Raw genomic sequence first — 72089 nt, 5'->3', positions numbered from 1 at the left:
GTTGGGATAGTAATCATCAAAGGTTGTAAGTAGGCTGTTTATGTTTTCTCTATGTAAGTAGGCTGTTTAGGTTTTTTATTGGTAACGCCACCTCTGTATGACAATCACTGGCTGTGCTGTGGGCAGTCTGTGTCTGCTTTGCATTGTTGTAATACTCGCCATTGTAGTGTTAAGCAGCTGGCTGTGAACAGCGCGTAGCGTTGCGCAGTTGGAGGTGAGCCGCCAGCAGTGGTGGATGTGGGGAGAGAGATGGCGGAGGTTTGCAATTTGTCATGAACTGATATATATATTATGACTTGTGATGATATTAAGGTAAATACATTGTTTGTTCTCTATTAATATCTTTCATTTGCTAACTATCCCTATCAGTAGTTAGTGCCTTTAGTAGTTTGAATCTTTTATTTAGCTGGCAGTAGTGGCGCTTGCTGTATTGCAGTAGCTTGAGCAGCGAAGATTTTTGTGAGGTAAGTGATTTGTGAAAGGTATAGTTTAATGTTAGTCAGGGCCATTCTTTTGTAGGGAATTTTGAAAGTCAGATTGCGTTGCGCTAAAAATATTGTATGTCAGTTTAAGGACAGTCGTATATAAATTGTTCAAAGGGGACGTTTCATATGTCGACCCTTAGCCGAGGATACCTCACTGGAATCTTCTGATTTTTTCTTGTAGTTTGTGTATTTAGTGTAGCTTTTGTTTATTGCTAGCGCGTAATTGTAGAGAGAATCTCCTTTGTAGTTGTAGTTTTCATTGTTGTAGAGTAAAACAGTTGTGGCATGCATGTAGATTTGCACCAAGTATTTCGCAGCTGCAATTAACTAGACATTATTTCCATTGCTACGTTATTTTATTTTGCTCTTCAAATTGTGTTTTTCTGTGTTGTCGTGTGAAATACTGTGACAATAATGGCGTGTGAAAAACGTAACACTAGGCTCCAAACTAAACTGAGAAATAATAGTGATGACGAGCGTAGCTTATCAGCGCCGCCGAGTAATGAATTTACTAATGTTCAAAGTAGTAATTTGGTAACTGTGCACAGGGAAATGGAGCGGGCGTCAAACAATGGCGTGGACAGTGAAACAATTAGTGAAGAGGGAAGCATTATCGATCGATCGGTCGGCAATAGCTCGCCTCAGGAAGCCGAAATGACAGGACACAATTTCGCAAATACTGTAGATTCAGGTTTTGGGTCATCACCGTTTTCTCAAATAAGTCAAGACACATTTTCTGCTTGTCAAAATGTGAATGTTGTCGGTGCAAATGCACTGCCGAAAAGCGTAGAGAAACAGATTCCAGACACTAATACATTATTATTGCAATTAATGCAACAAATGGAACAAAATCAGAGACAAACACAGCAAAAGCTTGAAAAGTTAGACACAATGGAACAAAATCAGAGACAAACACAGCAAAAGCTTCAAAAGTTAGACACAATGGAACAAAATCTTAAAAAGTTAGACTCATTGGAGCAAACTCTTGAACGAACACGTGAGGATTTAACTGCTGAGTTACATCACGTTGAATCGAAATGTCAAAAAGTCTGTAACGACGTAAAAACACAAATTTGTGAGCATTTCCAACCTATTTTTTCGCGTCATGAAAATGCATTACAGAATCACGAAGCAGCCATAAAAGAACTGCAAACTATTGTTCATGAAAATCACAACACCTTGCAAGCTAAAATTGACGCAGTTGCATCTACCGATTCGGTTACGCAACTTGCAAAAACTCAGGAAAACTTTAAGGACACAGTAGATACTCTGAAACTTGGTTCAGAAAAACACACTGAAGAAATAAGGACACTATCGGAGAAAGTAGCCGAACTTTCGGATCAGGTCACTAACTTATCTACAAAGGTAGATGATGATCTGAATGACACAAGACCCGTAGCCTTCACTGAGACAGAAGAGTATGAACAAATAAGAAAGTTCAAACAGAATCAAAATCAAATCAATACACAGTACAAAAGAGAAATCCGAGAAGTACAAGATCAGCTGACACAGGTAATACAAGAATTACGTATTTCAGAGGATACTCGCGCCCCAATACGGGAAGAAGGACACAGAAATACGGAACAGCCACAAAATAATAACACAGGGCATTTCGGAAGTTATGAAAGAAATTGGCAATGTGCACCGAATTTTGAGATGGAACGGCCGACACGACCTAACAGTGACCGATATGCGACTCGCCGACATGATGATTTTGACTATAAGCTGTTCATTACTACACGTAAATTCAAAACATTTAAGAATTCTGGCAACGACATTCATCCACAAGCATGGCTTCATCAATTCTCGCATTGTTTTCCTCCCAACTGGTCGTTAGAACACAGATTAGAATTTATGTGTGGCTACTTGGAGAATGAACCAGCTGTAAGAATGCGATCGGTAATTCACGATTGCCACAGTGAAGGAGAGTTTTACCATGCCTTCCTCTCAGCATATTGGTCTCAAGCCACACAAGATCGAGTAAAACATAGCATCATAATGATGAAACGTTTCGAACAATCTGAATTTTCCAGTCTTATGAAATATTTTGAAGACATGTTGCATAAGAATCAGTATCTTTCAAACCCATACAGCCCCTCAGAACTCATCCGCATTTGCTTAATCAAACTGCCTGAACATTTACGACATATTATTTTGGCAGGACGTTGCAAAGACGACATTGAAGCATTTCAGGGACTTTTACAAGAATTAGAAATTGACACTGACAATCGCGGAACGCGAAAGCAGGAACACAACAATTACAGGTCACATCCGTCGCAATTCCGCGATGAAAGAAGTAATAACTTGACACGACAAGGCTATTCTCACAACGCAAATCGTGACCAAAACAGACACCACCCATATGACAACCATTGGCAGAGTAATAGTTACAGAGAAAGATCGCATTTCCGTAGTAATGAATATGACAGAGATAACCATAGAAACAGACAATATGGTAATCAGAACTATTATTATCAAGGGAGACAGAATAATTTCAGACGCAACGGACCAGCGCGCAGTTACGATTCAGGGAGAAATTCTCCACCACATGACCGACACGAAAGAAACTGTGTAAACTACCGACAAAACGACAGACCTGAATTCCATCCGAACTGGCGAGCTTTAAACAGAGCTGGGCCCTCTCGGCAAGGCGAATTTGTGGAAGTTAGGCCTCCTAATCCCAGTAACGACGCGCGGCAACAAAGAGACAGACAATGACTCGCACCGCAGGCATACACGTGCGCCGGCTGGCTCCGAGAAAAATAACATTATATCTGGTACTGCTAATGAGATTTTAATGCAACATTTTGGTTTACTTGAAAATACATTCCGGATTTAAAGTACTTTCTGTGATATACCAGATGAGACAATAGTTAGTTTATGTGACAGCTACACGATTTTTATCACGACGCTACTAATGAGTGACAATTTACAATGTTGCTTTTGCGGTGTATCTGTTTTATATCTGCACAGTTTTCTGAATTCTTCTGGAAATCAAAACATGTTTTATTAGTAACTTTTGTGGTATAGCTACAAGGAGACAGCCTTTTCCATAGCACAACAATACGTTACAGCACAGTACTTTCATCATCACAACAATAAGCGTAATAACTAAGATATCTCTACGCAAAGCATTTCACTTTTGTTTATCATGAGGTAAGTACATTGGCTTCTGCAGAACTTAGCTTTTGGAGGAAAATAACTACGACACTTTCACAGAGATTAACTTACAACAATATGCACATTTAGCGCTACAGGACACGCATTTCAGTGATTAATTTTGTACTTAAAACATTTATTTTTAAAGATTTTTGAATTACAAAGAAAGTTTTCAGTGATACATTTCATTTCATTGCTGTAATCTGTAACACCTGAGGGTATAATTACATTAATCCTCAGGGGGGTACACGCTTACTTTGTGTACCATGTGTGTGGCAACCACAAGGAACCCTAGCTAATATGGTATTTGCTTATACAACTTTACACATCGGTACCATATTTCTCTAACACACAAATTACACAGCTATCTGATCATTTAACTGAGAGATAAACATTTTTTTTTCTACATCAGTGACACATGTTTACGCAATACACAGTTGGGTAACTTCACACTTATGAAACTGTATTTTGTCTGTATTGTGTGATCTGTTCATATTTTTTCGGAACCATTGTGATACTATGAGAGCTTTGAATGATGTATTTGGTATGGATTCATGATTTTTAAAGTACTTTTGAGGCAGATGACACTTTTGACATGAGCAGAGAATTTTTTTTAATTATTGGAGGAAGCTACGACGATTTTGAGATTTGACTGAGGTGTTATGATGTTATTTTTACGACGACGATGTGTATTATGCTGCTGAGGTATGTTTACGATTAATAGGCTGAGGCTACTATATGAGTTATTTGATTATGCTTCATATTTATAATGACGAAATATTGACGAGTGTCGATGGATACGTATATGTGTAATAAGGTAAGGAGTAATGAATAGTGAGTAGGGACTCTTGACTTGTGAAAAAGGATGTTGGAAACCAAGAATCGTACATTAAGAGTTATGACATGTGTGAATCATGTGTGAATGTATCACAATGCCACTGAACATTTTTTGGACACTGTTATATTCATAGGATTTTGTTTCTACAGATTTGCAACGCTAATTCTTGACCTGTGAAGTATTTTTATGTGAGACTGTCACTTTAGCGAAAATTGCTGTCGTAAATATTTCCGTACGAAAGTTAAGTGACCACCTGCACATAATGCGTCGCGGGCACCCAGCTGTGTCAGACGCCTGGAGAAAAAGTCATTAGCGCGTGCCTTTCAGAGCAAAGGAAGAAAAAAAAAAGGGAAAGGGAAGGCCATTATCCTGGCCATTGTCATTCCTTTAGAGAAAGCATCGCAAAAACGACACGGTCGAACTTGAAAACATATGATTACACTAGCTCTTAATTTACGATATTTACTGAAATGCCTAATAAAATGACAAGAAATATTCTTACATCTGCAACCCTGATAACGACAAGCGTCTTTCTATGAGAGTTGAGAGAATTTCTACTAACTTATGAAATGTCACATGACTACTGAATGATATTTTTATGCTTTGCTTTTCATAGTTGCTTATTTCATTTGACATCTGTTTTCCAGCTGTGTTGCAGCATTGCTTTTATAAAATAAAATGCATTTGCTAATGTGAACACTTTCTGTCAACAGATCTATTAAATAATTATTTTATGATCCACATTCTTTAAAAAAGGAGCACTTGGAAAGGAAAGAACAATAAGAAGGAACTAGTAACAGTAAAACATAATTTTCTTTTCAATTAGATGGTAATATTTTTTTTACAATAAGTTGTTGTGGTGCACCACTTTAATTACATAGACATTAAGATGTGAATATACATTTCCCTTATCTGCATTGTTGTTTTTACTGTAATATTTTTTCTGCTTGCGCTATGTCATGTTTAGGTATAAGTTGCTGCTGTTTGCCAGGCATAGTGTTATTGAATTTGACTTTTGCTCATTTATGCTGCTAGCTTTGCCAATTTGCATTTTTTTTTGCATTGCTGTTTGTGTTGATTTGTTATGTGATGCTGCATTGCCTCGTCCCTTAGTTTAGCATCTGAGCTCAGTAGATTTAAGTTAGCTTAAGAGGGGGTAGCCTCTAAGAGAATGAGTTGCGATGAATTGGAAGAAATGCATTGAGAAAACAGGTTTAGGTAGAATTTTCTTGGAAATAAATGTTGAGGTAAGAAATGTGTGAACATATAAATACAGAAAGCATGCTTAGATAGAATTTTTTTGATGGAAACAAAGGATGAAATAAGAGGAAAGATATATGAAGTTTTGGGTTGGACTGCAGTACCAAATGTTACACTGAAAACGAACCCTGTCCTTTCCTATTGGTGTTATCCCACTATGTGTTTGTGTACCCTTGTGTATTTATTTTCTTCCTGTCTCTGTGTAGTTTCATAGAATTTTTTCTTCTTTTAATATTAAGCTACATTCACTATGATGAGGAATACTGTCATCCTCAAATATAATTGGCATTAATAATATGTTATTTACTTTGTAAAGATATTAGACATTATTCATTCTGTTTAAATGCTCATGTGTGAAGTTGATGTTTCAAAAGTTATTGTGATCTTTTATGTATGTACTCATGTCATAATTCCTGTAACACTGACGTATATGTCTATTTCTATTCTTTTGTAACGCCTGTTTTACTACAAATGTTATCTGTATTGTTATGTTCTTTAATGATGTATTTTGTACCTTTGTTATTGTATTCTTCTGTTATAAAATTGTAATTGTCACCAGTTCATGATATTATTAACTTGTAAGTTCCATTTCACTGCACACGTTTCTGTTGGTCATAGTATATGGACAATATGTGAGAAGTTGGGACTGTGAGTGTTTGCACGTGTGTTGGTAATTCGGCAAGGGACTGGATAACAGCATTGCTGGTTCTAAGGACAATTAAAAGAAAAACTTTCTGAGTGCACAAGTGGTGGTTTATGGACTTGCTATATTCTCTGCAAGAATCTTCGATGGTGAATGTGCACCTGCACAATCGCAACAGATGGCTGCTGGCCATTTCTACAAGGACTGCAGTGGGTCTGCACCTCTGGTGGCCCACCAATACCACAATCTCTACCAGGACTCCAGTGGGTCTGCTCTGTGATGACCTACCTACCAATATTCTTCCAAACTTCGAATGACTCTGCTGTGGGTTTGCTCTGTTGTGGCCCATTACCTGTCTGCATGTCGAGAGTCAGCACTGTCTTTCCGTTGGAAGGTCAACACTACTTCTTCAAGACTGCATGGAAATCCACTACTTCTATGTGCATTTTCTTTTACTGCTTGGACTTTGAGAAAAACTCTGCATTTTTACTGTGATGAACAATGTGGACTGTCTTTATGGACTGTGAGAAATTTTGATCTTTTGACCAACATAATATTAATAAGTGTGTGCATTTTATATCTTTGTTACTGTAATTGTGAAAAATTTTTGTCAAATCTGTATTGGCCAGTGCCCAACACCATTTGTAAAAATTTTTGTGGGGAGCATGGGGGCTATGTAAGTAGGCTGTTTATGTTTTCTCTATGTAAGTAGGCTGTTTAGGTTTTTTATTGGTAACGCCACCTCTGTATGACAATCACTGGCTGTGCTGTGGGCAGTCTGTGTCTGCTTTGCATTGTTGTAATACTCGCCATTGTAGTGTTAAGCAGCTGGCTGTGAACAGCGCGTAGCGTTGCGCAGTTGGAGGTGAGCCGCCAGCAGTGGTGGATGTGGGAAGAGAGATGGCGGAGGTTTGCAATTTGTCATGAACTGATATATATATTATGACTTGTGATGATATTAAGGTAAATACATTGTTTGTTCTCTATTAATATCTTTCATTTGCTAACTATCCCTATCAGTAGTTAGTGCCTTTAGTAGTTTGAATCTTTTATTTAGCTGGCAGTAGTGGCGCTTGCTGTATTGCAGTAGCTTGAGCAGCGAAGATTTTTGTGAGGTAAGTGATTTGTGAAAGGTATAGTTTAATGTTAGTCAGGGCCATTCTTTTGTAGGGAATTTTGAAAGTCAGATTGCGTTGCGCTAACAAAGTATTGTGTGTCAGGTTAAGCACAGTCCTATATAAATTGTTCAAAGGGGACGTTTCAAGGTGTTGGTGGAATCTTTCAATATCCGGCTTTATCCAACGAATGCGAAAATTCTTTGTGACTCCCTTCCACATAGGAGGACAAGGTCAGTTGTAATAAAATCTTGTCGAATGTGTACAGTGTTTCGACTAAGGAACGTGGTTTTTGCACCTCCTCTGTGCTGCTGGCTATTTCCCGCACTACGAAACAGTATTTGTGTCATGTGATGTGGGCAGTGTAACACAGTTTGCGATATGTCCATTCGTATATAGTACTCGCAAACTAGTGGAGGTGGTGATTTAGCAATTATACAGAAACTGAGAAGCATGCTGCAACGTCACTGGCTGACAGCTTCATGAAATTGAAGCTGTAGGACGTTTTGTCGACGTGAGGAGTCGTCGAGAGCAGTGATTTTGAACTCGGGTAATTGGATAAAATGCGTTTAAATTACGAAAAAACCTGGTAAAATTGTGGAATTAATGGAGAGTACGTAAAACCGACGGAAAATTCACCATAAATATGGATGAATGAGGGTAGTTAAATGTTCATTTGGGTATATGAAAATCATTTCGTTCCAGTCCTCTCTCTGTCGTGGAGGCTTTAGCTAACAGAAGTGCGCTAAAAGTTTCAAACAGCATGGTGCAGGTCAGTACTGGACTCCAACGTACACACCATTGAACCATGGATCAATCCAATGGATGGGGATATACCAATAGCCACTATCTATATGTATGATAACACAGCACTCATGATGAAATCTGGAGACCAATCCATTTATTTACGACATTACAAGGGCAGAATACCTACAGTATGTTCTCTATTCTGAGAGACTGGAAGAACTATAAGTTAAATCATTTCGTGGAAGTGGCGAAATCGAGACATCACGTGGGGATTAGACGTCTGGGGGGGGCTGAGGTGGTGTTTTCGTGGAAGTTAGCGGGACCCTTCTAAGTTACTCTTTTTCCATTGTGTCAGTTCTTCCTGGTCTGGCATATGCTGAATATCTTTCAAGAACGTACGTAACATAAATAAAAGATTCAAGGGCTTTTTAATTGTAATTATGCCCTTTATTCCGCGAAAAATACTTGATAAAAACGATATGGTAGGAGGATTTTGCTACTGGGAAGATATGGTAGGCCATGCGAAACGATACTCAGTTGGTGTGGGTGTGGACATACCATAATTTTTCGGACACTAGACACGTATAACGCACAATCAAGTTACTTGTCGGAAATTTTATGCTTTTGCAACGTTAGGTTATTGTTGTTAGCGTTCCGACATATCACCAAACATGTGTGTGAAGTGATAAGACTACTATTCCCGTAAAAAAATTATGTAGATCTAGCCATAAGTCAATGCACTGACGAGTATATCCCACCGTAAGGGGTGTTTCATTTTGTAAACGCCTCCACAATGCACAAATGCAATGGATCTGCTATAGTGAATGCTTATGCTGAAGCAGGTGAACATCTCATCTCTTCTGCTTTGGACTACTGACTGAACTTCTCATGGCTCTGAGCACTATGGGACTTAACATCTGAGGTCATCAGTCCCCTAGAACTTAGAACTACTGAAACCTAACTAACCTAAGGACATCACACACATCCATGCCCGAGGCAGGATTCGAACCTGCGACTGTAGCAGTCGCGAGGTTCCGGACTGAACTTCTCGTGTAAGGTCGACAGTTCGAGCAGAAGCATTTGTTAGCATGAGCTGTGAAACGTAACTCCGACTGTCCCACTGCATCATCGCTATTTGATGAATTGGATTCTTCTTCTCCTTACTCTCCACCATTTTCTTCCCCTTCCAACCCACGTGCAGGGAATTTTGGATACAGTTCTTGCCCTCAAGATGACAGGTGATACAGATGTTGAACTCCTCCTTTTCTGGCACCAACGACATCGAACAAATCGCAAAGACCTATGTCATCCCATCCAAGAGCTCAGAATAGACTGAAGCTTCTGCACAAGTGGAGGAGTGGAGGAATTAGGGAGAGGAGAGAGGGGAGTGGGGGAGGAGGCGGAGGCAAACAGCGCCCTCTGGTGGGTGTAGTATGAATTAGCTCAGTCGGTCCCTGCATGTTGAGGTAAAACCACATGCCTCCAAGTTACATTACTGAAGGCACCCCAACTGAGCTATAAATAAATAAATAAAACCTCTGTCTCCAGCACAGTATTACTGTTTCCCGCCACTCCCACAAGTTATGTTAGCCCAACTGACATTTCACTGCCATTTTCAGGGATGGCGTCATAGGAGGCGTGGGAGGAAGTTGGAGGGGAAGGGGAAAGTTAGATTAGTAGAGATAGCCCAATTGACCTTTGCCCAATATAATTTCCCGCCATTTCCAGTAGGTAGAGGGTTGTGATTGATATCATGGAATAGATGGGGTGAAGAAGGGGGGGGGGGGGGTAGGGAGAGGGGGCATAGTTTGGTTAGTGAAGACAGGCCAATTAACCTTTTCCCACCAAAATTTCCAGTCATTTCTAGGGGATGGAGGGGGCTGGGTGACATGATAGGAGCGCGGGGGTGACAGCCACCATTTTGAATAAATTATTCAGGCTTGTAGCAGCTTTGTTCCACTGCTTCCATCGTCCCTCAAAATGTAAGGGAGTCACACACACACTGTCAAATAGGCCCTTGGAAACTGTTCGTCATCCGACTATGTGGCAGGAATCACTGAAACAATGAGCTGGTAAAAAGTACCTCGTCTTAAACTATCGCATCATGTGAATTTGGCTGCAGTGAGTAAAGAGCCGTCAAGCAAATAGGACATCACATGTGGGACACACACTGATATTTATAGCTGCAGACTACTTAACTCAGTGACACGACAGTAACAAGAGGCATGAACAGCACTAGTTCTCATAATACAGCTTGCAGTAACCTCAAGTCCAATCCGTAATTCCAGTAAACGGCCTAAGTCCAGGCTCTCGTCACAATTAGAATCACAGAAACGAGTACCACATTAACGCGAGGAAGTTCGCTTGAAAGCTAAAACAAAAATGAAGACAGGCTGCCGGCGCTGTATGCAAATAGCGATGTGGAGCCTCCTGTGCTTGTTTCTTAGATCCATTGCCCTCACTCTGGTTTTCTGTACAGGCACTTGTTAGTGCCAATTGTTGAATCTCAGCGTGGGCCACTTGCTGTAGTGTGTGCCACAGCGAATGCCACCACAACCACGCAGCATTACTCAAACAAATACACTCTTGCTATGCACAGATTACACAGATATCCCTTAGTTTTATGTTTAACAGTTAAAACTGTGTGTTATTTAAAGAAATACACTCTTTCTATGTGGCAAGTCTATTAATGTGCGAATACAGTCAAAACTAGACGTAGTAATTAGCTGACATTCTCAGCAAGGAACAGCGATCTGTACACTTGAATGTTGTAGATTATATTGAAATCTTTATTTGGTAGGAAACAGTGATTAATAGTTTCAACTGCTTAAACGGTCATCTTCAGACCAGGATACATACATGAGGTGTCTAAATGGAGAAAGCAAGTAAAACACATTGTCATAATTATAGTGTTAAGGTCACTAAGCAAATGTCAACTTACAGTCGTATTCACAATATACACTGAAGCGCCAAAGAAACTGGTATAGGCATGCGTATTCAAATACAGAGATATGGAAACAGGCAGAATACGGCGCTGCGGTCGGCAACGCCTACAAAAGTCAGCAAGTGTCTGGCGCAGTTGTTAGATCGGTTACTGCTGCTACAATGGCAGTTATGAAGATTTAAGTGAGTTTGAACGTGGTGTTATAGTCGGTGCACGAGCGATGGGACACAGCATCTCAGAGATAGGGTGTTTTCCCGTATGGCCATTTCACGAGTGTATCGTGAATAGCAGGAATCCGTCACTGCAGCCGGGAAAAGATCCTACAAGAACGGGACCAACAACGACTGAAGAGAATCGTTCAATGTGACAGAAGTGTAACCCTTCTGCAAATTGCGGCAGATTTCAATGCTGTGCCACCAGCAGTGTAGGCCTGTGCTGTGATAGGGCCAACAAGGGGTCCAAGCCCTTTCCATGAAAAACACGACCACACCATAACACCAACGCCTCCGGATTTTACTGTTGGCACTGCACACGATGGCAGATGACATTCACCAGGCATTTGACATACCCCTGCCCTGCCATCGGATTGCCACGCTGTGCACCGTAATTCGTCACTCCACACAACGTTTTACCATTGTTCAGTCGCTCCTTACACCAAGCGACGCGTCGTTTGGCAATTACCGGCATAATGTATGGCTTATAAGCAGCCGCTCGACCATGAATTTCCAAGTTTTCTCACCTGTTCAAAGTACTTGCAGTGGATCCTGATGCAGCTTGGAATTTCTGTGTGACGGTCTGGATAGACGTCTGCCTATTACACATTACGACTCTCTTCAACTGTCGGCGGTCTCTGTCAGTCAACAGACGAAGTCGGCCTGTACGCTTTTGTGCTGTACGCGTCCCTTCACGTTTCCATTTCACTGTCACATCGGAAACAGTGGACCTAGTGATGTTTAGGAGTGTGGAAATCTCGCGTACAGAAGTATGACACAAGTGACACCCAATCACCTGACCACGTTCGAAGTCCGTGAGTTCCGCAGAGCCCCATTCTGCTCTCTCACGATGTCTAATGACTACTGAGGTCGCTGATATGGAGTACCTGGCAGTAGGTGGCAGCACAATGCTCCTAATATGAAAAACGTATGTTTTTGGGGGTGGCCGGATATTTTTGATCACATAGTGTATATAAGACAAGAAGTGTCTGGCGCAGTTGTTGGACCGGTTACTACTGCTACAATGGCTGAGTATCAAGATTTAAGTGAGTCTGAAAGTGGTGATATAGTCGGTGCACGAGCGATGGGACACAGCAGGTCCGAGGTAGCCATGAAGTGGGGATTTTCCCGCACGACCATTTCACGAGTGTATCGTGAATATCAGGAAACCGGAAAAACATCAAATCTCCGACATCCCAGCGGGCGAAAAAGGAATCTGTAAGAACAGGACCGACGACGAATGAAGAGAATCATTCAACGTGACAGAAGTGCAGCACCTCCCCCAAATTGCTGCAGATCTCAATGCTGGGCCATCAACAAGTGTCAGCGTGCGAACCATTCAACGAAACGTCATCGACCTGGGCTTTCGGAGCCGAAGGCCCACTCGTGTACCCTTGATGACTGCACAACACAAAGCTTTACGCTTCGGCTGGGCTTTTCAACACCGACATTGGACGTGGTGATTGGAAACAAGTTGCCTGGTCGGACGAGTCTTAATTGTATCGTGGATGGACGTATGCGGGTATGGAGACAACCTCATGAACCCATGGACACTGCCTGTCAGCTATGGACTGTTCCAGCTGTTGGAGGCTCTGTAATGGTGTGGAGCGTGTGCAGTTGGAGTGATATGGGACCCCTGATACGTCTAGATATGGCTTACAGATGACACGTACGTAGGCACCCTGTGTGATTATCTGTATCCATTCATATCCATTGTGCATTTCGACGGACGTGGGCAATTCCAGCAGGACAATGCGACACCACACACGTCCCGAATTGCTACAGAGTGAGTCCAGTTACACTCTTCTGGGAACACTTACGCTGGACACCAAACTCCCCAGACATGAACATTATCGAGCATATCTGGGATGCCTTGCAACGTGCTGTTCAGAAGAGATCTCCATCTTACGGATTTATTAACAGCCCTGTAGGGTTCATGTTGTCAATTCCCTCCAGCACTACTTCAGACATTATCGCGGCCACGCCACGTCGTACTGCGGCTCTTCTGCATGCTCGCGGGGGCCCTACATCTACCTCTAGATCTACGTGATTACTCTGCTATTCACAATAAAGTGCCTGGCAGAGGGTTCAATGAACCACCTTCGAGCTGTCTCTCTACCGATCCACTCTGGAACGGCGCACGGGAAAAACGAGCACTTCAATTTTTCTGTGCGAGCCCTGATTTCTCTTGTTTTATCGTGATGATCATTTCTCCCTATGTAGGTGGGTGCCAACAGAATGTTTTAGGAATGGAAGGAGAAAACTGGTGATTGAAATTTCATGAGAAGATCCCGTCGCAACGAAAAACGCCTTTGTTTTAATGATTGCCAGTCCAATGCGCATATCATGTCTGTGGCACTGTCTCCCCTGTTTCGCGATAATACAAAACGAGCTGTACTTTTTCGATGTCATCCGTCAGTCCCATCTGATGCGGAACCCACACCGCACCGCTATACTCCAGAATAGGGCGGACAAGCGTGGTGTAAGCAGTCTCTTTAGTAGACGTGTTGCACCTTCTAAGTGTTTTGCCAATGAATCGCAGTCTTTGGTTGGCTCCACTCACGTTATCTATGTGATCGTTCCAATTCAGGGTATTTGTAATTGTAATCCCTAACTATTTAGTTGAATTTACACACTTCAGGTTTGTGTGTGTGACTTATCGCCTTACACAATATTAGGCAGGTGTACCATTTTCTTTCTAGGTAGATGCACTGACCACTGCACCGGCTGCACACAGTGGTCTACACAACTGCACATACTACGCTAGCATGCCTCCCGTCTGACCCATGATCTCAACTTATTCACACACTACTAACGTAGTGCCCGTTGCCCATGATCTCAAATTAGTCATGGCATTTAGTTGATTTCAAAAAATGTGTGTGAATTCCTAAGGGACCAGACTGCTGAGGTCATCGGTCCCTAGACTTACACACTACTTAAACTAACCTATGCTAATAACAACACACAGTCCCATGGTCGAGGACGGACTCGAACTTCTGGCGGGAGGAGCCGCGCAATCTGTGACATTGCTCCTAGTTGATTTCCATAAAAGTCTGAGCTTTGTGTGCACCTATACTGAAGAGATCATTGGCCGTCCTTGCCTTATTTACATACCGGGTGAGTCACGTAAGATGTTTCACCCCATATCACCCCATTTATTTCGTAAACGGTTACATATATCGAAACGCGGCTTCTGGCATTTTTTTTACTGGTATCCGAGATAAGTAATGGACTACTTACAACATTCTGTGTCATCCCACACGACTGGTTGAAGACTAGCAGCAGCCGACTAGGGAATTACTGTCTCATGTGTGGGCTGCCGTTACCACCACAACAAAAGTAGCTGCGTCTGTAGTGATCCCATGCCCAGGAAACATTGACTGTTGATGAATGGTATCGCATGGTGAGCAGCAATGAATTGCTGTTCTACGCTTTCCTGTTAAACCATTGTCAGCCAGTCTGGCGGCGACGTGGTGATAGGTCCCTTTCTTCTCATCTTTTGCAGAACCACAGGGTGTTACTCCTGGCGTCATGGTGTGGGGAGTCATTGAGCACAACTTCAAGTTACAGCTGGTAGAGACAAGACACTCTAAAAGTCGCCTCGGACGTCCTGCACCCTCATGCGTTACGTCTCACGTCGCTGTATCGTGTTGCCAATTTTCAAAAAGATAATGGTCGTCCACATACGGTTTGTGTCTCTACGAATGGTCAGCATAATGTTGGGATACCCCCTTTTGAACTGGATCCTCAGATCTGTTCGTGATAGATAATGTGTGAGAACAGCTCGGACATCAACTCCACTCCAGTCCCAGTATCCATGATATCAGGAACAAATTACAATAGCTGTGGCCCACCTTGCCTCAGAAGAGGGTATCACGGCCTTGGGACACCTTTCCCAACAGAATCAGTGTATGCGTCCAGGTCAGAGGCAGAGGGGTGCGCCGCGCGGGATTAGCCGAGCGGTCTCAGGCGCTGCAGTCATGGACTGTGCGGCTGGTCCCGGCGGGGGTTCGAGTCCTCCCTCGGGCATGGGTGTGTGTGTTTGTCCTTAGGATCATTTAGGTTAAGTAGTGTGTAAGCTTGGGGACTGATGACCTTAGCAGCTAAGTCCCATAAGATTTCACACATATTTGAACATTTGCAGAGGGGTGCAACGTCATACTGATAAATTTAACTCGCATTTTTAATCACTGATATAAAATCACGTAGCCGGCCGCGGTGGTCTCGCGGTGCTAGGCGCTCGGTCCGGAACCGCGGGACTGCTACGGTCGCAGGTTCGAATCCTGCCTCGGGCATGGATGTGTGTGATGTCCTTGGGTTAGTTAGGTTTAAGTAGTTCTAAGTTCTAGGGGACTGATGACCACAGATGTTAAGTCCCATAGTGCTCAGAGCCATTTGAACCATTTTTTTAAAATCAGGTAACCTCTCAACGCATGAAGATTCATTTTGTTTTCTCCTCCTCTTCTTAGTGCTTCACTTTTTTGTCAGACAGTTAACACAGTCGCTGATCCTTACATCCACAAAGATGGTAGACCTACATAGTACAATCAATAACGTTTCGAAACGACTCCGTCAGAGTCTACCACTAGAACTCTGGCTTGCGTTAGCAAATGCTAAACTTCGTCAAACTTCCGTAGAAAGACAGTTATCCGAGTTATTGGAGAACGCGATGCGTGTAATATCTAATCACCACTTTTCGAGACAGTCTTATCGTAGCATTCAGTCATCGACAATACCGAATGGTCGGTGACACACGCCCCAGTACCTCGGCCAGTTTGTGCGTTGCGATAACTGCAAGTCATGCGATGACGCAGCGCTGTGTATCTCAAGGTCGCACAGAGTAATAAAAAGTTGGCGCAGCCGCAGCAGCCGGCAGTGGCCGGGCCTCCAGCAGTGCGAGAAGTGGGTGTGCACGTCGCACGGCAGGGACTGACCACGCGCTCGCACCTCGTACGTAGCCGACGTCCACGGAAAAGCTTCCTTAGTTACTGAGGTCAGTGAACACTCTGTAATACGTGATGCTTTACAGGGACAAGTAACGAGGGGAGACGAACGCTTAACTTGGTAGAAGCCCTTGAAGATAAACATTTATCACACACTGTCACCACATAAACTCATTTCGGTCAAACTCTGCTTAGCATCACCTCTCTTCTTTAGGTTTCAATTTATTACTTCAACTCGTCAGGACAGTATCCCCGCACTATGTTCCCCCCCATCCATCCACAGCCGTTTTGTATCTTTTGCGTATTTGTACTGAATATATATCCTGCTACATAATAAATATCCTACCACATAAAAAAAACTCGTGAACTTCTCGACCGATTTACTTCGTATCTTCACACAACGCACTAATAAACACTCTGACGGACACATCAAATTTTTACACGATACTCTAATAAACGTGCAGATGGACATAGGCTACATACTTTTTAAATACACATAATTTACAAATATATGTACAATATATAAAGAGGGAAAGACTGTTTCCAAAAGTCTCGAAAAGTTCTTGACTGATTTACTTCAAATTTTTACACAATACTCTAACGAACATTCTCACAGTTAAAGGCTAAATATCTTTTAATATATATAATATATAATTGGGTACATAAAATGTATAAAAGGGAAACGTTGTTGGCAAAAGTTTCGATAAGTTCTCGACTCATTTAATTGAAATTTTTACACGATACTCTAGTAAACATTTGGACAGGTGTAGGCTGCACATTTCTCTTAAATAATAATGTACAGGTTTTGTGTTGAAACAGACTGCGACAAAGAAAATGCTGTGCTGTGCCGTTTTGTTCTCTTTCTTGCAGTCAGTTTTAACTATGATAGTAAGAAAAATTGTTTCCCCATGTATATTGTTCCTCCTTACATAGAATTTTAAACAAAAATTGGATACACAAGAATGTGGTGTTTTGTTTTCTTCCTTGGAATCGGTTTTAACTGAAAAGAAGTAACTTATATTTATGGCTTGTCGGCTTATGATTAGAATACTGCTTCCCAATTTCAATTATGTAAAATACTGTCATTCTAGGGCCGGGCGGGGTGGCCGAGCGGTTCTAGGCGCTGCAGTCTGGAACTGCGCGACCGCTAAGTCGCAGGTTCGAATCCTGCCCCAGGCATGGATGTGTGTGGTATCCTTAGGTTAGTTAGGTTTAAGTAATTCTAAGTTCTAGGGGACTGACGGCCTCAGAAGATAAGTCCAATAGTGCTCAGAGCCATTTTTTGTCATTCTAGGTACTATCCTCACAGATCCAGCAGCTGGAGACGTCTCTCTCATACCCCGTATATCAGTGATCGCAACCGGTTTACCCATTCATTTCAAGTGGCTTCAACGACCAATCAAGGTTTCGTTTGACTTAACAATAAACAAAGCTGAGGATCAGATAGAAGAGGTAAGAAAAGATGCACAGAGAGGAGTGGGGGGGGGGGTGGAGGAAATGGACAGAGAGAGGGGAAGGTGAAGGTGGACAGGGAGGGGCAAGGAGGAGCTGAAAAGAGAGGTGGGACAAGGTCATGGACAAAGACAGGGGTGAGGAGGAGGTGGCTGAAAAGAGGGCGAGGAGGTGATGGGCGGAGAGGCGGAAGAGAAAGAGATGAGGATGTATATCCAATTCCCATACATATTTAGCAATTGCAAAGCATTGCAATGTTCACTAATGTACGCATATATGCACTACGTGATCGAAAGTGTCCGGACCCCTGGCTGAAAGTGATTTACAAGTTCGCGGCGCCTTCCATCGGTAATGCTGGAACTGAATATGGTGTTGGCCCACCCTTAGCCTTGATGACAGCTTCCACTCTCGCAGTCATACGTTCAATCAGGTGCTGGAAGGTTTCTTGGGGAATGACAGCCTATTCTTCACGGAGTGCTGCGCTGAGGAGAGGTATCGATGTCGACCGGTGAGGCCTGGCATGAAGTCGGCGTTCCAAAACATCCCAAAGGTGTTCTACAAGATTCAGGTCAGCACTCTGGGCAGGCCAGTCCATTACAGGGATGTTATTGTCGTGTAACCACTCCGCTAGAGGTCGTGCATTATGAACAGCTGCTGGATCGTGTTGAAAGATGCAGTCGCCATTCCCGAATTGCTCTTCAACAAGAAGGTGCTTAAAACATCAATGTAGGCCTGTGCTTTGATAGTGCCACGCAAAATAACAAGGGGTGCAAGCCCCCTCCATGAAAAACGCGATGACACCATAACACGATCGCCTCCTAATTTTACTGTTGGCGCTACACACGCTGGCAGATGACATTTACCGGGCATTCGCCATACCCACGCCCTACCATCGGATCGCCACATTGTGTACCGTCATTCGTCACTCCACACAACGCTTTTGTGGCAGTAAAGTGGAAATGTGAAGGGACACGTACAGCACAAAAGCGTACAGGCCGACCTCGTCTGTTGACTGACTGCCGACAGTTGAAGAGGGTCGTAATGTGTAGTAGGGACGTCTATCCAGACCATCACAGAGGAATTTCAAACTCCATCAGGTAGTAGGTGGCAGCACAATGCCCCTAGTATGAAAAACGTATGTTATTGAGGGTATGCGGATACTTTTGATCACTGGTGTACGATGCTCCAAGTACACTCAGAACAATGGATAAAAATATCATCATAACTACAGCCACACTCTGCAACCCACCTTACGTTGTCTGGGAAAGGGTAATTCGTAGTATATTGTCATCCTCCCTCTCCTGCACCTTACCTTAGTCATTCACGAACGATGCACGAGAAGAATTGTCGCTAAACCCAAATTTCTATGGTTTCATAGTCTCAGTCATTTTGCGAGATATATGCGTAAGGAAGTAATATGTCGATAAACTCTTCTTGGTTACATACGGATATGGGATCGTAAACCTCTCTGTGATTGGCAACGTCTCTCTTGTAGCACCTACCATTTCAGTTTGATGCGCATCCCGCGATTCTCTTGAGTTTACTGAACAAACTTCTCTGAAAGGAGACTACCGTCTTCGGATGTTCGCTTTCTTCCCCATCGGTCCTCCCTAGCAAATATTAAAGAGCGGCTCAGACGAGTGTTTTGTGAGCTACCTGTTTTGCTTGTGGATTACTTTAGCATATGATTCTTCCAACGAAGTCCAGTCTGAAACTTCCTGCCAGATTAAAACTGTATGCCGCACCGAGGCTCGAAATCGGGAGCTTTGCCTTTCGCAGGCAAGTGTTCGGCCATGTGAGCTACCCAGGCACGACTCACGACCCCGTCTCACAGCTTTAATGCCGCCAGTACTTCGTCTCCTACCTTCAAAACTTCACAGCGCATATTCCGCTGCAGAGTGAAAATTTTATTCTGTAAATATCTCCCAGGCTGTGGCTAAGCCATGTCACCGCAATAACCTTTCTTCCAGGAGTGCTAGTCCTGCAAGGTTCGCAGGAGAGTTACTGTGAAGTTTGGAAGGTAGGAGACGAGACACTGGCGGAATTAAAGGTGTGAGGAGGGGTCGTGAGGCGTGCTTGGGCAGCTCACATGGCAGAGCACTTGCCCACGAAAGGCAAATCTCCCCAGTTCGAGTCTCGGGACGTTACACAGATTTAATGTGCCAGGAAGGTTCATGTCAGCGCATACTCCGCTACGAAGTGAAAATTTCATTCTGGAAGTGTAGTCTGTCATCTACCTTTCCTGCAACTATTTTTTTGTAGAATCGTTTCTCGTCACTAGATGCACGCACCTAAGAAACAGGTTTCTGGCACATGACGTGCTAAAAGGTGAGGAGTACTTTTGCTCTCCCATTGTTACTTGTCACTTCTGTACGTACCGAAATACTACTTTTCTATCACATTCGGTAGCCCTTGAACCAAGCAGAATAATACTGTAACGATTTTTAAGCGTTTTGTGTATATAAATGGCTGGGAATTGTGTAAAAATGAAAGGCCGAAGTCAGCCGAAATATTGTAAAGTGACATCTAGTTGAAATAGTAATCCCACGTGAGTTTTTAACGCAGTCTTTACTGTGTTTCTGCTTACAAAGCGTCCATGAAAAATGAAAATATTCATATTAAAAGACTCCCCCTGTTCTATGGTGGGACAGTCTTTCACACCAAGGTTTTGTCGTAGCTAACAACTCTCTGTTGCATAAATAAAGTGCTTAGCATTATCTGCCTGCCCCTGTGTGCCTAGTCGTCTGAAGTTCGATGAACGTTAATTGAGTATTAGCCCCGTTTTATATACTAAGGAGAATCTGCACAACGGGAATTTAATACGTGAACTCCTGAGCGACCGATCAGGGTTTGCACTTTACTAAACATTCCAAGTAATTTTCTCTTACAAGTGGTCATGAGGCTAAGCATTTCAGGAGGACCAGGGTCTGCACACGGTGGCGCAATTTAACGAAGTAAGTAGGTGCATAATGAACATTTATTTAACAGATGGAGCATACTCCTAAAACTGCATTTACACGGATCAAACATTAAAAATACTACTGCTATGGTTCCACACAAGCACGCGGTAATAACGTACTGATCAATATTAGTCAGTAAGGACTGGGTGGGTTAAGGACCGTGACATGGACGCACACACAGTTCCTCACACGCAACGAATCAAACTCACCGACGAATCGAAGGCAAAGGTCGGCACTTTCCATTATAACTCAATCGTCAAAGCTGGCTAGTGACTCATAGCGAAAATAATGAGGAAAGTAACTCGCCACACAATTCATTAAGTGAATAATGGCCATCTGAATCTACATAAAATGTTACAAAATCTTCAGTCGCGAGAATCCCATACTGCTCCTAGTGATTCAGATTAATCGTTACAAAGAATGCTAGCTCAAAACCGAACTAAACTCCTGTGACTCAAAACTGACCTAAACTCCCATACAAAAATCACTATTCATGTGTGCACAGAAGCAGCACGTTATACTTACTTGACCATGAAACAGCGACTGCTGCCACTCGACTCATCCCTGCCTCAGTTCAAAATCCAAACTGCCTCGCCTGTGCTTACAGAGAGCGAACAGACATGGTGGAGGCGCACTGATCAGCCAGCAATGTTCCAGGAGTTTCCTCCTGTCAGAAAATAGGAGAGGGAGCGCCTCGTTCTTCGACCCAAAAATTTCCACTCGGTTCAGCAGCTGAAATTTCGAAGACGGCGTCTCTAGGCTCAGAAGGCCAACCGCGTAACTGTTCGGTTAGGTACGCGCGACCGATTGTTGTGACACAGTGTCGCCACAGACTGTCGCCTCTGGAGCTGGCTTCGAAGAATACATTCAACTGACTTTCCAGTCTGCTACCACAAAATTAAACCAACAATTTCCACATGAACTTACCCAGTTGCATGCGTTTGTAATTATACCCACATTCATTCAAAATGAGCGATCATCTATGTTCAGGAAGGTAGTTATGGGTAAATGTTGTGCTAACTACAAGTTGCAATAAAATTAATTTGAAACACTCTCAGTTTAGGTTCGCAGTGTGATCTACTTCTACATGGAAAATATGAGCAAACGCAGGCAAAGCAAAGTTACTCTGCCTAATTTGATAAAGCAGAACTGCAAAATTATATACGAGGCTATTTGATTGACGCCTTTCGATATTACTCGTAAAATATTTCCCAATAATTTTTATGAAATGTTTAACTACAAATGTTAGGAGAAATAATGTCACTACAATCACCGTTCAAGAGCTATCGAATGTCATTTAGAAAGTAAAGTTCGTACGTAATGTCCGGGAACACTTTCAATTATTTATTGCACAAGAACCAAACATTGTACAGATATCATACATATGTCATTTTGAAGAGATACCCTGAAAGTTTTTTTTTTTTTCGTGTATACCGCCACAGCGTAGTTTCGTAATTTGCCGATAGTTAGCGCTAGTCGCCAACATGGCGAGTTCAGGTGCGGAGCGAGCTGTTTTATGAAATGGCCACCCCGATCACCAGATCTCACTCCCTGTGGGGACACATTAAAGATCTGGTGTATGTACCGCCTCTACCACGTGATGTAGCAGAGCTCGGGGAGAGAATACGGGAAGCGGTTGCCACAGTCGACGATGCCATGCTGGGTCGGGTATGGCAAGAATTCGATTACCGTATTGACGTCTGTCAGGTCACTTATGGTTCGCATATCGAATGTTTGTAAAAAAAATTTTCAGAGTTTCTCTTCAAAACGCAATATGTATAACATCTGTACAATGTTTAGTTCTTCTGCAATAAATAATTGAGTGTTCCCAGACTTTATGTACACCCTGTATTTATGTTATGTTCACGGATTGCTCAATGGCATCACTCGGTTAGTCACCGTTGGCCAATAAAGTCCACAAAAGGAAAATAATTCACTTGCAAAGCTGAGTAAATGTCATTTGACAGGCCTGAAACTGCTCTTCCCAGCAGAAGTTCACGTGCATGTTTACCGCTTTCATTTCCTAAACTGTTAACTACGAATGTTAACAAGCTTTCCTTCAACGCTTGTCAGATATCGTTAAAAACAAAGTAGGTATCTCAGTAACTCAAAAAAAAATAATATGTCTGTTACTAATATAGAAAAATACTGTCAAATTCTGCTGAAAATACTGTACGGATCTCATTAATAAAAAATATTTTCCTTCCACACTACCACTCATCCAACACATGAAGTTGTTTAATTTCTAATCCTAATGTGGTTCCCTGTGTGCTGTACTTAAATCTGTTTTCCGACACTCTTTACGATTGCAGTCTTAAAGATAACACTTACTTTGAGGTTCTCTGGTCACCATTAGTTTATGGTATCTTTTTTCAAAGTTAACCTTCGGCGTGCTATTATCTTCATGACAGTACTCGGCTGCTGCCTCCTTTTGCATAGGGTCTTTCATTAAGAGTGATACTTTTTAAAGCTGTCTATTGTGTGTGTGTGTGTGTGTTTGTGTGTGTGTGTGTGCGTGCGTGCGTGTATGGCAGTTTCACTCAACACGACCAGAAGCGATTAAAAAGACAACGTAATGCGCAAAGTGGGGGCAATATCTCAGCAGCAGCGGCCAGTATTGAGAAAGAGAAGAATGTGTCAGTTTCAGGACGAAATCAACAATTGTGCCTGTCTGAGATATCAACGTGGCAAATGTTGGGAATGAATTTGGGCCTGTATCCGTACAAAGTTTGGTAACTCAAGAGTTCAAACCACTAATGTTGGGCAGTGTGATTAACAAACAAAGGTCGTGGTGAACATTTGAACGATATTTTGTTTAAAGCATAACTGCAATGCCTAAGCTTCAAAATAAAGCGCATTTTACTTTGATACGTTGAGCGGTCTTTTTTTTTCACAAATAACTCTGTCCAGAAGAAAAGTAAAAAATGTATCAAGAAAATAATTTTTACTAACGGAGGGGGGTCGGATCATTAACGAGCATGACTGCTTTTCTTCTAACGTCTTCGTTACGAACAGCAGTATGTCTTTTTTAAAGAGTACATTATAATTTTTAATCAAGACCTGTTCGAAGACGTATCACCATGTATCACCCACGTAAACGTAACGTTACTGAAAGTGTAACGCAAAACCGATCTTTACTCTCCTGTACAAGCTCTAATTCTGCCAGTACCTCGTCTCACAGAAGCTGTCCTGCGAACCTTGTAGATCTAAACCTGACAGAACTAAAGCTGTAGGGACGGGGCGTGAGTCGTGCTTGGTAGCTCAGATGGTAGAGCACTTGCCCGGGAAAGGCAAAGGTCCCGAGTTCAAGTCTCGGTCCGGCACACAGTTTTAATCTGCCAGGAAGTTTCATATCAGCGCACACTCCAGCCGGCCGAAGTGGCCGTGCGGTTAAAGGCGCTGCAGTCTGGAACCGCAAGACCGCTACGGTCGCAGGTTCGAATCCTGCCTCGGGCATGGATGTTTGTGATGTCCTTAGGTTAGTTAGGTTTAGCTAGTTCTAAGTTCTAGGGGACTAATGACCTCAGCAGATGAGTCCCATAGTGCTCAGAGCCATCAGCGCACACTCCACTGCAGAGTGAAAATCTCATTCTGGAAACATCCCCCAGGCTGTGGCTAAGCCATGTCTTCGCAATATCCTTTCTTCCAGGAGTGCTAGTTCTGCGAGGTTCGTAGGAGAGCTTCTGTGAAGTTTGGAAGGTAGGAGACGAGGTACTAGCAGAACTAAAGCTGTGAGGACAGGGCGTGAGTCGTGTTTGAAATGGAGGTTGTCTGAAACAACAGCTGTCTTTCAAGCTTTGGAGTAAGACTTGTCGAGAATTACTAGGAGAAACAGGTGAGTGAACAAATATGTTGGGGGACGGGGGATAGGAACTATGAGCGCCATTGAAGTGAAATGGGGTGAGCTGGACATGCAGCCAGACGCATGGATGGTAAGTGACCCAAGGAAGTACCTTGCTGGCGTCCAAGAGATAAAGAAAAGACGATGATGACGACATACGAAAACTGTGTAGATGAAATAGGAAAATATGCACTAACTACCTAGTTGCCTGTGGCTGCAGAGCAAGTCTGGAAGGGGCCTATTGTACGTAAAATGGGTGATGGTGGCGCCCTGTCTCCCATCAAGGGCTTTCATGCCTCTTGAATTCCTAGTACGTCTAACCAATTGATTTTCTGCGTCCTTGCGGAACACAAATTTCAAATTCTACCTGTTCCTACATTGACCTTTCCACAGTCAACATTTTTCCAGCCTTCAATTATGTCCCCAGTCCCAATGAAACATGCACATTTGAAATAACGTAAGTGACAATAGCCTGCAACACATCTGTTTGAATGTGAATGGCATGCGAACGTGTATTTTATCTTGTTGCTTATGCGCTTTGCCCTGTACTGAACTGTTCAGACTGCGAGAATGCAGACTGTCAATAACTTTAAGTCAAACCAAAACTGCATGAATTTACGTAGCACAAAAACTGAATCTGACGCAACATTATTGATTTGAAATTGGTCCTAGTAATAAAACAACACTTGATGAATTTGAAAATAGTGGTCCCTGTGTTTAATGAATGCTATCCCTCAAAAAATAAAATTTCTTACCTCTAATTGCGCAATGGTAATGCTCTTCGTACTGCTCTCTGTTAGTACTTTAAATTGTATAGTTAGCATATAGCTACTGTGCAAGGCTGTTGCTTATCATACATTTTAATTAAATCGAATATGACTGAGGCAATAACTTTTTGAGCAAAATAGTTAATCAAAAACGACATGGATCTGGAAACTGGTAGTGACTTGTGGTAAGTAACAACATGGCACTAACTTTAAAAACTTTTATTTCGACTCTTCGAAAATTAATAATGCTCACAATTAACAAACAATAAACTGATTAAACATTAACAATTAGCTTTACAAAATCATTGGGCGCGAGTGTTATACATTGTCTCAATCATCACTTATGAATACGCTCTTTGCATTTGCAAATAAAAAGTCATTATGGCCCGTAGCGAGTAGTATATATCTAGCACACATCAGAAACAACACGTATTTACACTTGACAGTCTTCCATATATCTCTCTATCTAAAGTTATTCTAACACATTACCTATAACTCCTTGAACCAGCACTCTTTGTTGAGATGCGACGCTACTGCACAATCGATACTACATCTGACCACCTCTGGTTCAATATAAAACTTTCTTACAAAATTTTACCCTATTCATCAAATATTCGTATTTCTTTTGTAATAGTTACTCTAACCAATTATAGTCTGCTTTTTGCTTCAACCGTGTCAAGTAATATTGCTACATAGTATGTAAATTTGTTTGACTGTTTCTGCTGTACTATTGTTAAGATGCCCGCCCACTAAGCCGCGCGGTCTAACGCGCTGCTTCCCGAGTGGGAAGGCGTGCCGGTCCCCAGCACAAATCCGCCCGGCGGATTAGTGACGAGGTCCGGTGTGCCGGCCAGCCTGTGGATGGTTTATAGACGGTTTTCAGTCTACTTCGGCGAATGCGGGCTGGTTCCCCTTATTCCGCCTCAGTTAGACTGTGGCGGCCATTGCTGCGCAAACACCATTTCTGCATACGTGTACACCAAAATTATCATATCACGCGAACATTTGGGGTTATACTCGTCTGGTACGAGACGTTCCCGGGTCCCGGAGGAGTCCACTGTCCACTGGTGGGGTGGGGCGGGGGGGGTGGGGGGGCGGGGGTGCTGAACCGCGCAATAAGCCTGGGTTCGGTGTGGGGCGGCAGTGGGGTGGGTGGACTGCTGTGTCCTGTTGTGGGGTTGTGAACCACTGAGGGCTACGCCGGAAAGACGCCTCTCCGTCGTTTCTAGGTCCCTGGTTTAATACATACATCCATTGTTAAGATTATATGTTGGAATTTGTTGGATCATTTATAACAGCCCTGTAAGCTGTCATGACGACGTGAACGTATGTAACGGGTGCAGTAGAGATATCTGTTGTTGGCAGGTGACCACCATGATTTCCGGCCTGTCGCTGGTGATGCTGTCGGTGCTGGTGGGAGCCTCGGAGGCAGCCAAGATCCTGTCCATCGTGCCGTTCCCTGCCGTCAGCCACCAGGGACCCCTCAAGACGATGAGTCTCGAGTTGGCCAGGAGGGGCCACCAGGTCACCTTCATTACCACCAACCCGTCCAAGGTACTCATTTCCCATCTCTTCAAAGTCGCGAGGGGCAAACTTAAATGACGGTCGCAACACCAGTAATCACTTAAAAATAACAGAAAAATGTAACAACTGTAAATGCGAAAACACATGGTCTGAAGGAACAGATGATTAGAGCCCCCTTGCAGTATTAAGCAACTACGGGGTGACAATTATTGAACTACACGAAATAAAATTGTCATAACTTCTGCCTCGGGTCGTGAGGGACATAGTATGGACATGCATTGTTTGATTTAGCGACGAAGCCTACTTTTATTTGAATGAGTTCGTCAATAAGCAAAATTGGCGCATTTGGGGGACTGAGAACCCACACTTCGCTATTAAGAAGTCTCAATGGGTGACTATATGGTGTGCAATGGGCAGTCACGGAATAATCAGTACGATATTCCTTTATGGCTACCGAATGGTACGTGAAGTTTTTGGAAGCTGATGTCATCCCCAAGTGACCCTGGTTTCGACAAGATGTGGTTCATGCAAGTCGGAACTCGATCGCATTGAAGCAGGAGAGTTTTTGATGTCCTGGCGGAGCACTCTAGGGACCTAATCCTCGTTCTGGGGTACCCAGAGGCCACTGGAATGGACCACGATTTGCCGCCATATTCTCCGTAGCTGAACACATGCGAGTTTTTTTGTGGGGCTATATTATACACAAGGTGTACAAAAACCATTCCTGAGCTGAAAACAGCCATTCAGGAGGTCATCGACGGCATCGATATTCCGACACTTCAGCGGGTTATGCATAATTTCATTATTAGTCTGCGGCACATCATCGTCAATGATGGTAGGCGTCCCGAACACGTCACAACCTAGATCTGAACATCTGTAGTGAACTTTACATGTTGAATAAAGTGTGTGGACGCGGTAGTTTCTAACTGATTTACGTTCTTTTTTCATATAGTTCAATAATTGTCACCCTGTATTTGTTGTGGCCGTTCTTTCGACTTTGAACTGGACTTGGACGCTGTGACAAGCTGGATCAACTCAACGGCAGTCGCCGAGCAGCTTGCTACAGTCGTGTTCTGCAACTCCGCCTCAAGGCGAAAATGGTGGAGCTCCTGTGGCCATTCACGGAAGGCGACATCCAGAATTATTTTTTGAATTTAGATGGAATGAATGCTGACATTTCTGAACTCAAACAGGTCTTAATTTGATCGCACTTGTCAATAATTGCATATATTTGATTATTATACAATTATGAAACATCAGAGTCGTTTATATTGCGCCACCCTTCTTTCTTGTTGAACGCAAGAACTGAACTGATCGACTTTAATGAAGCTTGTCATAGGGGAGCACACGTACTGAAAAAGGATTATTATGCACTAACCCACAGTGGCAGATAGTTCCTCAGTAATGTAATGTGTCTTTTATTTCAGTCCTCATAAACTATGTTTTTCTGAGTAACCAATTTGATACAGGGTTATCAAAAAGTCAGTGAACCTATTTCACCAATGTATTTGACACAATATTGCAGAACTTTGCATTTTAAAAGATAACTGAACGAGCAAAGTTTAGACGATTCTCAGACAAATGGATCACACGACTTTCGGTCTTTCATCCCTTAACTTTACCAACGTCTTAAGGAATGGCATCTAGCCACGAAGTAAGACCAAACTGCCAAATCATGGGACAATGAAGAAGAGAAACTGTCACAACTTTCTGCTGACACTCGGAAACTTATCAGATTTTAGTTACAAGTCCTAAATGTATTTTTCCTTTAGGACTCCGAAGAAGTAGAATCAGTAATCAAGTTCAGCGTTAGTCGATGTGACACATTCGCTTCCCTCTCTCCTAAGGTCCAGTTGAAGCGACATCGCACTTCTGGCAGGTGTGCTGGTAAAGATGGTGCAAAGATCGGAACCCTACACAGGAAATCCACATTATGTTAAGATGGGTCAGACTGAAGGCTGACATTCACTGATCGATATGCCCACCACGATCAATCCATCGGTTTTCGCCAATGAGTTTCAGAACTTACGATCTAGATGAGGGGTTGAGTAGCTGCAGAATGAGAGAAATTAGCAGCATGTCCAGATTCACACCGCCTGTAATGGTCTGTTCCATGAAGGAGAAGGAACCACAAATTTTTAAACTGTAACGCGTCACCTCACGGATGAAGTTAATGTAGTTGTTGAACGTGTCGAACGATTACGTGTGGAACTTTGTATGCATCAGGTCGTGTCTCTTCAGCATACAGTTAACAATTGTCGCGTCAACAATGTTTTTTTCACTAAGACCAACCTGTTCCATACGGTGTCGCATGCTTGTGGATATCCCAGAGAGAGTCCCTTAGTATTTGTATTCGGATGTCAGAAGTTGTAGTAATTGCAGGAAGTAGCATTTCTGCTTCAATATTTCCCGTACAGTCTTCCAAATGCTGTTACAGGATGTCATTGTCTTTTAATAAGTGTGCGTTACCACTGGTTCACAGACTTGGCGCTCGGTGCATCTTTGTGGAAAACCTTAATTAAATGTTGTGCTGCTGTAACAGACCGATGTGAATGAAAACGATTTCAGCGTCTGTCGCCATCTTCACTACTGCTGTACACAGGACTCTCGGCGATGTGGCTGGCGGGAATAACAGAACTGGTACAGGTCGAACGACATCGGCCAGTACTCACTGTTTTCCGGTCGCTTCTAGCTTGAGATCACAGGCACCGCTCGCTTATTGTGTCTGCTTCGACACAAAAGCAGATGCGACATCTGTAGCTGCCGATACCTAAAGAGCTACGTGGCACTAATATTTAAAAAAAATTACTCACAAGGGAACCTCCCCATCGCACCCCCCTGAGATTTAGTTATAAGTTGGCATAGTGGATAGGCCTTGAAAAACTGAACACAGATCAATCGAGAAAACAGGAAGAAGTTGTGTGTAACTATGACAAAAATAAGCAAAATATACAAACTGAGTAGTCCATGTTCAACATATGCAACATCAAGGATACTATGAACTCAGGAGCGCCGTGGTTCCGTGGTTAGCGTGAGCAATTGCGGAGCGAGAGGTCCGTGGTTCAAGTCTTCCCTCGAGTGAAAAGTTTAATTTTTTATTTTCAGACAATTATTATCTGTCCGTCCGTCCGATGCGAGGTCACTACGCCGTAGTATGGGGACGTTGTATGAAAACGTAAAAAAAACATATGTTTTGACAGGGAAAACTGTGCGACTGTGAAACTTCCTGTGGAGGAATCGGTTGAGCTATGACCTTGCGATCAAATGTTTTCGGTCCTTTCGTCTACTAATCGCACGGTTTTGCGGTGCGGTTGCAAAACACAGACACTAAACTTATTACAGTGAACAGAGACGTAAATGAACGAACGTACAAATCGTAACGTTGCGGAAATAAAGAAAGTAAAATTTTCATCCGAGGGAAGACTTGAACCTAGAATCTCTCGTTGCACAGCTGCTCACGCTAACCACGGGACCACAGCGCTCCTGAGCTCACATTGTACTTGACGTTGCCTATCTTGCACATGGACTACTCAATTTGTATATTTTGCTTACTTTTTTCATAGTTCCATACAACTTCTTCCTGTTTTCTCGATTGATCTGTGTTCAGTTTTTCAAGGCCTATCCACTGTGCCAACTTATAACTAAATCTGAGGGGGGTGCGATGGGGAGGTTCCCTTGTCAGTAGTATGTTACATCCACTAAACACGGTGATAAAGTTAACAGAGACCACAGAGCATTCGATATATGCCGCCATCACTTAATTTGTAGCGATTCAGTTACTACCATTGGGCACCAGGCCGATTGTTTTCTTACAGAGAGAGGGAGCGCGCGCGAGTAGAAACAAAGGGGTATACTGTACAACAAACCAAATTTGAAGTTATTGTTACTAAGAAGTTCCGCACCATTGTGTATCACAAAATATGATTGCAAAGCATTTGTGAATCTGCTTCGCTCACTTTTTAATAACCTAATAACGTATACTGAAGACCATCAAATGAATTAGCAGTTGTGAATAAGGACAACCATCAGCTGCAGAATGGAGTATTGACAGTGAAAGTTTGTGCCGGACCGGGACTAGAACCCGTATGTTCCGTTTATTGCAAGCGATTACCTTACCATAGGGCTATCCGAACACAACTACCAGCCAGACTCATACGTCGTCAACCATATGTCCATTGTACAGCTGATGGCTGTCCATATTCGTAGTTTCGAATTCATATGATGTATTTCGTAACGGCTGTGGTCGCTGCAATGCCTGTTCCTTTGGACGTGCATGACTGTCCAAAGGAACTTTGCATCGTAATCAGAATAACATAGGCACTGCAAATCATATTTATCTGCCGATATCGTTCAAGCAACTTTCAAGTACAAGTGTGACCTGTACGATATAATACATAATGGATGTACGCGTATAGGTCGTAGACGGATGCTGAACGACATATTCAAGTTTGGGTCTGGCCGTGATTCGTCCACGGATAGCCAAATGGTAAGGCGACCACTCGCGATAATGTGGAAATCCGGGTTCGCGGGCCAGTCTCTCATGCATTTTCATTGTCATCATTCCATTCTACAGCTGCTGGTTGTCCTTATTTGCAATTGCGAATACATTTATGTATTTCATAACGCCTCTTGTCACCGAAGCGCCTGTTCCTTTGGACAGCCAAACATATCCAAAGGAGTTTTGCATCGTAATCAGAATAACATAGGCACTGCAATATCGTATTTATCTGTCGATACCGGGCAAGGGACTTTCTAGTACGACGTTTGACCTGCACAGGAATGTACGTAAAAGATGTACGACTACAGGTCGTAGACGCATGGTTGATGACATATGGAAGTTTGGGTGTGGTTGTGAGGCGTGCACGGATAGCCAAACGGTGTCAGCACGGTAGCTCAGCGTGCTCGGTCAGAGGAGTAGCTGCCCTCTGCAATAAAAAACCTGAGTGAACCGATCAACAAAGACCTTAATCCTGGCTCGAGTCCGGGTCCGGCAGAAGTTTTCATTATCATCATTCCACTCTACAGCTGATGGTTGTCCCTATTCGCAATTGCGAAATCATTTGATGTCTTTTATAACGGCTGAGGTCGCCGCAGTGCCCTTGCATCGTAATCAGAATAAGACAGGCCCTGCAGTGTCGTAATATCGTATATTCCAGGCCGGTTTAAAGCCCAAGAGACTCAAGCCGCCACTTGGTGCGCCAAGCTGAGATTGCACCAGAGACGCCACAACTGTAAGATTTCTATACAGTAGTGGCTGCCATACAGTAGCTAGTAGCGATAACTGACGTAGGTGAAAGGTGCCAAATGACGATCGCTTGTGTGAAAAAATTTCTTCCAAGTGTCCATGCGCATATTGAGACCCTAAACACCGAACTTTTTCCCTTAATGGCAAGTAGGTACCTGCCAAAGATTATCGCTGTCCATCTTGTCTACGTGCAATGAAAGTTCATTAAGGGGGTAACATTTCTCATAGGTAACTTCGTCATCTGTGAAAAGCTTTCTTACAACTCGACAATGGCGCAAGGCAGACTCCACGAAAAAGTTTCATTATTACATACACATTAAATCAGTATACAGAATAGAGAGCTCTACATTAACCGCAATTATTAAACTTCTATAAAGGTAAGAAATTCAATAGCTTTTCTCTGAAGATATTATCAAGTACCCGTCATACATTATGATTATTTCTGCTTCCAGAAAAGCATTGCCAACTTCACAGAAATTGACATATCTGCCTCGTACAAGTATCTGAGAACAACCTCTGACTGGATGGCGATGGCCCATTGGACGGCGACCGACATGATACTTTCATGGAAGCGGCTAGGAGGTGGTATTTGTGAGGGCGACCTCAGCGCCCCGGAGATGCAGGAATTCATAAAGTACGTACCTGCTCTGTCTGTCTTCCTCTTTCTCAGTCTTCTGTTCTTCCTCTCTCCTCGGCGCCTCCTTCTTCTGCTTGTTCATTTGATAAATTCCGAGGCCAACAGTAGTAAACATACGTTCTGCCTGTTTAACTTTCAGTTTTTAATAGTGTGTTGTAATTTCATAAAACATACAAATTGAGTTTTTAACATGAAAAAGGAAAAAAAGTTACAAATTACTAAAAATTAAATTGCTCACTGAAGGTGATAAAAACTATTTGTTGTTTCATGAAACACAAAACTGACGAATGTTATGATGAGACCTAACCACGTTAGTTCACTACACTAAGTTGTAGGATGTTGTGAGGTCACCGCTGCTGCATCTCGACCGATACGAGTACAAATACAACCTTGCGAGGTGCGACGACTCGCCGCTGTTACGCATCTCTCTGTGCTGTCCGCTTCCGTAGCGTAGGGGTAATGCTACTGCCTATCACGCAGGGGGCCCGGGTTCGATTCCCGGCAGGGGAGTGGGTGTTGTGAGTCTTCACCCTCATCATTGACTCGCACGTCACCGAAGTGGCGTCACCCAAAAAGAACTTGCAGTGAGTCTTCACCCTCATCATTGACTCGCACGTCACCGAAGTGGCGTCACCCAAAAAGAACTTGCAATACGGCGGCCAAACTCCTCTGTACGGGGCCTCCCGGCCAACAATGCCATACGATCGTTTCATTTTCATCTCTCTGCGCTCAACAACGAGTGTTAAGGTTGCTTCCTTTTGAGAGCGTGCGCCAGAGCGGCAGTCGTTCATGCGTCTTCAGATGTGTCCGGTCGCGAACTCTCAATCGGAGAAAGCAAAGTAGTGTTGTGAAATTTGCGGTCCTGTGTAGGCAGATTGTTCTTGTTGTTGTTGTTGTTGTTGTGGTCTTCAGTCCAGAGACTGGTTTGATGCAGATCTCCATGCTACTCTATCCTGTGAGAGATTCTTCATCTCCCAGTACCTACTGCAACCTACGTCCTTCTGCATCTGCTTAGTGTATTCATCTCTTGGTCTCCCTCTACGATTTTTACCCTCCACGCTGCCCCCCAATACTAAATTGGTGATCCCTTGATGCCTCAGAATATGTCCTACCAACCGATCCCTTCTTCTGTGCCACAAACCTCTTCTCTCCAATTCTACTCAGTGCCTCCTCATTAGTTATGTGATCTACCCATCTAATCTTCAGCATTCTTCTGTAGCACCACATTTCGAAAGCTTCTATTCTCTTCTTTTATAAATTATTTATCGTCCACGTTTCACTACCATACATGGCTACACTCCATACAAATCCTGACACTTAAATCTATACTCGATGTTAACAAATTTCTCTTCTTCAGAAACGCTTTCCTTGCCATTGCCAGTCTACATTTGCTCTCCAAATAGCAAAACTCATTCACTACTTTAAGTGTCTCATTTCCTAATCTAATTCCCGCAGCACCACCCGATTTAAATCGACTACATTCCATTATTCTCGTTTTGCCTTTGTTGGTATTCAGGTAGATTACTGAACATTAATTGGCACGTAGGGAATGTCGTCCAAGGGGGAAGAATCCATGAAAGCTGAAGCTTTATTCGAATCTCATGGCATAATTTTGTTACTTTGATTCAGTAATATCTTTGTTAGCTGCCTCACGAATATAGTATGCGCGGTAATCTGTCACATTACGAGAATCAAAGCTCAGCAACCCAGCAGCAGCATGTGCCACTACTACCAACTCTTACAACGGCAACAATAAAGCAACCGTTATAATGGCTGAAGTTTTCATTATTTACAACAGTAAAATTAAAATTACACCAACAAAAACACATGGTCGATCAAGAATAGAAGTATTGGCAACTCCCAGCAGATCACTAAATAGTACTGCACAGCGACAATGAGAGGGGCGATTAGCAACGAAGTGAGGTAATGCGACAGGATCGCGCAGTCTCAGGCACCTTGCCACAGTTCGCGAGGCTCTCCCTGTCGGATGTTCGAATACTCCCTCGGGCATGGATGTGTGTGTTGTCCTTAGCGTAAGTTAGTTTAAGTTGGATTAACTAGTGCGTAAGCCTAGGGACCGAGACCTCAGCAGTTTGGTCCCACAGGAATTTACCACAAATTCGCGGCAGGATCCTTACAATGAGCGCTGAGAAAGGGTAAATTGGGAGTAGGAGGGTTAAGTGCTGTTGTGAGGGCTGCGTCTGTAACGTAGTTGCTGGGCTGATATATGGGGAATGCGTGATGTGGGACAATGAATGGTACGAGGCATTGGATCTGGTTTATGCGTGACTATGGTGGAGGCTGGACCATGGTTACGGAAGGGACAGATAAGGATGCAATGGAAGTGGAGCAGGGAATCCAAATATAAGAAATGATGGATTGTGAGGTAGCCCTAACTGGAAATAAAATTATTAGGTCGGATTTCGTCGTATGGGACAGGGAGATTGTGGAATCTACGTAGGGAGAGGATTTAAAGAATATATAGTTGTAGGGTCGGCTGGATGTGAATTTTCTGGTTCAGTGGCATGCCGTGATTGGTAACTAGGAGCGAAATGATATGGTATTTGAGTAACACTTCTGCAGAGCTACGTTTTGTATTCCAATCTATTTCTTTATCTTTGCACCTAGATCCACCAACGTACCGTTCCTGGAAGTATACTGTACACAAGACGGAGCATATGTGCATAAAATACGTTTTCGTCGGAGGTTTTTGAACGCTCAAACTTCTATACTTTAAATTTTTACAAAATGGTCCAAACTTCGCACGAAAGTAGATCAATGGATAAAGTCAAAACGAAAATATTAATACCCAATAAACTCTATCCGTTGTCGGCATACCTTGGTTTAAAGTCGGGCTAAATGTAGCATATAAAATTCGTTCTCACGTGAACTGAGTGCGCGGAAACGGTTCATTTTGACACATTCCCGTTTTTTTACGATTTACCCTACTTCCCCAGCGCAGTGAGGTCCCTTGCCTGCAAGCTGTTGGCACACCTGCATCTTGTAATTTGTAGGCTAAGGTCCCTGACACTGTGCCCAAAATGCAGAAGATTCGCCAGCCATAGTAACCAATATATAATATCACATGGCTGAGGAGCACACATGTAATAGTTAGAAAAGGTTTTCTGGGGATAGATTTATTCCTGTGTGGTATGTGGTAGAGGGGTTTGATTTCTTCCCTGAGGAGACTATTTCTCCCACAAACCGACCTCTGTTAGGCCGGTATTACACTATCAAATTTCTTTGTCAAAGATTTGATCAAAGATGTGATCCAATATGCCGTCCAATATATTTGACAAAGATCTTTGACATAGCGCTACAAGGGGTATTACACTGTCATCAAATTTTTCGTCAAAGTTCAAGATGGCTGACAACAACTTGTTATTAACCGCAACAGTTCTACGTACTCCAATTGCATTGTGTGCACATGCGGAAAAGAAGTGGGTGGAAAAAATGGAACCACACATACGAGGTTGACAGTCTTAAAAGTCCTGGGATTACAACTTGATAATAAATTCAGTTGGGAGGAGCACACCACAGAACTGCCGAAAGGCCTTAACAAATCTGTATTTGCAATTCGAGTGTTAGCAGACATAGGCAACATAAAAATGAAAAAGCTTGCATACTTTCATTCCATAATGTCACATGGGATAATATTTTGGGGTAAATCTTGAAGTCAAACAAAAGTTTTCAAGGTCGAAAAGCGTGTAATACGTATTATTTGTGGAGTAAATTCACGGACCTCCTGCAGAAACCTCTTCAAAGAACTGGGTATACTAACTACTGCCTCTCAGTATATTTACTTCTTAATGAAATTTGTCGTAAATAATATATCTCTTTTTCCAACAAACAACTCAGTTCATGCATACAATACCAGGAACAAAAATGATCTGCACTAGGACTTAAAAGCATTTACTTTAGTTCAAAAAGGGGTCCACTACTCAGGAACACTCATCTTCAATAATTTGCCAGGAAACATAAAAAAGTTAGTTAGAAATAAAGATCAGTTTAAAAGGAGCCTGAAAGACTTGCTACTGGCCAACTCCTCCTACTCCATTGGCGATATTTTTAATAGAAACAAATGATGTATTGTATTTATTCATACTATTAGTATTGTTATTTCAGCTTTAAAAAAATCGACATGTTCCACATCCACGAGGATCTCCTCAGCACGGATCTATGGAACAAAAAACTAATGTAATCTGGGTGAAGCTGTGGATTTTACGACGATACGATAAAAGCATTCAACAAAACTTGTTACGTGAGCTTACAGTGGAAGACGTCAACTCGTACATCAATTACTTAAGAATGGATGAGCATACATTTCTGTATGTGCTCAATGAAGTGTATCCTCATATCACAAAGCACAATATTCACTTAAGAACTGCTACATCTTCAGAAGACAGGCTCACTATAACACTCCGATTCCTTGCTGCAGGAGAGGGTTATGTTAGGTTAGGTTAGGTTAGGTCTCCAATCTTCTTAATGTATTTTTGTATTCAGGGTGCCTCACGTTGTAAAGCGCCTCATCAGCTTCAGACATCTCTATTAATTTTGTAGTTGTCGGCACACACCAATTGTATTTACCGACAATGGTTATAAAAACACTACAGACGACAGAACGCTGCAGCGATGCTAGCGCTCCATGTGGTAACATGTCACATTGCAGTGAACAGAAGACAAGCGGTTTCTTTGATCAAATATACAGCGAGGCCCTAGATTTGATCAAATATTGGACGACATTTGACAAAGTCCCTATTACACTATCAAAAATCTTTGACAAAGATATTGGACAAAGAAATTTGATAGTGTAATACCGGCCTTACATGCTTGACCGAGCGAAGTGGCGCGTCCGGTCATCCTGATTTAGGTTTTCGTGATTTCCTTAAATCTCCCCAGGCCAATGACAGAAAAGTTCCTTTGAAAGCGCACGGCAAATTTCATTTCCCGTCCTTGTGCTCCGTCTCTAATGGCCTCGATATCGACGGGACGTTAGCCCATAATCTTTCTTCCTTATGATGCATGTACAGCGAGGGGTGTAACAACAAATAGACACAAATGTATTTCCTTCTAGTGAGTAGGATGCATCTACAATAGGAAGTATCCGAGAGCAGGTAGTATCCCAGAATGGGGATGCATGCGTCCTAAACTCTAATAACATGTTGTGTCATCAGCGGAGTGTGCACTGATATGAAACTCCCTGGCAAATGAAAACTGTGTCCCAGATCGAGGCTCGAACTCGAGATCTTTGCCTTTCGCAGACAAGTGCTCTAGCAACTGAGCTCCTGTTTGGAAGGTAGGAGACGTGGTACTGGAGGAAGCAAAACTTAGAGAATGGGTCGTGCTTGGATAGCTCAGTTGGTAGAGCACTTGTCTGGGAAAGGCAGAGGTCCGGACTTCGAGTCTCGGTCTGGCCCACAGTTTTAATCCGCCAGGAAGTTCCGTGTTGTGTCATATTGCACAACATTAGAAATATCACGCTGGATAACATGATGGCATGTGTCATGTTATAGGAGATGACATCATGTATTACGTTTCTTTACATTCCCTTCTTTTACATCACTATCTCTTTCGTGCTATGATAGGAGCATTTTTCATTCTGGTACAAATTTATATGTAAATGTACTTACATTTTATAAAAGAATAATATGCATTCTAACAGTTACTCTCTGTCCGAAGCCCTCTTAACAAGCAGAGGTCCCCAGTGTTGGGATCGACTTTTTGAAACCAAATATACAATTATGGAGGTTAAGATCCCAGGTAACTTGTTAGAACATAGTGTAAATGGCTCTTATTATTAAATATCATCTGCCCACTATTCATTTTCTTTTTCTCTGCTTTTAGCCAAAACTTGCGTATGTAGTCTCTCAATTGATATTGTTACTGATACATAACACATTTATAAATATATACACATCTATTTTGTTTTATCATTACTGAATTATTATTATTATTATTATTATTAACATTATTATTATGCTGAGACGCAGAACTGTAATCAATCAAAACATGTAACAACTTTAAAAAATGTTAAATACACGACCTGTTATGTAAACAGACTGAGTATGTCTGAAGGAAGCAATAAATAAATATACAGGGTGGTCCATTGATAGTGACCGGGCCAAATATCTCACGAAATAAGCATCAAACGAAAAAATTACAAAGAACGAAACTCGTCTAGCTTGAAGGGGGAAACCAGATGGCGCTATGGTTGGCCCTTTTTTTTTAAAAATAGGGACCCCATTTTTATTACATATTCGTGTAGTACGTAAAGAAATATGAATGTTTTAGTTGGACCACTTTTTTCGCTTCATGATAGATGGCGCTGTAATAGTCACAAACGTATAAGTACGTGGTATCATGTAAATTCCGCCAGTGCGGACGGTATTTGCTTCGTTATACATTACCCATGTTAAAATGGACCGTTTACCAACTGCGGAAAAGGTCGATATCGTGTTGATGTATGGCTATTGTGATCAAAATGCCCAACAAGCGTGTGCTATGTATGCTGCTCGGAATCCTGGACGACATCATCCAAGTGTCCGGACCGTTCGCCGGATAGTTACGTTATTTAAGGAAACAGGAAGTGTTCAGCCACATGTGAAACGTCAATCACGAACTGCAACAAATGATGATGCGCAAGTAGGTGTTTTAGCTGCTGCCGCGGCTAATCCGCACATCAGTAGCAGACAAATTGCGCGAGAATCGGGAATCTCAAAAACGTCGGTGTTGAGAATGCCACATCAACATCGATTGCACCCGTACCATATTCCTATGCACCAGGAATTGTATGGCGACAACTTTACACGTCGTGTACAGTTCCACCACTGGGCACAAGAGAAATTACGGGACGATTTTTTGCACGTGTTCTATTTAGCGACGAAGCGTCATTCGCCAACAGCAGTAACGTAAACCGGCATATTATGCACTATTGGGCAACGGAAAATCCACGATGGCTGCGACAAGAGGAACATCAGCGACCTTGGCGGGTTAATGTATGGTGCGGCATTATGGGAGGAAGGATAATTGGCCCCCATTTTATCGATGGCAGTCTAAATGGTGCAATGTATGCTGATTCCCTACGTAATGTTCTACCCATGTTACTACAAGATGTTTCACTGCATGACAGAAACGCGATGTACTTCCAACATGATGGATGTCCGGCATATAGCTCACGTGCTGTTGAAGCGGTATTGAATAGCATATTTCATGACAGGTGCATTGGTCGTCGAAGCACCATATCATGGCCTACACGTTCACAGGATCTGGGGAATGTTGAAGGATATTTGCTACCGTGATCCATCGACAACGCCTGACAACGTGCGTCAATGCATGTGCGAACATTACGGAAGGCGAACCACTCGCTGTTGAGAGGAATGTCGTTACACATATTGCCAAATGCATTGAGGTTGACGGACATCATTTTGAGCTTTTATTGCATTAATGCGGTATTTACAGGTAATCACGCTGTAACAGCATGCATTCTGAGAAATGATAAGTTCACAAAGGTACATGTATCACATTGGAACAACCGAAATAAAATGTTCAAACGTACCTACGTTCTGTATTTTAATGTAAAAACCTACCTGGTACCAATTGCTCGTCTAAAATTGTGAGCCATATGTTTTTAACTCTTACAGCGGCATCTATCACAAAACGAAAAAAGTGGTCCAACTGAAACATTCATATCTCTTTACGTACTACACGAATATGTAATAAAAAATTGGGGTTCCTATTTTAAAAAACGCAGTTGATATCCGTTTGGCCTGTGGCAGCGCCATCTAGCGGGCCAACCATAGCGCCATCTGGTTTCCTCCTTCAAGCTAGACAAGTTTCATCTTTGTAGTTTTTTAGTTTGACGCTTATTTCGTGAGATATTTGGCCCGGTCATGATCAATGGACCACCCTGTATATATATTATAAAATGGGTGTATGTGTATATGTGTGTGAATATATGTTCCGCATCTTATCCTAAACCTCCACTCCGATTTCAACCAAACATTGTACACGCACTCTTTGTTGTCAGACAGCAGTCACTGTTTGCGTAAGAACCCCCTCCCCATTTTAATTCCGACGATATGACGTCATAAACAATGAGATGCGTGAAAAACTGTCGCATTGTGCAAGACTTTTAAATTTATTACTTCTTTGCTACTAACTCAATTCGCAACATATTTCGCATATAGTATCCAGATATGCCGCTGAATGTACCTATCATTACGCGGCACGTAGTTAAAGAGATATGGCATCGTAAACACTGACTTGCGTAAAAAAATGCCGCATCATGCACAAAGGTTTAATACACTTATTCATTACTATTAAGACACTACCAAGTCGACTCCACTTAGGATATCCCTCACACCTAGCAGCGCTTTTGACAACTTTCATCTGTAGAGCGCAAACGGCTGCAGGCGAAAACAACGGCCTTCTACAGAGCTGTGAAGAGGCGTTCCCACAGAGACGTTTAAAAAATCTCGTTTAAGGAGCGCGAAAGACCTGTACTTAAAAATTTGTACATTATGCACATTTATTTGTGCGACGAATACATACCCAGGCAAGGCAGGGTTCGTGACCTCGTTGAAAATAAAATAGTAAAATAGACAATGAACTTGTGAAAGAAGTTGATGCGTTTTTGTATTTAGGACAGTTGAAGACAACGGAATGGTAGAAGGGAAAGAAACAAACAAAATGGTAAAACATGACTTGGAGTGATTTTAGTAAACTGATTACAGCTTAAAAATTCTACTTCTTCATCTACATTCACATGATTATTCTGCAGTTCACACTTACTTGACTGGCAGAGAGGGTTCATCGCACCACCATCAGACTATTTCTCTACCGTTCCTCTCTCGAAAAGCGCGCAGGAAAAACGAACACTTAAATCTTTTCGACCGAGCTCTGATTTCATTTTATTAGAATCATCAACTCACATACTTTTCATTGGATGTATAAAGGCATAAATAAAACTGTGACTAACCCATTCGATTTATGTCCATGAGCGCTTTGACACGTTGCGTCGATCTCCTATTTGCATTAATTACTACAAATGTTATATTGTTAGCGCAGAAGCCATTACAGATTACTTCTCCACTCATTAAGTAATTAAATACTTCACTTCCACAGTCATCTATACGTACATCATACCAATCGTCTCCTTGCGATTTCTAATTTGGTGTGTCATACTGTGATGTACGTTTAATGGTTTACGATCTAAGTGCGCATATGTGTATTGCGATGAACTGTCTTTGTACAATCTAGTATCAAGTCTCGTGACGTCACTTCCAAACGATGGAAACCTGACACGAGCATGTGGGATGGTCCGCTGCTACCGATTCATCGTGACACCAAGACGCTCAAAGCAAAACAAGCCATCTCGGAGCTCTTTTTAGTCTGTCGTGTCACAAGGACAGAAACAAAGAGGAAGCTATTCTTCTGTTCCTTAAACTAAGTGTTCTGGCCTTGTACACTTACGAAATGACTTTTAGTTTTTAATTATGTACACTCAATCGTATCATCTGTCCCTACATGCTAATTATACTACTGCAGCACGTAAATCAAAGGTTAAAAAGTTTAACTAAATATCTGGAACATTATAAATGAAAGTTCCCATCTGTTATTAATCTGCCTCTGCCGGCCGGTGTGGCCGTGCGGTTCTAGGCGCTTTAGTCTGGAACCGCGTGACCGCTACTGTCGCAGGTTCGAATCCTGCCTCGGGCATGGATGTGTGTGATGTCCTTAGGTTAGTTAAGTTTAAGTAGTTCTAAGTTCTAGGGGGCTGATGACCACAGATGTTAAGTCCCATAGTGCTCAGAGCCATTTGAACCATTAATCTGCCTCTGACGCAATAGCAAAGCAGCAGCAGTAGCCAGACGTGTCCTTTCGAAAGTGTTGACCAGAGAAAGAGAGGGTGAAGTATAATACCAGCTAACTGTAACAGTTGAACGAAATGTTGCAGCAAAAGTGTGGGCATTAAACAATGAATGAAATAAAATCCCTCTATCATGCTTATTTGAAATGCAACGTCCCGGTCGAATTAGTGGGAGGTGAATGGACATCACAAAAACCGTCGACGCGTTACAGGGCAGTTAGAAAACAGGCATTAGAAATGATTGGTCTATATCAGGGTAACATTTTGTTCTGTCTAATCTGTAGGTATTTATGAAATGACTTTCTGTCCAATCTGCAGATACTCATGAAGTCACTGTCATTATTTTTCTTCTTTTATCTTGATGGAAGTTTTGCTGTATGTCGTAAGCCGCATGTTGCACCATTTATATTAATCAAATTATTTATCAAGAACTTGAGGTAGCGATAGCACACTAATACACAGATTTGTTACAGGTCTGCTCCAAAATTCGACCTGGTCATTTTGGAACGATTGCTGACGCCGTGCTTCTACGGTCTGATTCACAAAGTGGGTTCTCCACCTCTCGTCGGATACGTTACCGTAAGCGCAACTATCCCCAGCCTCTGGATTGATGGAAACCCAAGTAATCCTGCTTACCTTCCAGATTTTCTGGTCGGCTATTCACACCGCATGTCATTCTGGGAGAGACTTTACATGACATATGTATGGCTCTGCACAAATTATTACTACGCCTATGTAATGATGCCGAACCAAGAAGAAATCCAGAGAAAATATTTCGGATCTGACATTCCATCAGTTCATGAAACTGAAAAGAATTTCAGTTTGATGCTTATAAACAACCATTTCAGTATAAACTACCCTCGACCGAACCTGCCAAACATGATAGAACTGACTGGACTGCATGTGGAACCCAACCCACCGCCTCTGCCTAAGGTAACTACGCTTGCTTCTGTCGTTACAGTAGTATACACCACCTTGATATCACCTGAATTGTCAAAATAACAAAATTATCACAAGTGTAAAGCGCACTATACACATAAATATATAATTTTAGAAGACTATCACACTAACAATATTACATAGGTTCCTAAAAACATAGCAGTAGTATACACCACCTTGATATCACCTGAATTGTCAAAATAACAAAATTATCACAAGTGTAAAGCGCATTATACACATAAATATATAATTTTAGAAGACTACCACACTAACAATATTACATAGGTTCCTAAAAACATAGCACAATCGACGAACTGCCATAGCTCATCAAAAGCAATTAGAAATTCAGAAGAGCAAAGTAGGGCGTACGACTTTCTCCAGTAAATGTAGTTATGGAAACAAGATATATAACACAAAGAGTTTAGTAACGAAACTAAAAAGCAAGAAGGAAGGTAGGAAGATTAGCATCTAATGAGCAGTCGACGTTGGGGTCATTACGATGGAACACAAGCTCGAATTGAGGCAAAGGGCGAACTGACGAAGGATGTCGGCAGTGCACTTTTTATAGTAAGCACCCTGGCATTCGCCTCAAACGATCTATAGAAACCATAGGATCTGGATCCTAATTCGAACCTCCATCCACCATAATGCGAGTCCAGTGTCTTAAACTTGGCACCACCTCGTTCAGTAACTGGAAAAATCACTTCCGCAAATAGAAAAGTTTGCATAAGGGATATGCGTACCACTGTCACATGTAGTCAATAACAATTGTCATTCTTTCTATGGCGAGGTTCATGAGCTCTAATGCTAGTTAATCCCAAACCGCTACGAGGACTGTACGCAGATCTTGAAGAGCCCTCAGTGACATGTGATGGACTAAAATTCGACTCCCATACATTCTCTGCAAGATTCATATTAGGTGACCTGATTCTCGAGCCTTGCGAGAATTTCACACGACGGAGAAGCAACATCCAAATAGGCACTACCGTTGCTATATAGAGAGTTCTGGATCCTTGCCACTCTGAGAAAACGCGGACGTCATTGTATTACTTCCTATCATTTCCTCTGAACTCCGTCCACCATCAGGCTCTGTAAGTTCGTCTACTGTGGTGCCTCCCCAAACGCTTGGCCTCAGCGCCATCCAATCGATTCATTCCCAGGCTCTACTTGTTATTAATCGTCAAATATATCGATAATCATTCTGAAAACTGAAGTCTGAATCAATTGCAAAAAGCACACTTCTTCGCTTAATCATACTTTATGATGAATAGGATCGTTTCTATACTTTGGCATGCGGACACACACCACTGGATGTCTGGCACATGGATCAACTGCTCTGAACTTCTGGTGGATAATAAGTTTCTTTAATTTACGTCTATGGTCACAATCTTTTTTTGTTTAACAGATTACCGGTTTCGACCTTCAATGACCATCATCAGATCCGTTTCATAAAAACAAAGTCCTAATGTACTGCAGCCATAGTGGAATCGTCAAATGTTAAATGCGGAATCAGCATCAGCATCGTCAAATACATATAAATCACATCACATGCACGAGTCATGTTGTCAGTAAAGTAGTTTTACTGACAACATGACTCGTGCATGTGATGTTATTTATATGTATTTGCCGATGCTGGTGCTGATTCCGCATTTGACGATTCCACTATGGCTGCAGTACATTAGGACTTTGTTTGTATGAAACAGATCTGATGATGGTCATTAAAGACCGAAACCGGTAATCTGTTAAACAAAAAAAGATTGTGACCATAGACGTAAATTAAAGAAACTTATTACATATACGGGTCACTGTGTTTTTCGCGACGATGTCCCAGCTTGTGATTCTGGTGGATAGTTTCTAAGAAAACTGAAACTTCTGAAGCAGCTGTATGCCATACATTCGTCTTTGGATTCCGTTGTGTACGTCAGGCCAGATGTAGATGACTGTTGTACAGTGTTACTCTCCATCGAACGCTGTTAAATGTGTGATCTGTGCCTAATCAGATACGAGGACCATAAAACGCCAGAAGGGACCAAAAGACCACTTTGTGTCTTTTGCAGCAAACAGTGACATGAGACTAAGCTCTGGTGGGGCATAGCGAGAGAGCGCAGTGGTTAAGACGCTGGAATTGCATTCAGGTGGAACATGGTTCGACGCCACATTCGGCCATCTAGATTTAGAAATGATGTGATGTGATATGATATGAATCGCTTAAGGTGAATTTTTGGAAGGTCACCCTCAAAACAAAACTGCCAACGTCCTTTCTGACCCATTTCAAACCCGATTTTGTTCTGTGTCTGGAATGACCTGATGGTTTACGGTATGTTAGGTCCTAATCTTAGTTACGTGCATAACCAAAGCAGATATTATATTGGTTAACATTTTTGGAATACAGTGATCAATAGATTATTATATTTTAACTAAGGTTCAGTCTTGATCACAACGCTTATGTCTCAATAACATAGGTGACCGGTTTCGGTTATATTTATATAACCATCTTCAGACCCATGGCTTCCTTGGAGGATGGTGGGCGGAGCTCTTCTCCGTAGCAGCTGAGGAGAGCTCCGCCCACCATCCTCCAAGGAAGCCATGGGTCTGAAGATGGTTATATAAATATAACCGAAACCGGTCACCTATGTTATTGAGACATAAGCGTTGTGATCAAGACTGAACTTTAGTTAAAATGTAAAGCAGACACTACTTTTTTAATATACAGATGTCACATTTCCATTTCGTGGATAAATCTGGACTGTTCATTACAGTGAATATTTCTCTTTCACTTCTTACTCTTTACGACTGGTCACTAATGGAACTATGTATTTTCATGGCTGTATTTGCATGTAGGAAAGGGTGTTGAGAACGTATCTTTCATGAGAATTTATGGCGCGTCTGCTTTGCAACTGCCTCGATAATACATAAAAATCGGCTATTTTAGGTGTTTACAATTCAGTTTTTAATTTCACGAACAGGACATACAAGACTGGCTGGATGGAGCAGAAAACGGCGCCGTTTACTTCAGTCTGGGTTCTACTCTGCAAGCGAGTATGATGCCTGAAGATAAGAGGCTGGCGTTTCTCGAGGGTTTTAAGAAAATCCCACAGAGGGTGCTGTGGAAGTGGGAGAAGGACATGGACGACCTGCCGCCCAACGTCAAAGTCTCAAAGTGGCTGCCGCAGCAGTCTGTACTGGGTATGACACAGCTAGTGCATCACATCACAAATACCGTGGCTTATTCGTATGTCTGTTTCCAACATTTGTCTGCCTCATTTACTGAAAATTAATTGGATTTGCAAGAATCATATGGAAACCTCGCCGACCGGAGTGGCCGAGCGGTTCTAGGCGCTACAGTCTGGAACCGCGCGACCGCTGCGGTCGCAGGTTCGAATCCTGCCTCGGTCATGGATGTGTGTGATGTCCTTAGATTAGTTAGGTTTAAATAGTTCTAAGTTCTAGGGGACTGATGACCTCAGCAGTTAAGTCCCATAGTGCTCAGAGCCATTTGAACCATTTATGGAAACCTCCTGCAGACCTAGATAGCAGAAACTACCTTGTCTATTTTTTGCACTGCATTACTACTGCCAGGTGGTGCAGCTCTTTGTTTTTCGAAATAACAGTCTCGCACGCTTATCACGAAAAAAGTTTTCATCGGCTGTATTTGTTTGTGTGGAGAAGATGATTGACTTGTATTCGAGCCATGACTTCCGCTAAATCCATAATGTCGCCATATTGTCTCATGGTGTGAGTACATACGCCATTTCACACTGAAACCCGTCTGTAGAATCAGAATGTTAAGCTGGACAGTCACTTTGACATTAATCGAGAGAAAGAGTCTACATGCCAACACTGGGTTTCATCTATTCCTTGTCCTTCGTTACATGCTCATTTATAACAGAGCGAACAGAACACTCTATAAATGCAGGAAGAGAGTATAGCCATGAGTGCTCTAAAAAGAGCACAAGGCGATCCGTGGGAAAGTGCAGTGGGAAGTGATCGACAGACTGTTGTGCCGGCCGCGGTGGTCTCGCGGTTCTAGGCGCTCAGTCCGCAACCGCGCGCCTGCTACGGTCGCAGGTTCGAATCCTGCCTCGGGCATGGATGTGTGTGATGTCCTTAGGTTAGTTAAGTTTAAGTAGTTCTAAGTTCTGGGGGACTGATGACCACAGATGTTAAGTCCCATAGTGCTCAGAGCCATTTGAACCATTTGACAGACTGTTGTAACAGATTATGCTTATCCATTACGGATATTTTAGAACCGTGAGTGTATATTGAATGTAAATAAGTTATACAGAACTGCAACCAGTCACTTTTTTGAATAATTATGTTTTATTCCATGAACCGGTTTTCGAACCTTTTCAGGTTTATCTTCAGATGGTTTCAGGAAGTTACATCATTACTGATAGTAGCATAATGCTGGGTGCTGGCTCTATGGCAGAAAGATGGGTCACACTTTAATGTATCGCCATTATCTGTCGATATGGACGTAAATTCAGTTTTTACTTACTGCGACAGTATAGGCCAAACACGATAATTACTATTATAAAAAAAAATGCTATAAACTGCCTGTAATATACAATTAGAAATAAGATATCAGATCACCTGAAGTTTGTTCTTGTAGTAATTTATTTATTTATTTTATCTTGTGCTCTCATGTTATCGCCATTATTATTAAAATACTTGCCCTTATATCGACTTTAATACATGTAAAGAACAACAAATTACATCTCTGTACAAAGTAGGCCTATGCCATATCTTTCTGTCAAGATCTTTGTTACAAGCAACAGTTGTAAAGCGCATGCTGGATTCTGGAAAAGTCTCGCTGTCAAAGTGTAAATTAATATAGTTTGTGTGGAAGTGTGTGTACTGATATAACTACTTGACATCAAAATGGAGGCAGACAGATGGACACTAACCGAAAAAAGCCGCCTATACTGTCGCAGTAAGTAAAAGCTGAATTTACATCCATATCGACAGATAAGCTATAGTCATGGCGATACATTAAAGTGTGACCCATCTTTCTGCCATAGAGCCAGCACCCAGTATTATGCCACTACCAGTAATGATGTAACTTCCTGAACCCATCTGAAGATGAACCTGAAAAGGTTCGAAAACCGGTTCATGGAATATAACATAATTATTCAAAAAAGTGACTGGTTGTAGTTCCGTATAACTTATTTACAAACTGTTGTAATCCTATTTGACAGATTTTCAGTCGTTAGTCTTGTGACTTTCTCGCGACCTATGTCCTCATTTATTTGCTGGATTATTCTAGTCTCTGTCTTCCCCTACAGTTTTTACCCTTTACAGCTCCTACTAGTACCATGGAAGTTATACCCTGGTGTCTTAACAGGTGTCCTGTCATCTGTTACTTCCTCTTGTCAGCGTTTTCCATATATTCATTTCCTCGCCGATTCTGCGGAGAACCTTGTCATTCCTTACATTATCAGTCCACCTAATTTTCAACATTCTTCTGTAGAACTACATCTCAAACGCTTCGATTCTCAGTGCCCGTATCCAGCGTAATGGTGCTTCTGAGGTACCACCTCCATGCCGATCCGGCTAGCTGCGCGATCTAACTCGCTGTTTCCCGAGTAGGAAGGTGTGCCGGTCCTCGGCACGAATCTAGCACCCAAACATTTGGGTTTACACTCGTCTGGTATGAGACGTTCCCCGGGGGGGGGGGGGGGGGGGGGGGGGGGATGGGGGGCTCCAATGGGGGCCGAACCGCACAATAACCCTGGGTTCCATGTGGGGCGGCGGTGGGGTGGGTGGACTGCTATGGCCTGTTGTGAGGTTGTGTACCACTGAGTGGTTTCTAGGTGCCCAGTTTGATACATACGTACACGTATACCAACTCCATATTCCTCAAGGACATCGGTCGGCCTAGTAGTGTTCACACCGACGCGATGAATTGCTTATGGGTAGTAATCACTTGTGTGCGGGTGTACGTTATACAGATTGTCATACGAAAGGCAGCTGGTGAGTCGCCTGTGGTCAGCTTCACGATGGCTCCAGACAAATGGCAGAACAACCACGTACAACTAAACAAACAGTGAGAAACAGTGGGAGAATACTCCCAGTCGCGTATGGGAAGCAAAATTAAATAAATCAGAGGGAGTTTCGGAATGGGGCTATCTGAGAACTGCAGTGGTGCAAATAAGCCACTGATACATAAAACATAACTGTGTATAACACAGTGTGGCAGTCGTTCGAGACTTAAATAGTTAAATGACCATATAGTCAGGTGTAGACCTAATCTCATTATGTTACACTGAAATAACTTACGCCTCTTAGCTAACATTCATTAACTGCGTGTGTCCTACTCTGAGATGCAAAAACAATAAATTTAAATTTACTGTGAAGTCAAAACCAATAAAGCTGTACTCATATACGCGTGCTCGATCTGTGCCTTTACTCAAACATGCAAGAACGAGGATCAAGAAAATTAAACATACATCATTCTCTGCCATTAGATACAACTACCACAGGTATTAGTACAAATGTTGTTGAAAAATACGTGTCAATGAGCCTAAAAGTGCACTCAGTTGCTCGAAATGCACTGAGATGCCCAGTCCATGCAATCCGTGTGATATTGTAAAGAAACCAGCCCCAAATACGCGTACACCGGCTGTCAGATTCGAATATAGTGTGGTCTGCGGTTCACAGCAATCACAACAAGGCTTTGCAAATATGGTCACTTCAGAAAGTTACATGATAATTAAATTAGTAACCAGAAACCAAGAAACATGGCAAACGCGTTGAATGAATGGGAACGTATATGACTACTATCTTAAAAATAAACAGAAAAAATGTAGGATGTGTAGCAAACATTACATTTAACTACAAGTTGTAGAAGATCGACAAGTTACAACACTACAGTTGGAACAGCATTTTGATTTAAAGAAAAAACATTTCACAACTTTTATAATTGAAAGTCTGATCGTATTTATTAGTCTGTTTCAGAAATACCTTCTTTGGTTGCACCTCACCTCATTGCAGGATCCCGAGATAATGTGGTGATGATTACGCGCGATGTTAATATTTGACGATTCTGCGTTGAAAATATGTCCACATCTTTTGTATAAATATTCCAAGCAATCTTATGACTCCCACCCCGTCACAGCTATCGTTGGGACCATCAAAGCACAGTCTTCGAAAGGTTCAAATCTGATATTGTCCGCATTCGTCGTTTTACCAGTGACCCACCGATTCGCTTCCATTACATACGCGAAAATTTTCTTAGTTCCTCCACTATTAAAAGTGCAGCGCATAGTTCATTCAATATTAATCACTATTTTTATGCATTTGATGTTGATAAGGTGCACATATTAACTTAAATGTTTTTCTGTATCTTTACGCAAGGAAATTCAACCCACCAGCCACGCTATCACGTCAGCAGTCAGCGTCTCTTATTCGATTGTTTAGTTTCGATATTCGAAAACAGGCTCTCCTTCAGAAAAGATATATACACGAACATTGATCATTTATGTTCTTGTAATATTTGAATGTATTGACATTTATTGCTAAAAATAATTAATAAACATAATAAAAAGAACAAATTATTTATATAATTTCACTAGAGATCGACCTTTACATATAGAACTGTTCTAGAAAGGAATATACTGGCAAATATGAACAAGCAGTTATGTAGGAACGAGTAGTGCAAAACCCTGGACGTGACTGACAGATGTGGAATAAAAAAATAGCTAGGTACAAAACAGTTACATTTACATCGACCTACAGATTTAACTTAGTTACTGCTATTTCATTTGCCATCTCCAATAAAATATCAAACAAAGAATATTTCAATACGATACTGGACGTGTTACACTCTGCTGTAATCTTGCGGTGTTTCGTACGTTTGTATAATCTTATTTAGATCTTCATCTTCTGCAGTGCCGTCTCTGGTACAATGAAGTCGTGTATTATGCAACAGATCTGTAAAAAAACCTCTTTCGCATACTCAGTTTGTATCTCTAGTGGACGATACAGAATTTACCATTTATTAGATAAAATCTCGAAAATACGTTCGTTGAATAGTCGCGCACAGCTAATTATGTAACGTCTTCTCGTATATGTTTCTGTTAGATGCAAAAGTCTTTGGAGACCGAAGAATCAGTGTACTTCCCATTAAGCTTCAATAAAAATGGAGATGAATTTGTAATCGCATCACAAACAGCAAGCAACGCAATGCCAATATATCTCTTGCAAATTAAACACAGTGGTCCGCTCTGAACTGCGTTGGTGATCCTTATCTTCTTTCCAGAGACAGCATCTATACAGGTAGGGATGTTGCTGCTTGCCAAATGTTGCTGCAATATTTTTGTAAAATTCCTCTGTAGGTTTCCATAACCATATGTCGATCGTTTTGCGACATCGGTTACACCAAACGTGGCTCTCTATAGCACAAACAATACTGCAATCATCTCGCAGGTTTAAATCGACAATTTGGTACTCCGAGACTACGTACCAGAAAGTAAGAAGTCTTTTGGTTATTTTGAGATTTTCAATCCCAAGTAGAGGAAAAAAATGTAAAGGACTGCTACTTCTGAGACATAAAGTGACTGAAGAATGAATGAAGCCCGCACCGCCTCCTAGAGGACCGTCATACATATTTTTTAAACATCTCAATTTTCGTAAAGGGCAACAGAATATGGTGCTATTGCCTCCAACATTGAACATCTTACTGACCCAATGACTGCATAATCACAGCATCAACGCCACCACAAAGTAATCGATCTTGCAACAAGGAAGGAATCCACCGAGATTAAACTGGTTTGGAAATTATTTACGTTTTATTCAGCTTACAGTCATTTCTGAGTGATTTACAATAGATAACTATTCCACACAGAAAGCCAAGATAGATATCATTACACCTGTTCATATTTTCAACCTCAAACACGTTTCCACAACTACAAGCAACTTCATGCGATTCTTCGCATTCCCGAGTAAGTAACACTGACCCCAGCAGCTCATTGTACAATCAAGTTCGCGATTATCACTCCATATTCACAGAGGTTCGTCCTTCGATGTCTCAACTGTATCCTTAAGACACCACGTCACAAGATTCTAATGGCGCTGAATCATTTCCGTCATTTTCTTACACATACACATTTAAATGCACTTTAAAAAATGAAGTAGTGTTTGTTCTTTTGTACAGTTTAAAAAACTACATGAGCTGAATAACTTTAGAAAAATTATGTTGACAATAAGACGTGTGTGTAATAAACTTGCTGTGGCTAACAACTATGAACTAGGAAGTTCACTCAGGCCTAAGAATAAGGCGGAACAATGGAGTTTAGTGCCTCTTCAACCTCCGTTTGGGCGACTGCCTTGGCGGTAATAAATTTCACTCTGCATATTATTTTGTCAAAGTTTAAGCGTGAAAAAAAAAGCAGCACATGCAGTACTAAATTTTCAAAGTTACTTCTCTACGTGTTCTACATCTACATCTACATCCACACTCCGCAAACCACCTGACGTTGTGTGGCGGAGGGTACCCTGAGTACCTCTATCGGTTCTCCCTTCTATTCCAGTCTCGTATTGTTCGTGGAAAGAAGGATTGTCGGTATGCTTCTGTGTGGGCTCTAATCTCTCTGATTTTATCCTCATGGTCTCTTCGCAAGATATACGTAGGAGGGAGCAATATACTGTTCACTCTTCGGTGAAGGTATGTTCTCGAAACTTTAACAAAAGCCCGTACCGAGCTACTGAGCGTCTCTCCTGCAGAGTCTTCCATTGGAGTTTATCTATCATCTCCGTAACGCATACGCGACTACTAAATGATCCTGTAACGAAGCGCGCTGCTCTCCGTTGGATCTTCTCTATCTCTTCTATCAACCCTATCTGGTACGGATCCCACACTGCTGAGCAGTATTCAAGCAGTGGGCGAACAAGCGTACTGTAAACTATTTCCTTTGTTTTCGGATTGCATTTCCTTAGGATTCTTCCAATGAATGTCAGTCTGGCATCTGCTTTACCGACGATCAACTTTATATGATCATTCCATTTTAAATCACTCCTAATGCGTACTCCCAGATAATTTATGGAATTAACTGCTTCCAGTTGCTGACCTGGTGTTCAGTATCATTAGAGTGGTGCATAATTAATCAGCATAACACAATATAAATTTTATGCTGTGAGAGCAGTATCGTCCAAACGCACATGAAAGGAAGGAAGATCAGGGCTTAATGTTCCGTTGACGACGAAGTCATTAGAGACTCATTAGAGACAGCGCCATTCTCGGTGTACCACGTCGCAATTTATGGTCAGCGCAAGACCAGTTGTTGGACCAACCTCGGGATATGTCCACTCGTCACATTAGCCAACGACAAAGTCCCTTTATACCAGCGACGTCTTCACTCCCTCGCCTGTGCCGCGGTTACATTTCGCTTTCTGTGGCGCTAGCTTATTCGTTCGAGTCAACTTGCAACATTGCCTTAGTGGAACTGTATGTTCTAAAATATTCACAAACTTGCTCACATTCGGTTTTCGTACACCTTCTAACACACCGAAGAGCTGAAGAAACCGGTACACCTGCTTAATATCGTATAGGGACCCCGCGAGCACGCAGAAGTGTCACAACACGACGTAGCATGGACTCGACTAATGTCAGAAGTAATGCTGGAGGTAACGGGCACCATAAATCCGGAAGGGTACGAGGGGGTCGAGATCTCTTCCGAACAGCAAGTTGCAAAGCATCCCTGATATGCTCAATAACGATCATATGATCATGTATGGGGTTCTGGTGGCCAACGGAAGTCTTTAAACTCAGTGTTTAAACTCCTGGAGCCACTCTGAAGCACTTCTGGACGTGCGAGATGTTGCATTGTCCTCCTAGAATTGCCCAAGTCCGGCGGAATGTACAATGGACATTAATGGATGCAGGTGATCCGACAGAATGCTTACATACGTGTCACCTATCAGAGTCGTATCTAGACATATTAAGGGTCCCATATCACTCCAGCTGCACTCCCTCCCTCCCCCCACCTCATTAGTGAGCCTCCACTAGCTTTAACAGTCCCCTGCTAACATGCAGGACCCACGGATTGATGAGGTCTCCATACCCGTACACGTCCATCCGTTCGATACAATTTGAAACGAGGCTCGTCCGACCAGGCAACATGTTTCCAGCCATCATAAGTCCAAAAATGGTTCAAATGGCTCTGAGCACTATGGGACATAACATCTGAGGTCATCAGTCCCCTAGAACTGAGACCTACTTAAACCTAACTAACCTAAGGACATGACACACATCCATGCCCGAGGCAGGATGCGAACCTGCGACCGTAGCAGTCGCGCGGTTCCAGACTGAAGCGCCTAGAACCGCTCGGCCATTGCGGCCGGCCATCATCAGTCCTATGTCGGTGTTGACGGGCCCAGGCGAGGCGTAAAGCTTTGTGTCGTGCAGTCGTCAAGTTTACACAAGTGGGCCTGCAGCTCCGAAAGCCCATATCGATGATGTTCCGTTGAATGGTTCGCACTCTGACACTTATTGATGGCCCACCGTTGGATCTGCAGCAATTTGCAGAAGGCTTACACTTCTGTCACGCTGAACGAGTCCCTTCAGTCGTCGTTGGTCCCGTTCTTGCACGATCTTTTTCTGGCCGCAGCGATGTCGCAGATTTGATGTTTTACTGCATTTCTGATATTCACGGTACAATCTTGAAATAGTCGTAGGGAAAAATCCCCACTTCATCGCTACCTCGGAGATGCTGTGTCCCATCGCTCGTGCGCCGACCATAACACCACGTTCAAACTCAATTAAATCTTAATAACCCGCCATTGTAGCAGCAGTAACAGATCTAACAACTGCACCAGACACTTGTTATATATAGACGATGCCAACCGCAGCGCCGTATTCTGCCTGTTTACATATCTCTGTACTTGAATATGCATGCCTATACCGGTTTCTTTGACGTTTCAGTACAGTAATGTAAAATGAATGGACACCTATGAATGAGTATGATTAACGATGCAAAAGTACGAATACCGCTAAATCGCAGTTAAGAAAACTTGTGTTTTTAGTAATGAGATTAAGGCAATAATTTACAGTGGTGTTAATGTGAGCTACACACAGTGTAGTCATCACGAACAGTTCGGTTTAGGGAAATCAGGCGTACTCGAGAAGCAATTTAGCACTGCGGTTAGTAATGGAGGGAAAATTCAGGAAAAACAAGGAAGCATATCTTGCATTTGTAGACTGGAGAAGGGTTTTCGTTATTTGGAATCGCTTTCAGGCATTTTATTATCAACTACTGGGACAGAAGTCTTACGCATCGTCTTTGTGCAACGCAGACTGCTGTAAAACTTCCCGGCAGATTAAAACTACATGGCGGACCGAGACTCAAACTCGGGACTTTTGCCTTTCGCGGACACGTGCTCTACCAACTGAGCAACCAAAGCACGGCTCACCATCTCCCCTCGCAGCTTTACCCCCGCCAATATCTCATGTTCTACCTTGCATACTTCACAGACGCCCTCCTGCGAAGCATGCAAGACTAGCAATTCAGAGAGAAATAATATTGCAGAGGCGTGGCTTTGCCATAGCCTCAGGGATGTTTCCAGAATTAGATTTTCACTCTGCAGCGAAGTGTGCGCTGAAATCAAACTTCCTGGCAGATTAAAATTGTGTGCTGGAGCGAGACTCGAACTCAGGATCTTTGACTTTCGCAGGAAGGTGCTCTACCGTTCTGGCCAACAGCATTAGTCGGAATTGAGGGAGTGGTCCAAGAGCCTCGAAGAAGGAGACGTATAAAGTAAGATAGGGTCACTCAGTCTCGCTACTGATACACTACTGGCCATTAAAATTGTTAACGAAGATGACGTGCTACAGACGTGAAATTTAACTGACAGGAAGAAGATGCTGTGATATGCAAATGATTAGCTTTTCAGAGCATTCACACAAGGTTGGCGCCGGTGGTGACACTTACAACGTGCTGACATGAGGAAAGTTTCCAACCCATTTCTCATCCACAAACAGAAGTTGACCGACGTTGCCTGGTGAAACGTTGTTGTGATGCCTCGTGTAAGGAGGAGAAATGCGTACCATCACGCATCCGACTCTGATAAAGGTCGGATTGTAGCCTATCGCGATTGCGGTTTATCGTATAGCGACATTGCTGCTCGCGCCGGTCGAGATCCAATGACTGTTAGCAGAATACGGAATCGTTGGGTTCAGGAGGGTAATACGGAACGCCGTGCTGGATCCCAACGGCCTCGTATCACCAGCAGTCGAGATGACAGGCATCTTATCCGCATGGCTGTAACGGATCGTGCAGCCACGTCTCGATCCCTGAGTCAACAGATGGGGACGTTTGCAAAACAACAACCATCTGCACGAACAGTTCGACGACGTTTGCAGCAGCATGGCTTATCAGCTCGGAGACCATGGCTGTGGTTACTCTTGACGCTGCATCACAGACACGAGCGCCTGCGATGGTGTACTCAACGACGAACCTGCGTGCACGAATGGCAAAACGTCATATTTTCGGTGAATCCAGGTTCTGTTTACAGCATCATGATGGCCGCATCTGTGTTTGGCGACATCCCGGTGAACGCACGTTGGAAGCGTGTATTCGTCATCGCCATACTGGCGTATCACCCGGCGTGATGGTATGGGGTGCCATTGGTTACACGTCTCGGTCACCTCTTGTTCGCATTAACGGCACTTTGAACAATGCACGTTACATTTCAGATGTGTTACGACCCATGGGTCTACCCTTCATTCGATCCCTGCGAAACCCTACATTTCTGCAGGATAATGCGCGACCGCATGTTGCAGGTCCTGTACGGGCCTTTCTGGATACAGAAAATGTTCGACTGCTGCCCTGGCCAGCACATTCTCCAGATCTCCCACCAATTGAAAACGTCTGGTCAATGGTGGCCAAGCGACTGGCTCGTCACAATACGCCAGTCACTACTCTTGATGAACTGTGGTATCGTGTTGGAGCTGCATGGGCAGCTGTACCTGTACACGCCATCCAAGCTCTGTTTGACTCAATGCCCAGGCGTATCAAGGCCGTTATTACGGGTACTGATTTCTCAGGATCTATGCACCCAAATTGCGTGAAAGTGTAATCACGTGTCAGTTCTAGTATAATATATTTGTCCAATGAATACCCGTCTATCATCTGCATTTCTTCTTGGTTTAGCAATTTTAATTGGCAGTAGTGTCAGTATCGTCAGTGTCGTCGTAACCACCGTCTGCTTCACGTCTGCTGTGCAGCGAGCTACCTTAATTTAAGTATTAACTGTATTTTTCTTACTTTTCACTTCTTCTTCCGTATGTTTTTGCTTTTAGGAAGCTTTAATTGTCGAGTGCTAGTAATAGTGTTCCATAGATTTCGTGTTTGTTTTGAATACAGTCAGAGAGAGTCCCTTTAGTCAAGCATAGTGCCAGTAGTGCTAGTGTTTGTTTTAAATACAGTCCAGAGACAGGTAGCGCTATTTTCATTGTTTTCTACAAGAAGTGGCTAGCAATCACAGTTTAGTCAACAATCAGCCGCCTTTAGTGAATTAGCAGTCTAGTTAAAAGTTGATTCCTTAGGACGGATAGGATGTGTGACTGCTGTGTACGGACGCAGGAGGAGCTGGCCACTGTTCGCGAACAGCTGAGCGTGTTGATGGCCTCGGAGGGTAGCGGCAGTGGGGAGTCTGGTGCGTCGCATGGTACACCCCAGGTGTTACATGCTTCTCCCACTGTCCCTGCTGTCGAGACATCTTCGCGGGTACCGGGCGCGGTTGGGCCACCCTCTCCCCAAGGGGAGTGGCGGATTCAGCGGCGTTCGCGGCGCACGAGGCGGAGGGTAAATGTGGGGCACACGGGGGGGGGGGGGGGGTTATTAGTTATTGGGAGCTCCAACGTTAGGCGGGTGATGGAGCCCTTTAGGGAAATAGCGGAAAGGTCGGGGAAGAAGGCCAGTATCCACTCTGTCTGCTTGCCGGGGGGTCTCATCCGAGATGTGGAGGAGGCCCTGCCGGTGGCGATAGAGAGCACTGGGTGCACCCGACTTCAAATTGTTGCTCATGTCGGCACCAATGACTCCTGCCATCTGGGTTCAGAGGTCATCCTCAGTTCGTACAGGTGGTTGGCGGAATTGGTGAAGGCGAAAAGCCTCGCTCGCGGGGTGGAATCAGAGCTAACTATTTGTGGTATCGTTCCCAGAACCGATCGCGGTCCTCTGCTTTGTAGCCGAGTGGAAGGCTTAAACCAGAGGCTCAGACGATTCTGCGGAGATCTGGGGTGCAAATTTCTCGGCCTCCGCTATCTGGTGGAGAAATGTAGGGTCCCCCTGAATAGGTCAGGCGTGCACTACACGCCGGAAGCGGCTACATGGGTAGCGGAGTACGTGTGGAGTGCACATGTGGGTTTTTTAGGTTAGAGAATTCCCTCCCTAGGCCCGACAAGACGCCTCCTGAGACGTGGCAAGGTAGGAGTAGGCAAAATGCAACAGGGAATAACAATATTAATGTGCTAAAAGTAAACTGGAGGAGCGTCTATAGAAAGGTCCCAGAACTGCTCTCATTAATAAACGGTCACAACGCCCATATAATACTAGGGACAGAAAGTTGGCTGAAACCAGACGTAAACAGTAATGAAATCCTAAACTCAGATTGGAATGTATACCGCAGAGACAGGCTGGACAGTGAAGGGGGAGGCGTGTTTATAGAGATAAGAAGTGCAATAGTATCGAAGGAAATTGACGGAGATCCGAAATGTGAAATGATTTGGGTGAAGGTCACGGTTAAAGCAGGCTCAGACATGGTAATTGGATGTCTCTATATGCCCCCTGGCTCATCAGCAGCTGTTGTGGCTGAGCACCTGAAGGATAATTTGGAAAATATTTCGAGTAGATTTCCCCACCATGTTATAGTTCTGGGTGGAGATTTTAATTTGCCGGATATAGACTGGGAGACTCAAACGTTCTTAACGAGTGGCAGGGACAAAGAATCCAGTGAAATTTTTTTAAGTGCTTTATCTGAAAACTACCTTGAGCAGTTAAACAGAGGACCGACTCGTGGCGATAACATATTAGACCTTCTGGTGACAAACAGACCCGAACTATTTGCAACAGTTAACGCAGAACAAGGAATCAGCGATCATAAAGCGGTTACGGCATCGATGATTTCAGCCGTAAATAGAAATATTAAAAAAGGTAGGAAGATTTTTCTGTTCAGCAAAAGTGACAAAAAGCAGATTACAGAGTATCTGACGGCTCAGCACAATAGTTTTGTCTCAACTACCGATAGTGTTGAGGATCATTGGACAAAGTTCAAAACCATCGTACAATATGCGTTAGATGAGTATGTGCCAAGCAAGATCGTAAGAGATGGAAAAGAGCCACCGTGGTACAACAACCGAGTTAGAAAACTGCTGCGGAAGCAAAGGGAACTTCACAGCAAATATAAACGTAGCCAAAGCGTTGCAGACAAACAAAAATTGCGCGAAGCGAAACGTAGTGTGAGGAGGGGTATGCGAGAGGCGTTCAATGAATTCGAAAGTAAAGTTCTATGTACTGACTTGGCAGAAAATCGTAAGAAATTTTGGCCTTATGTCAAAGCGATAGGTGGATCAAAACAAAATGTCCAGACACTGTGACCAAAATGGTACTGAAACAGAGGATGACAGACTAAAGGCCGAAATACTAAATGTCTTTTTCCAAAGCTGTTTCACAGAGGATTGGTTGGTTGGTTTTTGGGGGAGGAGACCAGACAGCGAGGTCATCGGTCTCATCGGATTAGGGGCGGATAGGGAAGGAAGTCGGCCGTGCCCTTTGAAAGGAACCATCCCGGCATTTGCCGGGAGCGATTTAGGGAAATCACGGAAAACCTAAATCAGGATGGCCGGACGCGGGATTGAACCGTCGTCCTCCCGAATGCGATTTCACAGAGGAAGACTGCACTGTAGTTCCTTCTCTAGATTGTCGTACAGATGACAAAATGATAGATATCGAAATAGACGACAGAGGGATAGAGAAACAATTAAAATCGCTCAAAAGAGGGAAGGCCGCTGGACCTGATGGGATACCAGTTCGATTTTACACAGAGTACGCGAAGGAACTTGCCCCCCTTCTTGCAGCGGTGTACCGTAGGTCTCTAGAAGAGCGTAGCGTTCCAAAGGATTGGAAAAGGGCACATGTCATCCCCGTTTTCAAGAAGAGACGTCGAACAGATGTGCAGAACTATAGACCTATATCTCTAATGTCGATCAGTTGTAGAATTTTGGAACACGTATTATGTTCGAGTATAATGACTTTTCTGGAGACTAGAAATCTACTCTGTAGGAATCAGCATGGGTTTCGAAAAAGACGGTCGTGTGAAACCCAGCTCGCGCTATTCGTCCACGAGACTCAGATGGCCATAGACACGGGTTCACAGGTAGATGCCGTGTTTCTTGACTTCCGCAAGGCGTTCGATACAGTTCCCCACAGTCGTTTAATGAACAAGGTAAGAGCATATGGAATATCAGACCAATTGTGTGATTGGATTGAAGAGTTCCTAGATAACAGAACGCAGCATGTTATTCTCAATGGAGAGAAGTCTTCCGAAGTAAGAGTGATTTCAGGTGTACCGCTGGGGAGTGTCTTAGGACCGTTGCTATTCACAATATACATAAATGACCTTGTGGATGACATCGAAAGTTCACTGAGGCTTTTTGCAGATGATGCTGTGAGGTATCGAGAGGTTGTAACAATGGAAAATTGTACTGAAATGCAGGAGGATCTGCAGTGAATTGACGCATGGTGCAGGGAATGGCAATTGAATCTCAATGTAGACAAGTGAAATGTGCTGCGAATACATAGAAAGATAGATCCCTTATCATTTAGCTACAAAATAGCAGGCCAGCAACTGGAAGCAGTTAATTTCATAAATTATCTGGGAGTACGCATTAGGAGTGATTTAAAATGGAATGATCATATAAAGTTGATCGTCGGTAAAGCAGATGCCAGACTGAGATTCATTGGAAGAATCCTAAGGAAATCCAACCCGAAAACAAAGGAAGTAGGTTACAGTACGCTTGTTCGCCCACTGCTTGAATACTGCTCAGCAGTGTGGGATCCGTACCAGATAGGGTTGATAGAAGAGATAGAGAAGATCCAACGGAGAGCAGCGCGCTTCGTTACAGGATCATTTAGTAATCGCGTATGCGTTACGGAGATGATAGATAAACTCCAGTGGAAGACTCTGCAGGAGAGACGCTCAGTAGTTCGGTATGGGCTTTTGTTAAAGTTTCGAGAACATACCTTCACCGAAGAGTCAAGCAGTATATTGTTCCCTCCTACGTATATTTCGCAAAGAGACCATGAGGATAAAATCAGAGAGATTAGAGCCCACACAGAAGCATACCGACAATCCTTCTTTCCACGAACAATTCGAGATTTGAATAGAAGGGAGAACCGATAGAGGTACTCAGGGTACCCTCCGCCACACACCGTCAGGTGGTTTGCGGAGTATGGATGTAGATGTAGATGAATGTATTTACCTCGAGATAGTCCGTTACTCTCTTCATTGTCTCTTGAACATACGATGATGAGTATGAACAAGAATTGAATCAGATTCCTAATAAAACGTATGGAGTGCTAGCTGATGTACATAAAATGTACATAAACTAAAAGAGCATAAGGTAGCCATGGTGGCTGGCTAAAGGTTATACTTGGACAAGAGACCCTTGAAAAGATGGTTGAATGTTGCTGTCTAAGAAATAGAGCAGACAGAATAGGAAGATGCTAGACTGTTATTGTAGCAAGCAGTGCACAAGGCCAAAAGGTTTCAATAAAATTAACAGCTGCTAACTTCCCCAACTATAAACTTAAAGACCCAAAAAATATGCGTCATGAGTTATACCTGGGCCACTCCTCTGTAAAGGTGTGAAACCTGGACAGTGAGGCAGACAAAAGAGAAACGATTAAAAGCCTTGACTTTAGGGGAGTCTGTTAAAAATGAGAATGATGGCGAATAAGAAACGTAGACATACTGCAACAGGTTAAAGAGATAGAAATGTTAACAAAGAACATGCTGATATGAAGAGAAAGGATAGTTCGACATTAATCACGATATGAGTCTTTGATGAAACTGGTAGCTGAAGGGCTCGAGGAAGGAAATAATTGAAAGGGCAGGGCTGGGTATGTGCAAATACGGCAGTTCGTGGTATGATGTGGTATGCAGTAGACCATATCTGGCATTCGACACGGATGGGAATGCAGTCAATACCAACGTTACAGGTAATGATCTAAACAACAACAATAACCGAATTCGTGAATAATGAGGTCGCAAATATAGGGGGATACAGTTGATAGTTCCAAATTCTTGATATAATACTATTAAACTGTAATATAGCCACGAGGGCTTCGGTTAGGAAACTCTCAGCCCATCTGTCGTTGACCATCCCCAGTCGTAGATACAGCAAGGGAAGCTAACTCTTCAAAGTACAGGAGTACCCTTCCCAAGGCTACTCAAGATATGCGTCCTTGCTTCTACAAACATCTCTAGCAGTAATATTGGGGAAATTCACCACAATGGTTATCAACTGCAATTCTTGCCTTTCCCCTTTCACTAAGGGAATTAGAACTGGCAGTGAACTTTTGTAATGATATTCGTACGTGTAAATATATACTTCCAGAAAAACTGTACATCCTTTTAGAGGTTTACAATTGACTCAAGATTTATTGATGCAACAATGCATATGGAGTACATGAAAAGATTACATTTACAGATCAGTAGCACCCGCGGTTCTGAGGTGTCTGTTATCGACCCACGCTGCAATCCCCGTGTTAGCAGCAATGCAGGCGCTGACTCTGGTACCCAGTCGATCGTACAGATATACACTACTGGCCATTAAAATTGCTACACCAAGAAGAAACGCAGATGAAAACGGGTATTCATGGGACAAATATATTATACTAGAAGTGACACGTGATTACATTTTCACGCAATTTGGGTGCATAGATCCTGAGAAATCAGTACCCAAAACAACCACATCTGGCCGTAATAATGGCCTTGATACGCCTGGGCATTGAGTCAAACAGAGATTGGATGGCGTGTACAGGTACAGCTGCCCATCCAGTTTCAATACGATACCACAGTTCATCAAGAGTAGTGACTGGCGTATTGTGACGAGCCAGTTGCTCGGCCACCATTGACCAAACGTTTTCAGTTGGTGAAAGATCTGGAGAATGTGCTGGCCAGGGCAGCAGTCGAACAGTTGACTCTGAAATTATTGGTATATCTGAACACTTCTTAAATAAGGAGATAATTCAGAGGCTTCCTTTTCGAGGATAGAGGTTGGCTGGCAGGTTTTCTAGGAGCTCTTTGCGGTGTGGGGGAGTAGCCATGTATGTGAAAAACGGCATCCCATTTGAGTCAATAGATATTTCAAAGTACTGCACTGAAAAGGTGTTTGAATGTTGTGCACGTGTGGTTAAATTTAGTGGAGCTAAACTTCTACCTGTTGCTATTTGTAGATCCCCAGACTCCGATTTCACAACATTCTGTATCCAGAAAGTCCCGTACAGGACCTGTAACATGCGGTCGTTCATTATTCTGCTGAAATGTAGGGTTTCGCAGGGATCGGGTGAAGGGTAGAGCCAACACATCTGAATGTAACATTCACTGTTCAAAGTGCCGTCAGTGCGAACAAGAGGTGACCGAGACGTGTAACCAATGGCACCCCATACCATCACGCCGGGTGATTCGCCAGTATGGCGATGACGAATATACACTTAAAATGTGCGTTCACCGCGATGTCGCCAAACACGGATGCGACCATAATGATACTGTAAACAAAACCTGGATTCATCCGAAAAAATGACGTTTTGCCATTCGTGTACCCAGGTTCGTCGTTGAGTACACCATCGCACCCGCTCCTGTCTGTGATGCAGCGCCAAGGGTAACCGCAGCCAGGGTCTCCGAGCTGATAGTCCATTCTGCTGCAAACGTTGTCGAACTGTTCGTGCAGATGGTTTTTGTCTTGCAAACGTTCCCAACTGTTGACTCAGGGATCGAGACGTGGCTGCACGATCCGTTACAGCAATGCTGATAAGATGCCTGTCATCTCGACTGCTAGTGATACGAGGCCGTTGGTATCCGGTACGGCGTTCCGTATTACCCTCCTGAACCCACCGTTCCATATTCTGCTATTGGATCTCGGCCATTGCGAGCAGCAATGTCGCGATACGATAAACTGCAATCGCGGTAGGCTACAATCCAACCTTTATCAAAGTCGGAAAAGTGATGGCACGCATTTCTCCTCCTTACACGAGGCATCACAACAATGGTTCACCAGGCAAAGCCGGTCAACTGCTGTTTGTGTATGAGAAATCGGTTGGAAACTTTCCTCGTGTCAGCACGTTGTAGGTGTCGCCAGCGGCGCCAACCGTGTGTGAATGCTCTGAAAAGCTAATCATTTGCATATCACAGCATCTTCTTCCTGTCGGTTAAATTTCGCGTCTGTAGCACGTCATCTTCGTGGTGTAGCAATTTTAATGGCCAATAGTGTAAATACTGTCCTGGGATACGTTATGCCACGCCTGCTCCACTTGTTCACGTAGTTAAGTAAGAGTTATTGGTTGACGAGGCACACAAGTCACTTCTCGTCTCATCATATCCACACGTGCTCGGTTGGAGACATGTCCGTAGTTTGTGCTAGCCAGGAAAGGTGCTGCACGTCTTGCAGACCAAGTTGAGTTTCACAAGCAGTGTGTGGGGGATCATTATTCTGTTGGAACAACGCATGTCCTTCCTGTTGCAAGAACAGCAAAAGAACAGGTCTAACAACATTCTGCATGTATTGAGCCCTGGTTAGCGTCCCCTCTGGAGACACCAAAATTCAACGAGTGTTGGCGTCACCTGCAGGAACATCAAAATTCAACGAGCGTTGTAGCTTATCGCACCACAGACCATAATGCCTGGGTTGGGCCAGTGTGTGTTGGACGAATGCACTCTACGAGACAGTGCTCACCAGGTCTACATTGTACGCACAAACGACAGTCACTCGCATGCACGCAGAATCTCCTTTCATCACTGAAGACCAAGTGATCTCAGATGGAACCAGTAGAGACGTGCGCATCGATGCTGTGAAGTGAGTGGAAGGTGGGCTAGACGTGTGCGTGGCAGTAGACCCACTGCTAATAACCAGCTCATAACAGTTCGAGTTGGTTCACAAGCCCTCGTATTTGTGCTCTGGTAGTCGTACGATCTGCCACTGCTGCTCTTACAATATGACGATCTTGGTGGGCATGTGTGCTGCGTAGAACTCGTCTATGGGTGTGAGAATCTTCACGTGATCGTTGACACCACCATCTTCGCACAACTGATGTAGCACCTCCATTTTGTGTCGCAGTTCTCTGAAAGGACCATCCTACCACTTCGAAGGCCACAATTTGACCCCTTTCAAGGTTGCACAGTTCGCTAGAGGAAGTACGAGTGCATCTCCCTGGCATGGTAGCCTGCTTGATGCAAACGTTTGCACAATAATGATCCGTCTGGCTGTGAGCAGTCCCCATTTTGGGGTAGAGACAGATGGTACTCTGATAGCTGTGCCAGAAGGCCATCTGTTGGCGGACGACGTTGAAACCATTATAGAATCTGACTGCTTGTGCAACTTCAATAATCTTTTGTTGCTGTTTTTTGCTTTCCAGCACATCCCAGTGTCCGCGTGTTCATCACTCAGGGCGGTCTGCAGAGCTTTAACGAGGCAGCCTATCACGGGGTTCCTCTACTGGGGATTCCCTTTTTCGGCGACCAGCAACATAACGTGGCGAAAATGGTCGACGCTGGCATTGGCATTGAGCTGAAATTCTGGGACGTCACAAAAGACACCATTTCGGACGCCATTCTAAGACTTATTGAGGACAAAAGGTAAAAACAATATCCCCCTGAAATTGTGTTATTATTAGAAGATTCTTAATTTCACTAATGTTTTGTTATTTACATAAAAACGCTGAAGTGAATTTCCTGACAGGTGCTGGAGTTTGAACGATGCAGCTCTGTAGAATAAATTTCATAAGTATGATGTATGGTGAATTATTGTTTAGAAATGACGTTACTGAAAGCTTTTACATCTGCAGTAGTCTTAATGGATGGGAAAGGAGAATAAGAGGCTTGACATCTTTATATGTGTAATCGCAGTTAGGACAATCAGAGGCAATGCACTTGTAAAACTAATAAACCGTAATCAGCAGTCTACTCATTTACTGTAGAGATGAGATGACTGGACAATCCGTCTATAATTTGAGACAGCTTTGGTGTTTTGTATGGGAGCTCCTTTGGTTGGTGATATGACGTGATGCAATTTGTATACTACAAATCTTTAACGTTTTTGTTTGACACTAAGAAGCAAAATTGTTTTGTTGGTTTGATAACCAGTTAGCTACCATTTCGAGAATTGAAAATTGGCATGTTGGGCAATAGGAGGGTTGCCATGTCACTCAAGACGTTGGTTTTCCTCCAGGGGCACTAAGGGGCACAGATAAACACCAGTAAAGCAACGACAGCTCTTTTTTTGTGATCTCTAGCTACACTTTGAAATAGACACAAAATCAATGTACTGCCTCTCGTACCATATTCTGAACAATCTCACACAGCTTATCTTTGACGACGTTACATCATTTTCACTGACATTTATATTGTTCAGTAGGCTTGATAGTAAGAGACTTACATAGAAGTCAAACCCGAAAAGCCTCTTGCTCTATAATACCCCAGATAGCGTATCGTCTTATATGGAATTGTCCACATGCTCCCTGAATTATTATGAGCACAGCGAGTCACATACTTTATTATAAAAGGGTAAATAAAATGGGCATCTTTTTTATACTTGCTAATTTTTCTTGCTTTTAAAAAATATTGTTTTCTCTTCAGTTTCTAGAATGCGGAAGGAGGAATTCACTCTAAAAAGTAATTATGTCTACATAGGGTTTCCATCTTCTGTTACACAACTAGTTGATCGTAACATAACCAGGTTCTTTCACTGTTCCAATCATAAATCCCTACTGCACCAAGCTTTATCCCACTCACCTACGTTTTCATATTTTCCACTTGCCCCGCAACGATCACATTTTCAGTCTCAGTGATTCACATAATTTCTCCATGCGACTTACCAAAAGTTAGTTTTCTTGATTTTTCTAGTCACTCTTGAGCACGCAAGTGTGACATATTGTCACTTTTAAGCATCGCAGGAATACTTTATCATCAACCTTCCTTCTTTCAACAGGTTCAGCGAAAACATGAAGCAGTTCTCAGCCGTCTACCGTGAGCATAAGGAAGAGAGCCTTCCTAAAGCCATGTGGTGGATCGAGTATGTACTTCGACATAACGGGGCTCCACATCTGCGCAGTGCCGCAAGAGACCTGACCTGGTACCAATACCTGCTGCTAGATGTCGTTGCCTTCGTGCTGGCTGTTGTAGTGTCCTTTTGTATAGCTCTCTATTGTATAGTTAGGTTTCTGATCTCTAAACTGTTTAAATCAAAGAAAGTGAAAAGTAATTGAGAACCTAATCTTCTGTTATACAGAAGTCTCTTTGCACACTAATTTATTGAGAAGCTGTGGGACTGTCTCGAATGAAATGGTAGTTAACTGATACGTGCACAGTGATTTGTAAAACATTTCTCGAGATTGTTTCACCTGAAATACAATGTATACAACGTTTTGCTCTCATTTGCATAATGTTACAGTTGGGAAAACTATCTCTCCTAAGAGCCACCAAGCGCATTTCCTCTGGGATTTCGAAAGATTTTTTTTCAATTTCGTTGTTGTAACGTGTAGCTGATGTCGACCCAAACAAATACTCCTCATCATGCTTTTCACGTGGCTCTCAGCGTCAACGGAAAGCGTCGGTTTGCCTCCTGTTTCAAACAAAATGATGGTAAAGCCGAATTTTACGACTCCATTCAAAGAGCTATCCCATATTAGTCTAGTGCAATTTTGGTTTTTTTTTATCGACGCGTATTAAAAGGGTCAGTAAAACAGCGCGGTACTCTATCAGCGACTGGCACACCACCCTGGCCCGTGCTGTCTGCTACCGCCATGTAGCAGCGCTGCTGAGTAGCTGCTGGAGTAAAAGTTAATCTTCGGGTTTTACTGTCCGTGTTAATAAGTATCAATGAAACTGTGGTATCGGTAGCTACGACGCCACTGCTTAGGTTGGCACTACGACAGACACCGGCGACAGCGCCCTCTAGCCGGCGCTGGAGAGCTCTACGAGCATCACTACAGATTCTGACTTTTCATCAGGTGCAGCCAGCCAGGACAGTTCGCTTCAGCATCGCGCCTACGTACAAAGTTATGCGATCGTTTATCACCTTGTTTTTGCACCAGTAAACCATTTTCTTGCAGTACCGACTTGTCTTACCTTTTCCCGTTCCTACCCACGCGCCGCTTTCCAGGCGGGATACAGAAGAAACGAAGATTGCAATAGCCTAATTTGGGACTGCTCTATCGACTGGGCATTAAAATTTAGCTTGAAAAGTGACTTTGTAATATGAAACAAAGCGACGCTTTCCGTCGACACTGTGTCGCGCGAAAGATATCATGAGCAGTTTTTGTTTTGGCTGACTCCACCGACACATATGAAAAACAAAACAGCAAATATCTACCGAAATACCAGAGGAAATTCCGCTGACGAGTCTTAGAAAGGACACAGTGTATATATTTTTAGATACTAAATCTAAATGAAATACTTCATCCTCTTCAGGATACTTCATTAAATAAAAACAATCTGAACATTTCGAAATGTGTAGGCGTTTTCTTCGTGTTCTTTCAGCTGAATGAAATCTATTCCCTACAAACCAGCAATTAGCTTATTACCTGAATAATTTTTTTGGTCTTTGAACTAGTCAAATAGATAGTTAGTTGAATTAAGTGTAATCAGATCACCCAACAATGAGACCAAAACACAATACCATAACTGTACCTGTGCGAAAACTGTTGTATGTCCATGTATCGTATAAACAACAAAAGACAAAATGTTATAATTCATATACAGTATTAATAAATTGTTTCAATGTAACTTCTCAAGTTAAGATATTATCAGATTGTGTTTAATAAGGTAAGTATGTCATATTTTCTGGTTGCCGTCTGAACACAGCAATACTTTACACTTTGACAGAAGTTCTTTTCTTCTCATCTACATTCTAGAAAATTCACGAACACAGCTTAAGTTTGCCAACACAGTAAAGATATCAATTTTCTTTCTTTCCTTCTTTCTTTCTTTCTTTCGCTTACGCCACAGTCCCGCAGCGATCGCAGCGTGGGCGAGGTTACAACAGATTTGGCAGTGTTAGTGTTAGGGATGGCCGGATGCCCTTCCTGCCACCAACCCACACCCCCCAGGACGTAATCAGTGTACCCCAACTGTCTGCGTCCAGTGTAAATCACGAAATAGTGCAGACGTGTTTCAAATGTCTGTGAAGCGTGTCACTAACTGAGGCGTAACGTGGGGACCAGCCTGGTATTCACCTAGCGGGATGTGCAAAACCACCTAAAAACCACATCCAGCACACTGGCCCACGTCGTTAATCCGCCGGGCGGATTCGCTCCGGGACCGGCGCGTCTACCTGAGTCCATGAAGTAGCGCATTAGCGCTCTCGGCTACCCTGGCGGGTTACAGCAAAGATATCAATAACAGAGGAGAAACATTGTTGGTAAGTTTTTGTGTTAATGATTTGTTTCCCCACTTATAATGTTTAACCTTTGATCATAAAATTGACTCGCCATAACAATTTTTTCCTTCATCTTCATATTCTCTTCCTTTGTCTGTTATTGCACACAAATTATCAACAAAACTCTCTGGAAACCCTTATTTAATACAATATTGACCACCAGATATTACGAGAGGCGGACCCGTACATATAAAAGGAGGTGAGGAGTATTGCACTGTAAGTAGAGAAGCAGTGGCAACAGAAAGGGTTGGCCAGCAGAGCACAGTGACTTCGCACGTGTATTAGTCAACGGATGTCATCTGAGTAACTGGTCCGTCAGAAACACTTCAACCCTACTAAAGCAGCCCAAGTTGACTGTCGCTAAGGCGATTGTGAAATGAAAACATAAAGGAACCACCATAGCTGAACCAAGAGCAGGCAGACATCATATACCGACTCACAGAGACAGCCGAGCATAGTAGAGAGTGGCTGCGAGAAATCGCATGAAATCAGAGCTAGGAATGACAGTGCTACCAGGAGTCCATCTAGCACTAAGACAGTGTGTTGCTGTTTAAAAGGAATGGTGTACAACGCTCGAGCAGCTCCTCATAAGCAATATGGAGCATTCTGATATCAATATGGTATCATATTGATATCAGATTAATACGAAATTTATTAAATTGATCAATTAATTAGCCCTCCCACACCCCCACGCCCACCCCTGGATAGTTTCATGTGTTTTCCTCAGCCTGCACGTGGGCCCCAACACCCTTCCACCAACCCACGCACCCTGTTCACTTGCCCCACCTTTCCTGTTGCCAGGAATTTCGAATTTTCACTGAAGTTTCAAATTTTGGCGCGAATGGTGGAAATGTCTTTGTCCCAGACCACGCTGACGTTCACCCCATTCCCCACCCAGGAATTGGCAGGCAATTATAAACGGCAGTGACCTTCCAGGGATTCGAACCCTGATCCTTCTGGACAGCAAGCCTAGTGCACCCCCCAACACATGTAAATTGCCCAGGTGAAGGAGAGAAAGGTTAGGTTAGTGTACTTTATTTATTTTGGTTGGGAAACTGAAGTAAAAATTGAGACTAATTACACAATTAGTCATAAAGATCTGGCCTAATTACACAACTGTATGCATAGCGCTCCACAAGACTGCCTAAAATCGCAATACAGCTCAAAAATTGATGACACCATACAGCAGGTGTTATCCTGCTGGACAAAAATTCACAATACCACTCGAAATTAGTGGCAGACGCATTCAAACTCCACCCTTCACCTACAAGCTGACTGGAGAAAGGCTGGGGAGTAAGGTACCATCTTTATATTTTTGGTGGAAAACATATCCAACTCTTGACATGCAGGCATTAGTGAAAATGGTTCAAAAGGCTCTGAGCGCTATGCGACTTAACTTCTGAGGTCATCAGTCGCCTAGAACTTAGAACTAATTAAACCTAACTAACCTAAGGACATCACACACATCCATTCCCGAGGCAGGATTCGAACCTGCGACCGTAGCGGTCGCTCGGCTCCAGATTGTAGCGCCTAGAACCGCACGGCCACACCGGCCGGCGGCGTTGGACAGAGAGGAGTTTAATAAGTGTATTACCCGTAAGCATACAGCTGAGGACTGTATCTACCACTGTTTAATAACAGAGTTCGCTACGGATGCCTGCTCGAAAACCACCCTGCAGCCCAGGTAACTGAAGACAACACAAACCACCACAACTTATGGAAAAACTGCACCACTGTTCTAATTATACTTTGAAATTGTCGTGAAAAAACCAGCATTCATTATGAATGGGTCATAATGCAACACATGTACTACACTACTGGCCATTAAAATTGCTACACCACGAAGATGACGTGCTACAG

At 43.0% G+C, this 72089-nt stretch overlaps 1 protein-coding gene across 1 annotated transcript; it reads left to right on the top strand.

The window, feature by feature from the left end:
* Window positions 1–16282: 16282 nt before the first annotated feature.
* Window positions 16283–68826, top strand: LOC124789429 (UDP-glucosyltransferase 2-like). The gene is made up of 7 exons (XM_047256773.1): window positions 16283–16396; window positions 26732–26920; window positions 32588–32769; window positions 43114–43573; window positions 46546–46765; window positions 66211–66430; window positions 67782–68826. Exons 2-7 carry the CDS (start codon window positions 26741–26743, stop codon window positions 68056–68058), a joined length of 1539 nt encoding a protein of 512 aa, XP_047112729.1. The 5' UTR covers window positions 16283–16396; window positions 26732–26740; the 3' UTR covers window positions 68059–68826.
* Window positions 68827–72089: the final 3263 nt, after the last annotated feature.

This window comes from Schistocerca piceifrons, chromosome 3, assembly GCF_021461385.2.
Source record: "Schistocerca piceifrons isolate TAMUIC-IGC-003096 chromosome 3, iqSchPice1.1, whole genome shotgun sequence".
NCBI classification, from domain to species: Eukaryota; Metazoa; Arthropoda; class Insecta; order Orthoptera; family Acrididae; genus Schistocerca; species Schistocerca piceifrons.
This window is presented reverse-complemented; position numbering and strand designations above follow the sequence as displayed.

Coding starts and splice junctions, on each gene's coding strand:
- LOC124789429 (XM_047256773.1), top strand. CDS start 26,741: ATGATTTCCGGCCTGTCGCTGGTGATGCTGTCGGTGCTGGTGGGAGCC. Junction 26,921..32,587: donor TTACCACCAACCCGTCCAAG/GTACTCATTTCC, acceptor TTCTGCTTCCAG/AAAAGCATTGCCAACTTCAC. Junction 43,574..46,545: donor ACCCACCGCCTCTGCCTAAG/GTAACTACGCTT, acceptor TTTCACGAACAG/GACATACAAGACTGGCTGGA.